The sequence below is a fragment of the Colias croceus genome, chromosome 18, assembly GCF_905220415.1.
Source record: "Colias croceus chromosome 18, ilColCroc2.1".
Lineage (NCBI taxonomy): Eukaryota > Metazoa > Arthropoda > Insecta > Lepidoptera > Pieridae > Colias > Colias croceus.
The window spans coordinates 34,465-106,553 of NC_059554.1; the positions used below are offsets into that span (position 1 = coordinate 34,465).

Consider the following 72,089-nt stretch of genomic DNA (forward strand, 5'->3'; position numbering starts at 1 on the left):
TATGTTTTAGTATTAATTTGGAAAATTGTAAATTATTAACTTGTATTTTTTACTTAAAATTGTATTATTTAGGCCTAATTGTTAATAAAAAATTCTTGGTATTTATTTGATTGAAAGCAAAATAAACATCTCTGGACAATATTCCAGAGGAAAGCATACAACACCCTGAGATGGCGGGTGCTTTTTAAAAAAAAAAAAAAAAAAAAAAAAAAAAAAACCTAACCTAACCTAACCTAACCTAACGCCGACGACATTGTGTTGGTGTTCGAGGGTGATACAGCACTTGAAATAGAAGTTAAAGCGAACCGTGTCCTAAACGCAATAGATCAATGGGGAAAGGAAAACAAACTAAAATTTGCACCGCATAAAACTTGTGCCCTCCTTTCCACGAGGAGGTTGAAAATATATGACGTGCCACGGCTCGCTATGGGAAGTGTGGAAATTAAATATTTTTCTCAGATTAAGATATTAGGCCTTACAATTGACAGCGGCCTCACCTTTAACGCCCACGTCGGGACGGTATGCCAAAAGGCAATCGCCCGGTACAAACTCTTAGCTAGGGCAGCCAGAGTTGGTTGGGGACTTAGCCCAGATATCATCCGAACTATATATGTAGCAGTAATCGAACCGACTATTATGTATGCATCGGCAGCGTGGGCACCCACCGTGGAAAAGATGGGGGTCCAAAAAAGGCTGAACACCGTACAACGGGGGTTCGCCCAAAAGATCTGCCGAGCATATCGGACCGTCTCCCTGAACTCAGCTATGCTGTTGGCTGGGATACTCCCCCTTGACCTCAGAATACTCGAAGTTTCGAGATTATATGGGATCAAGAAGGGGGTGTCGCACCCAGCGTTGGGAGACAGGGAGGTGGAAAGAATGGCTCCGGCGATTGAGGACCCACATCCGGCAGAGCAGGAAGGGCTGGGGTTCGGGCTGGTGGACGAGGACTCGTATTCCGACGTGGCTAATTGCCACGTACATAGGATCTACACGGACGGCAGCAAGATTGAGGGTCGAGTCGGAGCCGCCCTTTCCGTATGGGAGGGGGAGGCCGAGACGAGGGCCGTCAAGCTTGCTTTGCCGCCGTATTGCACCGTCTACCAGGCCGAACTTCTAGCGCTCCAAAGAGCAGTAGATAGAGCCTGCAAGAGTGGAGTGCCGAAGGTCGGCATCTTCAGCGACTCCAGATCGGCCCTCCAGGCCGTCACACTCGGTTCCCCCCACCCCCTTGCTGTGCAAACAAGGGCGGCCCTCCGAAAAGCTGCTTCGCAGAGGCGGGAGGTCGCTCTGTTTTGGATTAAGGCGCACGCAGGGCTAAGGGGGAACGAAAGAGTGGACCAATTAGCCAAGGAGGCCGCTCTGGGGTCGAAGAGGAAACCCGACTACGATCTGTGTCCTGTTTCATTCGTCAAGCGTATCTTGAGACAGGATACGATCGGGGAATGGGACAGGAGATACGATGTGGGGGAGACGGCTGGAGGCACGAAGCTCTTTTTCCCAAGCGCTGCTGCTGCATACAAAATAGTTCGGAAAATAAACATCACTCACCACACCACACAAGCACTGACTGGACACGGTGGATTCGCCTTCTACTTGAACAGATTCAAGCTGAAGGAGAATCCATCGTGTCTGTGTCAGCCCGGAGTCGACGAGACGGTTTCTCACCTGTTGCTCGAGTGTCCGATTTTTGCAAGAGATAGATATGTTATTGAGCAAAAATTGGGCATCGCGATGACGGGTGAGAATCTGCCTGCGGCCCTGGGGGACGAGACGAGAAACGAGTTCTTAGAATTTTGTCAACAAATTGTGAGGGTGGTGAACAAACGAAATTGTGATAAGCTACTGTGATATTAGGGTTAAGTTTTATAAGTGTTGTGCCGTATTGTTTTATTTCTTCTCATTGTAATGTTTTAATTAATGTAAGTTTTTAAAGTGTAATATTTAATTGTAGTATTTTATTATTATTTGGAAATTTTACTGTAAATTGTAATATAAGTATATATTGTATTTTAAATTTTTATTGGATATTGTTAATTTGTACTTCATAATATTTGTAATTGTAATTTTAATTTAGGCCTAATGTATTAATAAATAAAAGTGTTGTGTATTTATTTGATTAAAGAAAAACAAACATCTCTGGACAACATTCCAGAGGAAAGCAAACAACACCCTGAGATGGCGGGTGCTTTTATTACAAAAAAAAAAAAAAAAAAAAAACCCTAACCTAACCTAACCTAACCTAACCTAACCTAACCTAACCTAACCTAACCTAACCTAACCTAACCTAACCTAACCTAACCTAACCTAACCTAACCTAACCTAACCTAACCTAACCTAACCGAGTCGACGAGACGGTTTCTCACCTGTTGCTCGAGTGTCCGATTTTTGCAAGAGATAGATATGTTATTGAGCAAAAATTGGGCATCGCGATGACGGGTGAGAATCTGCCTGCGGCCCTGGGGGACGAGACGAGAAATGAGTTTTTAGAGTTTTGTCAACAAATTGTGAGGGTGGTGAACAAACGAAATTGTGATAAGCTACTGTGATATTAGGTTGTGATTATTATTGTGATTAAGTAATTGTTGTGCCGTTTTAATTTATATTGTTTTATTTGATTGTAATGTTTAATTGTAATATTTTGTTTTAAATGTCATCTTTTATTATTGTATTTTAATATTAATTTTAAATAATTTTACCGGACATTGTTAATATTTTGTATTTCATATTTGTATTTATAATCATTGTATTTTTAATTTAGGCCTAATTGTTAATAAAAAATTTGTGGTATTTGATTAAATGAATAAAAAACACCTCTGGACTATATTCCAGAGCAAAGCACACAACACCCTGAGATGGCGGGTGCTTTTAAAAAAAAAAAAAAAAAAAAACCTAACCTAACCTAACCTAACCTAACCTAACCTACCTCAAAATCGGTCCAGCCGTTCCTGAGATTAGCTGGAACAAACAGATAGACCGACAGACTATAATAATTGTAAAAAAAATAATATTTTGGTATATTACCTATGTAGCTACAGTGTATTTACGCATTTAGTAAAAATATGTTTTTGCAATATTAACGATAGTCCGATTTTATTTTTGGTATATACATATAGATATATGCGGAATGAATTTTCAAAAATAAAGATAACAATAAACAACATTTTTTTGCTAGTATATTGTTTAGGAAAGTAATCTTACATTTTAATTAAATCATAGACTATGAGTAATACTTGCATCTGCATTAAGAATTTTAAGTTTTAACCAATTAAATGATTCTGGAAACAATATTTTTAAAAGCTGTTGCTCTTTCTGTTGCTTACATAGGTACATATTTTGTATTTATACTTTTTACTTTGGAGTGTTATATTAAATAAGTAAACAAAAATATTCATTAGGCTTTTATTTTAACATATTATCACGTTCCATTCTCAATTTTACAACCTTTTGTACAAACAATATAGCTTTGAAACTCTCGAATATTTCTCAAAAAATAAAATACACATTCATAACCTCTCGTCAAAATAATTCATTACTATTTAACATTATTTACAAAAATACATATTTACACGAACGATCACACTAATGTAATAAATAGCTAACTAGCGGGGCGCGGGGCGCGGGGCGCAGGGCGCGGGGCGCGGGGCGCGGGGCGCGGGGCGCACGTCGCGGGGCGCGGGGCGCGGGGCGCGGGGCGCGGGGCGCGGGGCGCACGTCGCGGGGCGCGGGGCGCGGGGCGCTACACCAGCACGGTGAGGCGCTCGGGCGGCGGGTGGCGCGCGGGCGGCGGCTCGGGCGGCGGCAGCGCGCGCTTCGTCAGCTCCTTGTCGCGCGGCGGCGTGTTGTTGCGCGCGTCGGCGTTCTGCGCCTTGTACAGCGAGTGCGCGCGCGGCAGCTCGTCGGCGTCGCGCGCGCGCTCCTCGCGCAGCGGGTTCGCGTAGCGCCGCAGGTTCTCCTCGTTCTGCAGGTTGTTCGACTTCTCCTCGTCGCGGCGGCGCGTGCGCTCGGCGGCGGCGGCGGCGCGGCGGCGGCGCAGCAGCAGGGCCGCCGCCGCGCCGCCGCCGAGCAGCAGCAGCGGCAGCGTGGCGGCCAGCGCCAGCACGGCGCCCGAGCCGGCGGGCGCGGCGGGCGGCGCGGCGGGCGCGGCGGCGGGCGGCTCGGCGCCGGGCGACACGCGCAGGCGCAGCGCGGCGCCCAGCAGCGCGTGCTGCGCGAGGCGCCGCCGCGCCACGAGCTCGCTCAGCGCCCGCACGGCGCTCGCGAGCGCGCTGGCCTCCTCGCCCGTCGGCCCGGTGCTTTCTTCCTCACCTGCCCACTGCGAAATGTAATAATCCGTTACTTATAATTTTTGTATAATTTTTTACAATTACCCACTTACGTTTCAATCTTTGAATCAAGGTTATTAATAAAGACTAGGTATATTATTAGTACATAATATTTTATTTATTTATGTAACTCGTATTTAATGTGTATAGGTACTTTACGATATTGTGTTGTCTTTATCTTTACGATATAAATGCGTTATTGGGATTCGATTGTTCGTTTTACTCCCTCAAAACATAAAAATAAACTCAAAAAGTATCCGGACCGGTTGTATATATAATAATAAATGTTTAATTTTAATGACGCTACGTTAAATACGCCATTATTCTTTTACTCCAGAAGCAACCGACTAATGTCTAATCGGCCAGGGCAAGCACAGGCGGCGGTACTCACGAGGGCGAGGTCGAGGGCGTCGTCGTCGTCGGGAGCGAGATCACAGAGCAGAGTGAGCGGCGGCGCGGGCGGGTCGCGGTCGGCGAGCGCGGCGGCCAGCGCGCGCCGCAGCGCCGCGCACGCGCGCTCCACGTGCGCGCCGCGCGCGAGCCGCTCGCGGGCCAGGCGCAGCTCGGCGCGCGCGCAGCCGGGCGGCGGGGCGGCGCGCGCGCCGGGCCAGCACGCGGCCGGCGCGGGCAGCGCGGGCGGCTCCACGCGCCGCCCCGCCACGCGCCGGCACTCGCCCAGCGGCGCGCACGGCCCGCGCAGGCACAGCGACGGCGCTGCCGGCACGCACACCTGCAAATATTCACATTCAAATTCATTTAATATGTGAAAATAAAAAAGGTTTGTATTTAAAAATTCACTTTTATCTCGGTTTGAGGATACTTTATCATAGGTAGGTACATCTCTTACATCTCAACTTAAAATACAAAAAAAAGACGTGTGGCACTCGGGGACTACCGCGGTAAAGCTATTGCATGCTATGCCTTCAAGCCACACCTCCGTACCCGTCGGAGCGTGAGGTTTTTCGTTACGGAATTTCTGGATTCGGTCCCCGCGCTCAAGGCCCGCGATAGAAGCTATGCAATAGCTTAATAAACATTACCCCTTTTTAAGGGTACCTCAAGGTGATGGTGAATTTTATCGAAAATTCTTGGCCCTATAAACTTCAATTAATTAATCACATTATCGTGTTCATTGGAAGATAGCGTTAGGTCGCTCTTTCGCTATATATACATGTCGTGGCCATATCGTAGATTTGCTCATTTCATGAAATGATCGATCATTTCATATGAAATGGTTAAATGTCTATTGGCCACATCATGATGTGGTTTGAGCAGATCAATGATAAGAAATCGTTTCTCGATATGGCCAACTAAACGCGCGGTTTTTTCATGAAATGATCAAAATTATTTAATCATATCGTAAAATATTACATTAATTATTGGTAGAGGCTCTGCAAGCGCTCTGTTTATGTGATAAGATGGCGACGCTGGCGAAAATTTAGGTAATTATTCGCAGCTAAAAACTTCATAATTATTAGTTTAATTACAATATGAAGAAAGTCATAGCATCTAAAATCCTATGTACATAAATATATTTATATTATATCCTACTATGTTATTATAATTGTTTCTTTTTTAAAAAGCGATTCGCTTTTGTTTATTAAAGTCTAACCTAATCTAACTTTACTGTTTTCTATTGCAAAAACCATTCGTTTCTGGCATTCGCCGGTCGCTACCGCGGCACTAACCTAAATGACAATAAACAAGTTCTGAAAATATGTTTAATGTTTTATGGGCTCTTTATACCTATTTTATACGATCTGGCCAAATGTGGATAACCAAATCGTGAAACGTTGACGATTTAACGATCTGATCAAACTATGTTGGCCATTTCATGAAGTGCGACCATTTCGTGATTATTAGAACTGGCAAGCCTGTTTACCTGTATGAGAAACTGTCGTGGGCTAAAGATTCGCATGGACTAAATACACGAAGTAAAACAGATAATAAACTGACCATTCCAAAACACCAATCTACAGGTTTCAGAGGAGGATTTAAGTTTTCTGCCACTAAAATCTGGAATGATCTCCCTCCCCCACTAAGATTAGATATGGCATATATAACTTTAAAAAAAAACTGAAGATCTTTTTAATAAAAAAACAGATTAGTGGTGATAATTAAAAACTCAACCTCTTAGCGTTGAATATGTATTATGTATATGTGAACGTAACATAGTAGTGAACTGTCGATTCCTTTTTGTTGTATTGTTTTTTCCGTTGTTTCAATTTTGGTTGTTATTTTTTAAGAGTTACTTAGTCTAGCCCTAGAAAGATAATCTACGTCCGCGAGACGTATCGCGAAATTAAATTTCGTTATATTTTTTTTATTATTAATCGTAGCACGCTAGCTGCGCTAGTCAACTCAGTTGGTGGCCGGAGCTAGCGATGAGTGGTGGTGGCAACGCGGTAAGTACGTTCAGTAAAAAGATATACCTACGTCGTACGTCCGCGAGACGTATGATTATCTTTAATGCAACTTTTGCAAATTATTTGATCTGATTGCTTATTGTTTTTTACACTTATTTGTTATTATTTTCAGGTATTAATTAATATTATATTATAATGGCAAACCGAAGGGTGTTGAATAGTTCTCAAATTGAGAACTTTTTAAATCAAAGTGGAGAAGAAACGTCATCAGAATGTGAAAGCGAATGCGAAGATAACCTCTTGGGAAACGATGTGCAGAGTGACACTGAAGACGAATTCGTCGATGAAGCTGTGGATATACCCGACGTCTCTGCTGAAGACTATTCAGACTCTACTGCCAACCAAGTTTGGAGGTGAGGTGTCGACAAATTTGACCAAATGTGTTCATCAATGTCATGCTCCAGAAAGACGAACAGATGGCCAATGGCTGTACTTTATGACATTTTCAACATAGCCTTTGTAAATTCGTACGTGATAAATGATAATCTTATATTCTATTAAAGAATGAAAAGCCTCTAAACCGTAAGAACTTTTTGAAAAAACTTAGTACAGATCTCAGTTTACCTTGGATGGAAAAAAGGTTAGAGATGCCAACTCTGAAAAGGACTGTGCGGCAAAATTTTGAGTTTTTGCTGCCTAATGCTAATGCAAACAGTTGCCAGGTACAACATGAAGGTAAAAAAAGAGATATTGTTCATACTGTCCATCTAAACTCCGCAGGATGTCGAAATTATCATGCGTGAAGTGCAAAAAACCCGTGTGTGGAGAACATAACAACGTTGTGCCATGTGTTCATGACAGATCATAGATTGTAAATTGTATGAAGTTAAATTAGTTCGTTACGTTGATCAATAGGTGGCGGTAATTAGTTTTAAGCTTTCTTAAATCTCGCTATCGTTGTTTTTTTGTGAGACCATATATAATTTTGTTCAACATTGTTTTAGGAGTGGTAATAAAGGTCAATCAGAGTACAAGGCTGGTTTCATTTAGACGAACCCCTACAGTACCATTTTAAGACCGCGAATCGGGAGTGCAGTGAAGGTGTCCCAAAGGGGTGCCTTCTCGTTCATTGGTCCAATTCGAACCGGATCATACGGTCATCGTACTAGTAAGGGGCAGTGGATCGCTGTCGAAAGTACGCGCGAGTGCAAAAGAAGACAGCAAGAACACCAGTCGAGAAAAACCGTGACGTCAGCGGCAGTGGAGCGAGCGAGAGGGAGAACATCCGTGACGTCAGCGGCCAGTGGAGCGAGCGAGAGGGAGAACATCCGTGACGTCAGCGGCCAGTGGAGCGAGCGAGAGGGAGAACAACCGTGACGTCAGCGGCAGTGGAGCGAGCGAGAGGGAGAACATCCGTGACGTCAGCGGCAGTGGAGCGAGCGAGAGGGAGAACAACCGTGACGTCAGCGGCCAGTGGAGCGAGCGAGAGGGAGAACAACCGTGACGTCAGCGGCAGTGGAGCGAGCGAGAGGGAGAACATCCGTGACGTCAGCGGCAGTGGAGCGAGTGAGAGGGAGAACAACCGTGACGGCAGCGGAGCGAGCGAGAGGGAGACAACCGAATCCGGAGCACAGGTGTGAGGGAGAAGAACTAACAAGTAGTGAGTGAAGTGAAACAGTGAGTACTTTGAAGTTTAATTAATCAAAATTGGACCTTAAGTCCAAGAAAATAAGGTGAAGTGACGGGGAATCCATGCCCAAATTGAATTTAAAACACTAAGAAAAATTTGCATTGTTTACATGGACTTAAAATATTACGGTCATGGAAGGCTCTTTCAATTCTTTAAAAAATTTGCAAAATGTTATCGGGAAAAGTTTAGTCAATTTTAAAAAAAGTCCTAAAGAAAGAATAACGCGAGAATACGTCGAAGCGAGATTGGAACTTTTGGAAAAGGATTGGGGGAAGTTTTCCGACATTAACACTAAATTGTTTGAAAATTTTGATTTTGACACCATCGAAAAAAAAATAAGAGATATTTACGATAACACCGAAGACGTTTATATTACATATAAAACTTTATTGAGGGCAGCATTGGGTGGCTTTAGGGAAAACTATCAGGATAATCATAGACCGAACTCCTCCGATCCACTAGTCAAGTTGCCCAAAATTAGTATACCAGTCTTCTCGGGTAAGTATTCGGAGTGGACAACCTTTTCAGACTTATTCCAATCTTTAGTTCACAAAAATAAATCATTAGATAATGTCCAAAAACTCCACTACTTAAAGGGTCACTTGACTGGTGAAGCGGAGCAGTTGATTAGGCAAACACCCATCACCGATGCAAATTATGAGCCATGTTGGCAACTGTTGCTGCAAAGATACAGTAATAGGAAGTATCTCTGTAATTGCATCCTGCAAAGATTGTTTGGTCAAAAACGTATGAATGTGGAATCGGCTGCATTATTAAAAGAATTACTAGACACAACTTGTGATTGTTTAAATGCTCTCAAAAATTTAGACATAGATGTAAGCACCTGGGATGTTATTATTATACATATTGTTACATTTAAATTAGATACAGAAACGCGAAAGCAATGGGAATTAAATATATCTAGTAATAATTCTAAAAATGAATTGCCATCTTTTGAACAATTTAAGTCGTTTATTGAGAACCGTTTTCGTGCGTTAGAGTGTGTAGAACCAAAAAGGTCACCTGGGTATCAGTCGAATAGTACAGCGGCGCACAAACCACGAGCGCTGATCGCGTCGACTCCTAATTTAAGTTGTGAGTTTTGCAAAGAACCGCATAAGCTCTGTTTTTGTAAAAAGTTTGCTAAACAAACTTTGGAAAACAGACGCGACTTTGTAGCTAAAAATAAAATCTGTTTTAATTGTCTGGGTAGTAATCACATAGTCTATGAATGTAGGAAGCCTACTTCATGTAGACTCTGTCAAAAGCGGCATCATTCTTTGCTTCATCCTTCAGGAGAGGCTGAGCATAAAGGTCAACCCACCTCGAAGAAGCATGATCATGGAAGTACTAATGCGCCTATTAGTACTGATCCAATAGTTTCATGTTTTTCTTCAGGCGAGGTTTCTAAACCAAGACAGGTTTTATTAGCCACAGCGCTAATAAAAGCCGAGTCCAAAATGGGTCACTACCTAACGGTACGTGCGTTACTTGACCAGGGGTCACAGGCTTGTTTCATTACAGAGGCCACAGTTCAACTTTTGAGACTGAAGAAGATCCCAATTAAGGGCTCTGTTTCAGGTCTAGGTCACAGTTCAACCATGATAAAATACATGGTACATTTAACGATTCAATCCCGGTTAAATTCTGAATTTAGCCTAAGATTGAATGCATATGTATTAAAAAATATTACTGCCTACTTACCAGAGAAGGATCTTAGTACAAGTTCCTTCGACTGGTTAAGTGTAAGCGATAGTAAACTGGCAGATCCTGAGTTCAACACTCCCAATAAAATAGATGTTCTATTGGGTGCTGACGTATACGGTAGTATCATCCTGGAAGGTATACGGAAAAATCCTTCGGGGGGTCTAGTGGCCCAGAACACTACCTTCGGCTGGGTACTATCGGGAGCTATCGAATCTGAAAATAATAGATCAAACAATATTAGAGCAATGCATTTACATATTCAAAATGAAGATGATGAAATTTTGAAAAAGTTTTGGGAAATAGAAGAACAAAATAGTACAAAAAAGTTATACTCACCGGAAGAAACGAAGTGTGAAGAGTTCTATACAAAAACCACTACAAGAGATGCTAGTGGTAGATATATAGTTAAGTTACCGTTTCGTGACGAGGATCCTCCTTGTACAGCTGGTAACTCACGTGCAATAGCTGAAAAAAGATTTAAAGCATTAGAAAGAAGATTAGAAAAGGACAAAGATTTGAAAGAAAAATACACAGAAGTTATTAATGAATACTTACAGTTAGGACACATGAGGCAGGTTAAGGACAACGATAATAAAAAGAATGAAGCAGTATACTTACCTCACCACGCGGTCGTAAGAAACGACAAAAGTACAACCAAGGTACGTGTGGTTTTCAACGCATCTGAAAAAAATAGCAATGGAATATCTTTGAATGATACGTTAATGATTGGACCCACGTTACAAGCAGACCTCAGACACACAATTTTAAGATGGAGATTACATCCTATTGGATTAGTCGCGGACATTATTAAGATGTACCGTCAAGTCCTTATATCAGAAGATGATGCGATGTTTCAGCGGATCCTTTGGCGCGAGAGTCCTGATAAGAATATTGAAGATTATGAACTTATAACGGTTACCTTTGGAACAGCATCTGCGCCATATCAAGCAGTTAGAACACTACATCAAGTTGCTTATGACGAGGGAGTGAACTACCCCCTCGCCTCAGATAAAATTCTAAATTGTTTTTATATGGACGATTTAATGACAGGGTCAGAAAGTGTTGAAGAAGGAATTAGAATTTATGAGGAAATGATAGAATTATTAGGAAAGGGTGGATTCGTGTTACAAAAATGGAATAGTAATAATAAGGAAATATTGGAAAGGATCAGGTCAATTGAAGGGAATGAAAATATAGAACAAACACTACATACGGGAATCATAAGTAATGAAGAAAAAGAAAATTTTAATATTAAGCTCGATAGTACAATAAAAATCTTAGGACTTACCTGGAACCGCAGCGAAGATAACTTCCAGTACTCGGTGAATATCTCGATGTCGACGACTGCACCTGAAACTAAAAGGTCAATTATTTCGGAAATAGCTCGTTTGTTCGATCCACTAGGCTGGTTAGCTCCTAGTGTGGTCATTGCCAAGGTTTTTATACAAAAGTTGTGGGTAGCAGGAGTAGGATGGGACGATAAGGTGAATACAGAAATGATGGAAGAATGGAATGCTTACCGTAGTCAGTTATCCCAACTTACCAGAATTCGGATTCCTCGATGGCTGGGAACAAGGTTGAACGATCGACTGGAGCTTCACGGTTTCAGCGATGCATCTAAAAGTGCTTATGCGGCGGTAATCTACCTTCGCATAATCGATGGCGAAGGTGGAGTAACGGTTTCGTTGCTGGTTGCCAGAACACGAGTAGCGCCCGTCAAACAGATTAGCATTCCTCGTTTGGAATTGTGCGGTGCGCTTCTGGTATCTAGGTTGCTTGCAGAAGCAGCGGATGTACTTAACATTTCTAAGAACAATATAACGGCTTGGACTGATTCCACAGTTGTATTGGCATGGTTGAATAGCCATCCAAGCAGATGGAAACCGTTCATAGCAAATAGAACATCAGAGATTTTAACCATCATGAAATCCACTCAATGGTATCATGTTTTATCTAAGGACAATCCAGCAGATTGTGCCTCAAGAGGCGTATTGCCAAATTTGCTTATGGATAATCAGATATGGGTTTCAGGACCGTCGTTTCTCAAGCAGAAATGTATTGAGTACAATAGGCCAAAGGAAATGAGCACAGATTTAGAACAAAGTGTCAAGACATTTACTGTTGCCATAAAGGAAGAGAGAGAGATTACAATTTTAGAACGATTTTCATCTTTACAACGATTAATACGGGTTATTGCCTATTGTCGAAGATTCTTAAGGGGATATCGCAGAAGAACAAATAAAGAGAAATATTTACAAGGTTTTGAATTGGAGGAGGCATTAGAATGTTGCATAAAGATTACTCAAAGGGATATATTTAAAGAAGAATATTTACAGTTAAGGAACAAGGGTGATATACTAAATAAGAATACATTAAAGGCACTATGTCCTTACCTTGACGATAAGGGTATAATCAGAATACGTGGCAGAATTGAAATGTCACAACTAAGTAATGAAACCAAACATCCAATTATTTTGCCTAAAAGTAGTCATTTAACTCACCTAATTATAGCAAACGCTCACATAAAGACGTTGCACGGAGGGCCTCAATTGATGATTAATTATTTGAGAACAGCCTATTGGATTATAGGGGTTAGAACTTTAGTTAAACAACACGTTAGGAGTTGCGTTAAGTGTATTCGATTAAGAGCTAGCACTCAGTCTCCATTAATGGGTTCACTTCCAACAGTTCGTTGTACACCAGCTAGACCATTTTTGCATAGCGGTGTGGATTATGCTGGTCCGATAAACATAAGGACAACCAAAGGCCGAGGACACCACTCATACAAGGGCTACATATGTTTATTCGTGTGTATGGCAACTCGTGCCATTCACTTAGAGGTCGTAAGTGACATGAGCACACCAGCATTTCTGGCTGCTTTTCGACGTTTCGTTTCCAGACGAGGTCACTGTGCCAAGCTTTGGAGCGACAACGGGACTACTTTTGTAGGAGCATCCCGTGAGCTCCAGTCAGCTCTTTCATCGGTGGGTGAACAGTTGGAAGCGAATGGTACTGAGTGGCATTTCATTCCTCCGCACAGCCCTAACTTCGGCGGACTTTGGGAAGCGGGAGTGAAATCCACGAAGTTTCACCTCAAGCGAGTGATAGGAGAAACCACTCTCACTTACGAAGAGATGAGTACTCTTCTTGCTCAGGTAGAAGCTTGCTTAAATTCTAGGCCAATCACAGTCGATACATCAGACCCTAATGAGCCTGCACCTCTAACGCCGGGTCATTTTTTAGTCGGTGGTCCTTTGTTAGGTATACCCGATGTATATAATTACTTAGATTCTAACGTGAGTTCATTGAGTAGATGGCAACTTATTCAAAGAATGTTTCAGTCCTTTTGGGATCGCTGGTCAAAGGAATATCTGTCGAATGTAATGATAAGGTATAAATGGAAGTCCAAAACCAGCGAGCCTAATATAGGAGATATTGTCATCATAAAGGAAGATGATCTTCCGCCGATGCGGTGGATCATGGGAAAGGTCATAGATAAACATCCAGGTCACGACAAAGTTACTAGAGTTGTCAGTATCTTAGTTAAAAAAAGTATTATTAAAAGACCTGTCAACAAATTGTGTATTTTATTAAGGAAGGAATAATTAATTGTTATATTGTATTTTTGAAGATGTTTAAGCTGTATTTGTATAAGTCAAGTTATGTTATAGAAAGTTGTTGTTACTTAGCTAAAATGTTTGCGAGTAAAATGTAAGAAGATTAATTTAAGTTCATATATTTATAAGTAATAGTTTCAGTTTCTATAAGTATATTTAAAGATGTCCCCTCAAGGTGGGCGGATTTTGTTTGTAAGGACATTTCCTTAATAAATGTCCTTGGTGGGCGGTATGTTCATGACAGATCATAGATTGTAAATTGTATGAAGTTAAATTAGTTCGTTACGTTGATCAATAGGTGGCGGTAATTAGTTTTAAGCTTTCTTAAATCTCGCTATCGTTGTTTTTTTGTGAGACCATATATAATTTTGTTCAACATTGTTTTAGGAGTGGTAATAAAGGTCAATCAGAGTACAAGGCTGGTTTCATTTAGACGAACCCCTACAGTACCATTTTAAGACCGCGAATCGGGAGTGCAGTGAAGGTGTCCCAAAGGGGTGCCTTCTCGTTCACCATGAGTGTATATAATAACCGAAAATTAAAATGCTGATTATTGAAATAGGTATTGTATACGTCAATTTAAGTGAATATATACCAAATATGCAAATATACAGACTGAAAGTGATTTTATATGTTCCTAAAGAAGATAAGTTAAGTTTTTATTAATTTGTCAAGATGTTTACGATTTTTGTTTGTAATTTGTCAAATAAACTTTATCTTTGATAATTTATCGTTTTATTTTCTTAAATAGAATATAAACATTTACTTAAGCCTATAAGGTTTGACAAAAATTCTATAGTCTTACTAAAAATCTTAATTAACTAACATACGTCTGACAGACGTATGATTATCTTTTAAGGTAGGTGCTATATGATTATCTTTCTAGGGCTAGTATAGATATAATATATATAAGTATATAGTAGATAATAACGTAGGCAGATTGTTGACGGCGAACCTCAACTCAAGGCCAGACTGAAAATCAGCGCTGTAGTACTCTAGAGTCAACAGCATAGCTGAGTCTGGGCCTTTTGCCACAAAAATATATTCTTTTTTTAGGTTAAGTAGATTTAAGTTTCTTTGTATGCAAATTATTGTGGCAATAAATACATTCATTTCATTTCATATATTATTGGATAGCGTAGGGGCGGGCTCACCTCGTCCGCGTGGCACGGCAGCGCGCCGGGCGCGAGGCAGTCGGCCAGGCCGCACCACAGGCGCGTGCAGGCGGGCGCGCCGGCCGCGCACCGGCACGCGTTGCAGCCCCACCACCACGTGCCGTTGTCGCCGCACGCGCCCGCCGCGCCCCCCGCGCCCCCTGCGCCCCCCGCGCCCCCCGCGCCCGCCGCCGCCGTATCCTCGAAGCCTTCGAGACCACTGTCCGATGCGGCGGCGATGTCGCCACTCTCTTCACCCAGGCCGGCTATCACTGCAACATTAGTAGTCGAAGGCTATCTACATTAAGCGCTCAAATCAATGTTCAGAAATCAAAGAACGGAAGAAATGTATTTTTTTATCGTCGCGTCGGTAACATATAACTATATGTGCGACAATAATCATTTTTATACTTAAACTTATAATAAAAGTCTTCCTTTAGGTGTGGCCTTTATCGACACCAGTTTTTTTTTTATATTTTTGAAGTGAAACTTCTTTATCGGGGTTGGAAAAAAATTTAGTGTAACATTTTTTCGTTACGCGTGACATTTTTCCGTTACGCGCCATCTTTTTCTTATCCCTACCACGCGTGGTTCGACGTATTTCTGTAAAGTTGCATAAAGTATATTATTTTTTGAAAAATAAGGTCATAAAGAAGTTTCACTTCTTACGTGTGTACACTAGTACACGCACACATTTTTTTATTTTAGAGATATATATCTATATAGTTATGCAATATTATGTTTTCGGTGACTCACGTTCGAGACAGCGCCGCGCGAGGCGAGCGGGCGGCGGCGGGCAGACGCAGCGGCCGGCGGGCGCTGCGGCGGAGCACACGGCCGGCGCGGGGCAGGGCGGGTCGCAGGCCGGCGCGGCGCAGTCGGGCCCCGCCCAGCCCGGCGCGCACTCGCACGCCCACCAGCCCGCGCCGCCCACGCAGCGCCCGTGGCGGCACGGGCTGGACGCGCAGCCGTCCGCCGCGCGTTCGCAGTGCGCGCCGCCCCAGCCCGCGCGGCACGCGCACGCCCACGCGCCGCCCACCGACACGCACGTGCCGCCGTGGAGGCAGGAGCAGCTGCCCGGCGCCACAGTCGCCACCGCCACGGAGACCGCCTGCCGGTGGGTATGTTAATATGTATTATAGCGAGTTCAACAGACTTTATTGTACCTACAGGCTACAACACCAGAAGCGATTGGCGTAGGTGGAAACCAAATCTATATAGAGGTATATCAAACTCAAAGGTGACTGATATGGTGATCTATCAATGCACAGCCCAAACCACTGGACGTATCGGGCTGAAATTTGGCATGCACGTAGATGATAGGACGTAGACATCCGCTAAGAAAGGATTTCCCGAAATTCTTGCGGGAGCGGGGAAAAACGGGGATGCACGTACAAAGTCGTGGGCGGAAGCTAGTTAAAAAATAGGCTTAGTCTTCTTATATAAAATTCTACATGGATTACAGTCCTGATCAGTGATTTGGTTAGTCTCCTCAATTTCAACACACAAAGAATCGGTACCCATATTCATAATCGTAAGACCTTTAACTTAATTTTATGGCGCACTAAATATTATGGTCGAAATTCTCCAATCAACCGTAGGTATGTGTTCTATTAATTATTATTGTTCGGTTTTTTTCATTAACTACGTTGACGTCTAAGTCACTAGTGTATCAGTCAGTAATAAAACAGATTCAATAGAGGAAAGACGTTTCATTTCAACACAAAAACACGGGTTATGCAAAAACAAGCCTTATTGCCGCAACATATGGTCGCATTCGTACCGGATTAACCTGAGCTACAAATCGAAGAACAAAAGAAGTACACGGGCAATTGATCGCGATAAGACGCTCATTATACGAAGTTATTTGTAACGAAGTTATTATTGAAAGACAATATTTATGATGGCGAATAATAATACGGAACAAATCATACGTGTTTTGGAAAGTACGGCGGAACTTATTAAAAAAACGCAAATTAACATATCTAAGTGTCCTAAACAAAGACTATCCAAGGGATATATACAATCGCGAATTAAACATTTGGAGGACTATTGGCAAACATTTCAAAGCGCACACTTAGATTTAGTAAAAATAACGCCGCGAGAACAAAAGGCGCTTTTACCATACTTCGTCAACGAAGAATTTTACATTCACGAGGACCTTTATTTATGCATATTAGCGGATTTGAAGGATAAATTATTGAACATGGAATCCACTGCATCAGCCCTGGAGTCCAGCCATGACAGCACCGTGGTACACATCAACGAACGAGTGAGGTTGCCGCGGATTGAGTTACCTACGTTCGCCGGGAGCTATGAGGGATGGCCGACATTCAATGATTTATACCTAAGTTTAGTGCACAACAACAGCACGCTTTCCGAGGTACAGAAACTACACTACCTTAAGTCCAGTGTATCAGGCGAGGCAGAAAGTTTATTACGTAATATTAGAATTACCGAAGCAAATTATACACAGGCTTGGGAAACATTAAAATTAAGGTACGGAAACAAACGTTTAATTGTTAACTCTTTATTAAAACGACTTTTTTCTCAGAAAAAATGTATTTCGCAAACTGCTTCTCAGTTAAAATCATTATTAGATACCACTAATGAAGTATTAAATAGTCTTGTAAATTTAAATGTATCCATCGACTCTTGGGATCCGATTATAATATTTCTTGTAGTGCAGAAGTTAGACCCAGAGTCTCATAAAGCGTGGGAGGAATTTGCGTACACAAAAAGTGAAGAGTTACCGAAGTGGTTAGATTTAAAACAGTGTTTAGAGTCTAAATTTCGTACATTGGAATTAATTACACCGCCTGTAAGGTCTACTAAAGAACGCGTTTTTCATGTAAGTACGTCTATGAATTCTGTGAAATGTTGTATAATGTGTAATGAGAATCATAATCTGTGTAAATGTAAATCTTTTGCAAAAATGAATTGTAATGAACGTGTTGAATATGTAAAAAGTAAGAAATTGTGTTATAACTGTTTGGCCCCAGGTCATTCGGCATTTAAATGTCGTATACCTTTGTCGTGTCACATATGTAAAAAACGTCATCATTCTCTTCTACACCGATCAAATATAGGTATAGGTACAGATTCGTCGGTATCCGAGGTAACTACACAACCGTCGACATCAATGCGGACCGATGTAGATGAGAAGAAGGTGCATACTACAATGACGTCTTTACATAGTCTGGGAGATGGTGAACATAAGGTAAGTCTCTTGGCAACTGCGGTAGTAGTGATTAAAGGTGAAAATGGACACACTACTACTCTTAAGGCATTAATAGATTCAGGGTCACAGGCATGTTTTATTACCAAACGAGCTGCACAAGTCTTAAAGTTACAGCTCAAGCCGGTTAATATGATAGTAACTGGCATGGAGTCTTTGAAGGTACATGTAAGGAATGAGGTTAAAGTAAATATTTTGTCTCGGTGGGAACCTAAGTTTGAGTTACCAGTACACGCCTACGTGATGTCAAAGTATTTAAAAATAAACTTACCTTCGAGAAATAGTATTAAACATGAGCTTGTACACTTTAACAATTTAAATTTAGCAGATCCAAACTTTTATGAGTCGGGTTGTATGGATCTTTTATTGGGTGTAAATGAATACACAAAAATTCTACAAGAAGGTTTAATCAAGGGTCCCTCAGGTACTATATGTGCTCAAAATACCAACCTGGGATGGATCATTATGGGTGGAATTAATATGAAAGTTAACACTATACATAAGTCTTTAATGGTTACAAATTTAACTAGTGATTTAAATATTAATGACTTACTTAAAACTATATGGGAGATAGATATTGATACAAATAGAAAGTTAACTAAAGAAGAGCAACTATGTGAAGATATATATGAAAGAACACATGAGAGAGATAGTAATGGAAAATATATAGTTACATTACCTTTTAAAACTGAAAAGCTGCTTTCACCTGAAGGAAACACGAGAGAAGTAGCTGTAAGAAGATTGTTGCAATTAGAGAGAAGATTTAAAAGAGATCCAGATCTGAAAAAGGAATACCTGAAAGTTATAGAAGAATACAAAGAATTACAACATATTGAAGAAGTACCTGAAAAAGAAATAAATAAAAAAGCTGTTTACTTACCCCACCACGCCGTTGTACGCCAAGATAAGGAGACCACGAAGACTCGAGTTGTGTTCGACGCTTCCTGTAAAGGTTCTAACAACATATCATTAAATGATGAACTCTTACCTGGTCCAGTATTGCAAGAAGATCTCAGAAACATTATTATGAGGTGGAGAACTCATAAAATCTGTTTCGTATTAGACATTCAGAAAATGTTCAGAATGATATGGATGAATAGGAATGATGTCGACTACCAAAGAATAGTCTGGCGAAATGATGCAACTGAAAATATACAAGATATGAGATTACTTACCGTCACTTTTGGCACAGCATCCGCTCCATACCTAGCTGTAAGAACACTTAAACAACTTGCTACTGATGAAGGTCATCATTTTCCTGAAGCTGCTAGAATATTAAACGAAGATTTTTACGTAGACGATTGCATGTCTGGTGGTGATGATTTAGAACAATGTATTCAGCTAAGAAAAGATTTGACAGAACTATTGCGAAGAGGAGGTTTTGATCTTAAAAAGTGGTCGTCTAATAGTACAGAATTTTTACAATCTTTAGAACCAAATGATAGATCTACAAAGGCGCATTTAGATATTAAATTAGATGGTATTGTCAAGGCATTAGGTGTTCAATGGAATTTGGGAACGGATCGATTCGAATATAATTTTAGTTTAGAATCAATAGATGATGATAATGTTATAATAACTAAACGCAATATTCTTTCTGATATACAAAAATTATTTGATCCATTAGGATGGATTGCACCTTGCATTGTTTTAGCTAAAATTTTAATGCAGAAGTTATGGCTTGAAAAAGCAAACTGGGATGAGGATCTTAATATTTTTATAAAAGAAGAGTGGAAGAATATTCGCAATGATCTCCAGAATATAAAGGATATTACTATAGATAGATGGCTTGGAACAGTAAATACAAATTTTGATACAATTGAAATTCATGGGTTTTCAGACGCTTCGACATTAGCTTATGCTGCAGTTGTTTACTGTCGTGTTAGAAATGATGATGGAACTTATAGTACAAGTCTAATTGCTGCAAGAACAAGGGTTGCACCACTTAAGACGATATCATTACCTAGACTTGAACTCTGTGGAGCTTTATTGCTTTCTAAACTTTTGAAACAAGTATCACAATCACTGCGTATAACAACATCCAAGGTTTTTGCTTGGACAGATTCATCAATTGTTATTGCTTGGCTATTTGGTGAACCTTCAAGATGGAAAGCTTTCGTCGCAAATAGAGTAGTTGAGATAGTTTCTACAGTTAATAAGGAACAATGGCATCATGTTCAATCTCACGATAACCCAGCAGATATAGCATCGCGAGGAATGCTTGCTATAAATCTTAAAAACTGTGACATTTGGTGGAAAGGTCCCACGTGGTTAAGAAACAATGAACTACAATTAGAAAGACCAGAATTTATACAAACTGATTTAGAAGAATAGATAGATATATTTGGGGGGCAACGTTACTCGCGTCCGTAGGCTTTGACTCTAGATACCCTACACGTGCTCCCCGGGTAGTGCTAAATGAGTAACCGAATTATACTGGTGGAAGACAATTTGTCCCGGCTAGTCACCACCCATCTGTCAAAGCCATGCCGCCAAACGCTCGTCGTGTTCCGGGATGATGGCAGATGAAGCCCATGTAAAGAAGGGTAAAATAGGTATGAACAGTTGCTCTGCATTGGAGAACCGAATCTGTTGTCCATGTGTTGTTGTCCTGAACATCCTAGTCTTGGAGGGTAGCGGGATCCGAAGAAACGGTTTACCGCTGGCCGACCGCAGGTTGTAGGGGGCCCAAGTAACGAATTAGCCACTCGAGAAAGGCTGCCCCGCCGCCTGTGCATAATCCTGGATTGGCTCCAACGTGCCGATTGGCGATCGGATGAGAGGACCCGTTGGCGATATTCAGGGGGTTTCGGGCGTCCCCGCAGTCTCCAGGCTAGGTTTATTTATGGGCGATAGCATGTAGACATTAGGTGGTTCCATATGCATTGCCTCGTTCAACTTCTATTTTACTCCCCGCCTAATCACTCTCAAAATAAATATGAAAAAGTTACATAAAGGAATACAGAATTCACAGCGGCTGCACTTCCTCTCTCTTCAGGTGCACCTCTCAAATATTCGAGGCTTGCACTCTAATCTCACACCGGTCCACCACCATCTTGAGACTGAAAAGCCGCACCTTCTATTCCTGACAGAGACGCAAATCCGATGTCCAGATGACGCGACATATCTCGGGTACCCCGGTTACATACTTGAACATAACTTTCATTCAAAAGCTGGTACCTGTGTATATGTTCGTGAAGACATTTGCACTCTGCGTCTCCGTGACCTCGAGGAACCCAGTTTTTCTGTGCTTTGGATTATGGCAGATACGGGTATGGACAAGATAGTTTATGCTTGTGTATACCGTTCGCACAAAGGAGATCAGGAGACCACACGGCTATTTAATTATCTGAGTGAAGTAGCAGATGTAGTTCAACTTAGATATCCGAGTGCTGAACTTGTCTTTCTGGGGGATTTTAATGCCTGCCATGCAGACTGGCTGTTCCCGTTCCAGAAGACGGACCATGCTGGGAAAGAGGCCTTTAATTTCGCAACATCCTTTAACCTTTCTCAGCTGGTAGTTGACGCAACTCGTGTACCAGACATCGATAGCCATACTGCCAACTGCCTCGACCTTTTCCTGACGACAGAACCAGACCGTCATGTGGTCGCTGTCTCCGCTCCACTGGGGACATCTGATCACTGTCTGGTAAAGTCCGTGTCTTCATACTCTCCTGCAGATCCATCTTTAAAGGGAACAAGGAGAGTATGGCGTTATAACTCAGCGGACTGGGATGAGATGCGGCATTTTTTTGCATCCTATCCTTGGCGGCAAGTGTGCTTTTCTACCACTGACCCATCCAGCTGTGCGGATAATGTTGTTGGTGTGATTCATCAGGCGATGGAATATTTTATACCATTTTCTGATATTCGCATCAACAACAATGCTAGACCGTGGTTCAATGCCCAATGTAAAGCTGCATTGGCTAAAAAGCAAGCAGCTTTCCAAGCCTGGGTCGATGCTCGAATCCGTAAAGCTCACGATATTCGGGAAAAAAAGAAAGCCTTTAACAAAGCTTCGAAAACCTGCAAAAAAATGCAAAAGAAGGCTCGTTTTGCTCATGTGCGGCATATTGGAAGTAAGCTTGTTTCTTACCCCGCAGGAAGTAAAGCCTTCTGGTCCTTGGCCAAAGCTGTCGAGACAAACTTCTGTCGTCCCACTCTACCTCCGTTGATGAGACCCGATGGTTCTATGGCTCATAATGCAAGGGATAAGGCAGATGTTTTTGCCTCATTATTTGCCAACAACTCTCGTCTAAACCCACCTAGTATTGTTCCACCCACAATTCAACATTGTGGCGTTCATATGCCTGACATCCGCATCACGAACAAGGAAGTTTTAAGAACATTGCGTCATCTCGATGAGAATAAAGCCAGTGGACCTGACGGAATACCAGCTATCGTTTTAAAAACTTGTGCTCCCGAATTATCTCCTGTTCTTACACGTCTGTTTCGCCTCTCGTTAACGACTGGAGTTGTTCCTAAAAACTGGAAGCTTGCCAATGTGCAGCCTGTTCCAAAGAAAGGCAGTCGGTCAGACCCCACCAACTACCGACCGATTTCAATAACCTCCATAATCTGTAAGACTATGGAGCGTATATTGAATAATCGGCTCCTCACGCACCTCGAAACCAACGATCTGCTGAATGATCATCAGTATGGTTTCCGCCATAATAGATCTGCTGGCGATCTTTTAGTGCACGTGACGCATCTTTTAGGAGAAGCTGTTGAGAGGTACGGGGAGGCACTTGCGGTCTCCTTGGACATTTCTAAAGCGTTCGATAGAGTCTGGCACGATAGCCTTCTAGGCAAGCTACCCTCTTACGGCATCCCAAGCAACCTTACTACATGGATTGCTGACTTTCTGCGGGACCGGTCGATTCGTGTTGTTGTAGATGGTTGCTCGTCAGAGCCAATGTCCATCAATGCCGGCGTTCCGCAGGGGTCCGTTCTCTCGGCAACACTGTTTCTTCTTCACATAAATGACATGATTAATCCGAATATATTCAGTTATGCAGATGACAGTACTATTGTCGAGAGTTACAAATCCAGTGCCCGCACATCAAAGGCCGAAACTGAATTACTACGGGAGGATATGTTGGAGCGTTTGAACCGAACTCTTCGGGCTGTCTCCGATTGGGGCGATGCCAATCTAGTCGGTTTTAATGCTTCAAAAACCCAGGCGTGCTTATTTTCTGCCAAACGGAGCACCTTCACAAATACTCCGACTTTCCGCGGTGTATCTCTACCAATAACCGACTGCCTAGAGTTGCTTGGTGTTACATTAACGTCCTCACTCAACTTCGGGCAGTTTATCGAATCCAAGGCCCATCTAGCTGCTAAAAAGCTCGGAATCCTTAACAAGGTTAGACAATATTTCACACCAAGGCAGCTTCTTAATCTCTACCAAGCTCAAGTCCGATCCTGTGTTGAATATTGTAGTCACTTGTGGGCAGGCGCAGCTAGATGCCACCTTGGAGCTTTGGATTCGATCGAAAGACGTGCCAAACGTATAATAAACAACCCTTCACTAGTCGAGTCTCGTCTCTTGAGCCTTGAGCATCGTCGTGAGGTGGCATGTCTTTCGGTGTTTTATAGATTACATTTCGGTGAGTGTGCGTACGGGTTGCACGACCTTATCCCTTCATCTCCATTCCTCAACCGCACTTCGAGACGTGGCGAGGGATTCCATCCCTTTGTTGTAGATATCCCTCCTATTAGAACACGTCGCTTCGAGTCATCTTTCTTAATGAAAACGGCTAAGGAATGGAACTCTCTCCCTAGCTCCATATTTCCCGCACAATACAATCTGGACCTTTTCAAAGCGAGGGTGAACAGGCTTCTTCTAGGCAGACGTGCATCCAAGTAGACCACATCGCCGCTTTCCATCAGGTGGGATCGTGGTCAAACGTCTGCCTATTCATTATAAAAAAAAAAAAAAAAAAAAAGATATCTATTAATACAGTCCCACTAACAAACACTAAACAAGATAAAATTTCATTGAAATTTGAAGAATTTGATACATTAAAAGAATTATTGAGAACAATAGCTTATTGTAAGAAATTTTTGAGATTTAAAAAGAACAAAAGGTGCTTCCCACCTATTACGGTACCACAACCAAATTTAGAAACTCTTAAATTAACACATTTATCTCGTTGGCAATATTGTCAAAAAATGTTAAATGACTTTTGGTGCCGTTGGCAAACTGAATATTTGACCAGTTTGCAACAACGAACAAAATGGTTGAAGAAGAATGATGAATTTAAAGTAGGTGATGTTATTTTGATTAAACAACCTAATTTGCCACCTGGCAAATGGGCATTAGGGCGTATCACTGCCAAACACCCGGGGCCAGACGGTTTCACTAGGGTTTATAGTGTTAAGAGCGGTGATAGTGTAATAAAAAGAAGTGTATCTAAATTGTGTTATCTTCCTATCAATACAGATATCAATTAATCATTTAAAACAAGCGAGTCAATTCATTTCGCATGTAATTGTTCTTTTGCTATGGTATATGTATGTGTATTTGATTAATTGTATAAGTGTAAAATGTAAACCTATCTGTACTGATTATGTGTAAACAAATATTTAATATAAAACTGTCATAAAAATGTATAAAATTGTGTGTAAAGTAAAACATAAATAACAAAGCCTGCAAAGATTGTGTAGGTATTTGATAAATTTATTAAAAATTAAAGTCAAAATTATAGTATCGTAAACAAATGTTCAATGTAATATGTATGTAATGTATGTAACATTCAAATTTAAGGTATATATTGATTTTTTACGGTGTTATTTGTTAATTCATACAGCATGCCGCTTGTTTGTAAGTAAAGGAGACTAATTTCATTGTTATTTGAAAGGACTAGTGTAGTCCTTTGGTGGGCGGTATGTTCGGTTTTTTTCATTAACTACGTTGACGTCTAAGTCACTAGTGTATCAGTCAGTAATAAAACAGATTCAATAGAGGAAAGACGTTTCATTTCAACACAAAAACACGGGTTATGCAAAAACAAGCCTTATTGCCGCAACAATTATAATACGCTTTTTCGCTCTTAGAAGGCCTTCCAACTAAACGTTACACAGATTATGATTGTATTTTCACTATTTTCTAATTAATGTTGGTACCTACGTCCAGTTAGCGGACCAAAAAAAAGTCGTATTAGTAATTAAAAAATGAGTAGGGTCATACCGGTGGGGCGATGGGCACGTCGCAGGCGGCGCCGGCCCAGCCGGGCGCGCACACGCAGCGCGCGGGCGCGGGCGGGGCGGGGGGAGCGGGCGGGGCGGGGGGCGGGGAGGCGCGCGCGCACGTGCCGCCGTTGGCGCACGGCACCTCGCAGTGCGGCTCGTCCACCGCAGAGCACGTCTCGCCTGGATGCGCAGAAGTTATGAGAAATGTGTCACGATATTTACTTTTATATAATAATTCGCCGTTATAACAGTGCGAGCACTCACCGGCCCAACCGTCGCGGCACGCGCAGGTGAAACCGGCGGGGCCGCTCGTGCAGGTCCCGTTGTTATGGCAAGGGTTCGGGACGCATTCGTCTATTTCTGTGAATTGAAAATTCCATGTTATGGGCCGTTTTTAACCGACTTCAAAAAAAAGGAGGAGGTTATCAATTCGACTGTATTTCTTTAACCGACTTCAAAAAAAAGGAGGAGGTTATCAATTCGACTGTATTTTTTTTTGTATATTTGTTACGCGATTACTCCGGCAATTATAAACCGATTTGAATAATTCTTTTTTTATTTGGTGGGTCATACGTCAGAGGTGGTCCCATTGTCACCAGGTCAGGATCTGATGATGGGATCCTGGGGAAATCGAGGCAAACCCTCAAATTTTGTAGGCATATACACTGTTTATCAGAAATTATCTTAATCCATGTAGATTTTTGCATCTAATGGTCACCATCTGATGTTGCTGAGCTGATGATGAATGGTTTAGGAGAATGGGAACTCTGTAACAAAATTATGTAATACCATCGAATTTGAATTGATTCTACTTTTCAGTTTAGATTGTACATATAGGTATAGTCTTGAAGTCGGTTTTTGTTTTTTTTTTTCTAAAAATTATATTATCTACATAAAGCGTTCAAATAAAATATAATTGTATATTTTTATCGATAGGACGCATACGTTCTCTTGCCGCTCGCTGCGTGCAGTTCTTGCCGGCCCAGCCCGGCGCGCAGTGGCAGTAGTAGTCGCTCTGCGCGGTGTAGCACGGCGCGCCGTTCGCGCACGGTGACCCCGCGCAGTGGTCGCGGTCGTCCTGTGCCACGCGTAACTGTTAGCGGCTTCGACATTGAGGCAATTATGTGAGCTGAGTAATATTCAACTGACGTCAAATCGATATTAAGGTGTACCAACTCACCGAGCAGTATCGTCCGTAACAGGAGGTAAGCTAGAAGCAGAGATCGTTTAGTAGGTTAGTGGCGCCTGAGAAAGGTTAATAATATGTTATACGGGTCATCGGAAGAATTAGAAAGATACGAGATCGAGTCGAGCGAATCGAATCGGCGCTAGGGGAACGAACCTCGCAGTCCGTGCCCGAGAAGCCGACGGGGCAGATGCAGCGGTAGGCGTCCAGCAGGTCGACGCACTCGCCGCCGTGGCGGCACGGGCGCGAGGCGCAGTCGTCCACGTCGCGCGCGCACGTGCGGCCCGCGTAGCCCGCCGCGCACGCGCAGTGGAAGTCGTCCACGAGGTCGATGCACGTGGCGCCGTTGAGGCACTGGCCCGTGCAGTCGTCCACGTTCTGGTCGCAGTCGCGGCCCGTCCAGCCCGCCAGGCAAGCGCACGCGTAGCCGCCGCCCGTGTTGTTGCACGCCGCCGCGTTCACGCACGGGCCCAGCGAGCCCTCCGGCCCGCCCGTCATCTCGGTGCATTCGTCCACGTCTGACATGTAAATGAAGTCAAACTCAAACATTTATTTATTCAATTAGACTTCTTTTAGAAGCACTTTCGAATCGTCATTACATATTTTTAACATTTACCACCGATTCGGAAAGCAGTATTATATCTATGGAGAAGAACCGACAAGAAACTCCATAGTTGCTCTTTTAAAATCATGTCAATATTACAATTCAATTTTTCATAATAATATGTAACTTATATCTAACTACATAAACATAATAATGTAGGTATATCATAATATGCCAAAGAACTGTCCTGTCGTTCTTACGCGACAACCGTCCATGGATTTTCATCTTCCATAATATTATATTCCTTAATGCTTTAATAGGCTCCTCTGAACTAATACATTTGGAATTCTGTTGTAAAAGCGTATACCTTGACCCGTAGGTAAATGAATTTTTAACTTTAGCTAACCGGTTAAATGGCATTTCAATTTTATTTCTGTTCTTTGTGCCATAACAGTGTCTATCTCCTACTCTTGTATGTAATTCAGCGTTTTTGTGTACATGCAAGATATTATTAAATATAATATACTGTGATGGTACAATGAGGATACCAGTATTCTTAAAGAGATCTCTTAGTGAGTCCCGAGCACGTAAATTATATATAGAGCGAATGGCTCTTTTCTTCAAGATAAATATAGTACCTATAGATAAATATAATATAAGTCCTCTTATATACAACGGCCTAATATAATATAATTTTTATAGACATATACTAAATACAAAAGCAACCCTATACAGTCGCCTTTATAGAATTCCAGTTTCTTTCACTAGGTAGTTTGACTACTCGCCTAGTCCAGTCTATCGGTTTCGTTTTAATGCAAAAAAGTACAATAGAAAGGTAGAGTGTAGAGCAGTTTAAGTTTTAAAGACAGATTGAAAAATAAATGTATATGACGAACAACTTATTTTTGTCACCGCGTTTATTATGCCTTCAGTTTATAAAATGTTAAATCAAACGGCTGAATATTTGCCGGTCAATGAAACCGTTCGTGCGGCACACACCTTCGGCGCAGGTCGGCCCCTTCCAGCCGGGCGCACACTCGCAGTGGAACGCGTCGAGGCGGTCGCGGCACAGCGCGCCGTTGCGGCAGGGCGCCGAGGCGCAGTCGTCCACGTCGACGTCGCACAGCGCGCCGCCCCAGCCGCGCTCGCACGCGCAGCTGAAGCCGGCGGGCGCGCCGGGCGCGGCGGGCGCGGCGGCCAGCGCGCAGGCGCCGTGCGCGCACGGCGCAGGCGCGCACGGGTTGTCCACGCGCTCGCAGTCCGCGCCCGAGAAGCCCTCCGCGCACGTGCACAGGTACTGGTCCGGCGCCGTGTTCTCGCACGTGCCGCCGTTCTGGCACGGCTCGTGGGTCCCGCAGTAGTTCAAGTCTGAAATATACAATATTGTCTGTAACTTACTTCGAAAAAAATTAACACACAAATTATAATATGAGCGATATGTACGTATATATTATAATATAGATGAACACTTAAATTGGAAGGCTCACATTGACCAAATTTGCTCGAAGCTTAGCAAACTATCTTATGCCCTTTATATGTTAAGGAAAGTAGCAAATGAGAGTCAACTCTAACAACTGCGTATCATACCTATGTAAACTCCATATTACGCTATGGTATAATATTCTGGGGTAATAGTACTGATACAGAAACTGCATTTAAGTCTCAAAAACGATGTATAAGAGCTATATCTGAACCGACAGCTGTGCTCCATATTTAAAAAAAATTTGTACTATTGACTCTACCATGTTTATATATATATGAAGTTATAATGTTTGTAAAATCTAATCCAAGTATGTATGACCACTACCAAAGTAAGCGTAATAATCATAAAATACATATGTATAACTAGTAAAACAAGGCACTTTTCTAAAAGTATTTTTGGAAGGGGTCCAATATTGTATAATAGATTACCTAAGGCAATGACAGAAATAGGAAATACAGCTATATTTAAATCTAAATTAAAAGAACTTTTAGTACAGAAATGTTATTATTGTGAAAGGGACTATATTAATGATAAATCACTTGACATTTAATATGTATAATAACTATTGGCTTATTGATGTGTATTTGTTTTATTATTAATGAATTTGATAATTTAATAATAATATTGAAATTTAGGATAAAATTATTAATTGTAATTCCATATGCCTTGACGGGTAGAATATGGCTGGACCTCATATTTGTATAACACCTTGCATTGTACCCATGTTCATGGAATAAAATATTTGAATTTGAATTTGAATATATATCGGTAAACTGCTTAGATCATTAAGTAATGGATAACACTCGCAGGCGTTTCCCCTTTTGCCGAGGTATAAGATTATTCGAATCGAAAAATCTTATGCTTTCATAAAAACTACTTGCATAATCGATTACAAACACTTTGCGTATTCGTAAAACATCGAAAGGACGTCTGCAAGTGCTCCGCTAAAAATTTCGTTTTGCACTGTCAAGTCTTGCAGAAGCAATTCAAACATGTCGAATATTAAAAAAGATGGAATAATCTATATAATAAATAATCATTTGTGTAAGTATATATTTTTTATTTTTTTAATGTACATTTAAAATTAAATGCAATTTCTAATAATCGTCGTTGTATCTATCGTTTAGCGATATGATCAAGACAAATAATCGAGTCATGTTTACTCAATCATTGATGCGGCCCCACGAGACTATCATGGAAAGAAAATATACAAAGGAGAATGCCCATAAAAGTATGGACCACAGTATAGTGTTGCGTCAATGCCAGAGTGGTTTTGGAGGGTTCTTCGATATTCAAAAGATTTTTACCAATTAATTTTTTTGGGATAAAAACAGGGGTTTTCAAGATATTGAGAAAAATGTGAAATAACCTCAAAACTTAAATAACCCCGATTTAGTTAGGTTTTTGAGTGATTTAGGATAGGATTTAGGTAGTATTTTATCATCTGAAGGTTATTTTTCGTTTAACATATTATTTAATTTAGCTTATGCTTTCAGACAAAGTCTGTTTTGCCACATTTGTTACTCATGATTGTAGTTTAATCAGCTGTAGCTTCGTGCAGAGTAACAATAGATGGCAGTGTTTTAAGTGGTGCAGCGAGACAATGAATTTGCAATTTTTTGCTGAATAATATAATTATTTGTTATTGTTTTTATTTATAAAATAAACTTATCGTTGGAAAGTTATCAAGAATACTTGCGTAGGAGAGAATAATAATCCTTTTGTGTTTACTAATATTCAAGTTGAACACTTTTATACACTTATTATAGTTTTTTAGTCACTTATCCACTATTGTCAACTGATAACTGTATATAAGTCCACTGGAAATACTTATTTTAAGTGCGTTTTTGAGCTTTAATTATATTTTTAATTATTTAAAATGCAGAGAAACGAACTGTCACTCCAAACGTCAACAAGACGACCACGACAATTACATGTCTAATTAGATTTAAAAAAATATTCCCTGTTCAAAATATATTTTCCGATGGTAAGAAAGCCTCTAAATTGCAGAGATTTTTATTAATAGTATTTTTATCTTGATGCATGAGAAAAACCAGTTCCAAAAATGGGCATTCTCCTTTAATCTTTATGACCTAAGTGATAAAGTTGAATTTAGAACGCGATATTGAACCGCACTCCACACGAGACTATCTTGGAATGAAATACAAAATTTAATCTTTATGTACTTAGTGATAGAGTTGAATTTAAAAACTTGTCGCTTAAAAGGTCGTAAATTTTTACGACTTTCGTGACACAAATTATTTTTGTGAATGTGTGATTGTGTTTCATTGTGTGTTTCATAGTGTGAGTTACCCTCCCCGCACCAAAATCAGCAGAAAGTTTAGTTAGAACGTTTGCTAGCGTACTCCTGATCTAAGGTCAACTGTGATAGGATTATGGTAGAGCATAATATTATACTAGCTGTGCCGCGGGTCAAAAATAAAACATTTTTTCACGTAGGTATGGAATACGTGCTCTTCGGGTAAAATCCATCTACTGCTTATGTATAAAATGCGTAGCCAAGCAAACTGTAGTGTGTAATCTATTGTATGTGTGCGACGATTACGGTTGAAAATATAGCTATACTTCTCGCGCAGGCAAACTGACTAAAAAACTTTTTTTATACAGGGCAAAGAGCAGTCGAGTACCTTGATCGCAGAGGATGCCGCCCCAGTTGGTGTCGCAGGTGCAGTCCCACGAGGAGCCGTTGCAGTAGCCGTGCTTGCAGCCCGGGTAGGGCTGGCACTGCGCACACAGCTCGCCTCGCCAGCCCGGCCGGCACCTGCGCACAGACCCGCAATGAGCTTCCGTTACACACACGCGGTTGATTCGTACGATCGATTTTACAGGCATTAATTACTTACAGGCATTCGCCGGGTTTGTCGCAGCGCCCATGTTGCGGATGGCAACCGTCCTTGCACACCGCTGAAAGTAATCGAAAAAAATCATTATCTTCATCGTTTTATAAAAAGTCAAAATTCAGATCGTCTGTGGATAGGTTCGCTGGATACTCACGTTTCTCACAGTTGTCGCCCTGCCAGCCGGGCAGACAGCGCTTGTCGCCGGCGGGCGAGCACGCGTAGTGGCCGAACTTGTCGTCGCGAGCGCGGCAGAAGGTGGTGCAGGTGGTGTTGTAGTAGTTGGGCTGGCACAGCACGCGCACGCGATAGGCGAGCGCGGCGGCGGCGCCCGCGTGCCGCAGCGCGTGCCACTCCGCGCCCGGCTCCACGATGCCCGACCACCACGCCTCCTCGATCAGCCCCGTCTCGTCTGCAACCGATCGCGACCGTCCGTTAGGGGTTTGATAGTAACCATACAGTGGAAACTTCGATAGGTTGCGGATTGAGCATTGTTATTAAGCCATATTATAACAGTTTAGATGGACACAGATGAAGCGGAAGAAAGAGGACTACGATAAAATGTATCCAAATGGATCGAAACAAAACTAGTGAGAGTACCATTCTATTATAAGAGCGCGTCACATACCGGGATCAGTGTAGTTGTAGTCGTCGTAGGCTTGCAGGATCAGTGTGAAAGAGCGCTGAAAAAAAGAAATCGTTTATTACTTAATCGTTATATTCGACCTGATATCGAACTGATGAATGTCGAAGGATTACAGCTGTATAGTTTTAACCTTTTTTAAAATAAGTTATGTTCTAGACTTTGTAAGATCTCTTTCCGGTACGGTACCCTATCACCCTCATAGCCGATTTTTATATATACACACGAGTGATCAATAATAATCGGAATAACGTAAGACGGAGGTGACTCACCGTCCAGCGGAAGGAGAAGGGAAGCGCGAGCGTGTAGAGCGGGTCGGCCAGCGTGAAGGAGTCGGTGCCCAGCACGGGTGAAGCGGCGCGGCCGAACGAGCACGCGCCCGGAGCCGCCGCCGACTGGTACTCCTTGAGGCACAGCGCGAAGCGCGTGCGGCAGGCGCGCGCGCACACGCCGCCGGCGCCCCCCGCGCCGCCCGCCCCCGCGCCGCTCGCGCCCGCGCCGCCCGCCGCCGCGCCGCCGCCGCAGCAGGCGCCTGACGCCAGCTGTAGCCGGTAGTTGGAGAACTCGAGGATCTGCAGCTCGAACACGCCCGCCCCCGCCGCGCGCTGAAACCGAAATTGCTCTCGTTATTATCTGAAACGAGTAGTTGCCTGAAGGCACATAAATAGACGACGATCTAAAATTATTACTTGTAATAATTGTTATACATATATTATAGGTGAGTGATGTCAATAACTAAAAACAGTTTAATAGTTTCTAATTTTGCTAAATACGGAGTAGGAGGGCCCTTTTTTATAGTGGGGAAATCTTCCAAAGATGCCCACGGCCCCCGGGGAAGGAGCCGTGGGTTATGTCGGATTCTTACCGACTAAAACCCCACTATGTGTTCCGTCGAGCCGCTTTAATGATGGGGCCGCGGCCCGCGGGTATTGGTTGGAATTCTTCCGCGACGAGTAGCAGTGGCGGTACGTTCATACAAGCCGAAAAGCCCGCCTAAGGAATTCGCTACGAGACAGGAAAATACCCAAATTCACTTTTGAATATTCGCGCGCAACGAGCAATTCAAAATTTGCTCCGAAATTCAATGAAAACTCACCAAGAAACAATGTCGAATTCCAGTCAAACTTTTTAATTTCATCCTTCTTGCTATCTAAATAAAGTCGTACTTTGTATAAACAGTGCGGTGTCCTTCTTGAGTGACATATAGTTCTCTCGCTTGCACTCGTGGGCTTTTACCGGGCTTTGCGCTTATCTCTTCTAACGTATGAAATTTCGTTGAAGTAGCTACATACCTATCTATAGAATTCTATAGCAATTTATATGGCCAACAAAGCCGGGCTTTAACAGTGTGAAGATAGTTACGATTGCGCGTCGTGCGAACGAACGAACGTCGTGAATATTATTGTTAGTATGGTTTAGCGCGTGATTATACCGGTGTAATTTAGGTTAAGTTTTTCGAATTTTGTGATAAAATAAGTGTCGCGACACAGATTGTATTGTAAATTGTGATGGTTTGCTTTGTGCTCAGCGGGGAAAGGTAAAATCATTAAACTTTACTGTAAAACAACGATTAATTTCTTCATCAAAACCAACTCCCGATTTGTGCAGTAAGTAACATAAACCAAATTTTAATTGTAATGTTTACGAATTAATCGATTTCATGAATGAGAATTGGTTAGAAGAAGTCTTCTGATGAAACTTGCACATATTTTGGTATTTACGATTCTTGCTAGTTGTTCTTCCACGGAGCGTGCTTTCTCAGCGTTAAATCGAATTCATAGGTAGGTAGGTACGTATTTAAGAAATACACAAGGCCAAGAACGCCTTTCTGAATTAACAATGACTGTCACTGAAAAGAGCTGTTAATTGAATTAAAACAATCACCTAAGTAGGTACCTACTTCTATTCTGATGTTATAAAATATTTCCTTCAGAAAGATCGGCGTTTTCAATTAGAATATACCTAAATGATCTGTACAATTTTATAATATAATGTCATACAGTTTTATATAATTTATAGATATAGATTTTAATATGATTGTAATGGTAAACGTTTGACTCAACTGTTTGCGGGCGCGCGTGAAGATTTAGAAGATTTGATTCGGTATGTTCACATTTTTTATAAGTTTTATAACGAACATAGGTACCTACTTAGTAACACAGTGTATACCTAATTCAAGAAAAGGGTACCCAGCAAACACTTCGAAAAATTTGGGCTTGCCCAGTCCTTACACCCTAGGCACGCCACTGACGAGTAGTACCTAGGGCCCTAGCCTAGTAAGTTTAAGGATCAGGAGGAACAGCTCTCCATTTACTTATAGTAGCTAATCTACATGAAAATTCCTATTTATAGGATTTATTCCTATTTATAATAACTAAATAGTTATTAATAGTTCAGTATGTACGAGTATGTTTGGGTGTGTGTGTTATTAATCAAATAGAAATAATAATTCACTGTGCAACAAGTTGCAAGAAGTTTTTCCATGCCTTTATAATATGTACTTTAATTTTTTCATTGTTGTATTTTATATATCACAAAGTTTATATAATATAATTTTACGGTTGGCCAAACACCTGGCGTGGTTTTTGGTACATTCAGAAGGACTTTCAGAAGACACCTAATGCATAATAATTACCTATACGCTCCACTTGTATGAATTAAGACTTGTTACCTCCGACCTTAGATTACAAAATAAAAGGTATTTTGTAATCTAAGCCTCCGACCATATAGGGATACAGTAGGTACGCTAGGTTAAATCGTTTAATGCCTATTAAGCTTATTTTTGTATCCCGATGAGTTTCCTTTTCTTTCGTTCATAATATTATGGACAAAATGTGTCATAAAGTGGTATTAATGGTTGCCATGATAAGCGGTGATCAAGTAAAATATCAGGTCGCGCCATGGCAATACCGTCATGTCATGGAGTAAGGGGACGATTTTGGTATTTTTGGAATTTGGATATTTGAATCTTGCCGAAGAAGTTTCACTTCTGACACGTGTACTCGGCGCGCACGCTGTTTACTTTTAAAGGAACGAAAGAAGTGCTGTGAAAGCTATTCTCACTATCACAATCGCCGGATGAGAGCTCTCTCTCGTGTGGGGTCGCTAGACAAGCTGTCGTTAGACATTTTGAATTACTTATCAATTATTAACACATGAATTATGTTAATAAATAAGTAGATTGGTAATAAAACAACGATAAAAAATAACAAGAATAGATGCTACTATATTGTATAGTTAAATTACAAGTATACAGTTAATTATAAAGAAAAGTAAATCTATACATATAATAAATCTGTAGAAGAGTCAATTCTGTACATTGAAAATATTGAAAAAATAAATAGCAGGGGGTGTTACTGGATCGATACCAAACCCAAATATGTGATTAAAAAAATTTTTGTCTGTCTGTCTGTCTGCCTGTATGTGAAGGCATCACGTGAAAACTAGCGGTTCGATTTCGATGAAACTTGGTATAATTATACCTTATTATCCTGGGCGTAAAATAGGATACTTTTTATCCTGGAAAAATACGTAGAAAAAAAATAATCTTAATTTTTCAGTTTTATCCATAGACGTTGTTCCGTAGAACCGCGAACACACGTTGCGTATTATTATAGGCCTAGCCGTATTTGGGAATTGGATCCAATAGATATTTATAAGATTTTATTGTCAGAGGTACCTACTCAAAATGGAGAAATAAACCATCCACGCGAAGACCGACATCCGCGCGGACGGAGTCGCGGGCGGAAGCTAGTATCAAATAAAAATACCTAATAAGAATAAAATATATAATGATGTGTTATAAATATTTATGTTATTTATAATGCTAATTTTTACTGCACCCCCAGCCTTCCCCCAGCAAATACAAAATAATACAAGATAACGCAAAATTAAAATTATATGAAACGAAACAAGACTTGATTGACAGCTGACATATTATTCAAACTCAAACTCAAACATTCATTTATTCAATTAGACTACTATTTAGTAGCACTTTCCTCTTATGCTCTATTATGCTCTCAGATTATGTTATTTTGCTATTGACAAATTATTAATGACATGTAGTAGGTATGTACCACGCATGTTAGACCATATTTTGTAAAATTATAATATAAAAATAATTTTTTTAAAACCAACACAAGAAATTATAACAATCTTATTATATGCACAAAAGAGGGTAATAATAGGTAATTGAACATTCAGAACGAGATGAGAAAAGAGAACATACGTTTGTTATAATGTATCCTAGAATAAGTCTCAATGTGTAATTTTTTCAGAGCAATAAAGTGTAAATAAATAAATAAATAAATAAAATAAATAAACATAAGACGCAACATTACGAGCGAAATTTGTTTGAAAGGTCAATTCAAAAAAAAATTCGCAAAATATAAGCTTAAGTAAACTTAATAACATTTTGTTTGTATACCGTACGTACGTCACGTACGGTATACAAACAAAATGTTATTAAGTTTACTTAAGCTTATATTTTGCGAATCTTTTAGGTCTAGTTACGCCTTTAAAGTGATTATTTGATACGAACGATGTAGGATCACTGGGAATTAAATGCACATCATCCACTCGCGCGCACGGAAGAGTGTCTAAATCGCAAGTAAGCAAGTAGCTTGGTACTTATGGCCGTCAGGACCGATAATGAAGACGTTGCCATCTTTGGTCCAACATTTGGCGAGACCAAATTTCTTCCGAGCGACTGTGAAGGTTTCGTGTCGCGATTTTGTCAGATATTCAGAGAGAGTGACACCGGTCGCGGTGCCTTGAAACTTGATTTTAGAGAACCACGCAGCATTCTTCCCTGCCATATCTCTGAATTTAACCGACAAAGGTCGAGGTTTGCCAGAATAAGTGGCCGCATGGCCCATCCGATGACGGAGGACGGACGGATGACAGCGAGTGAAGGAATCAATATTGAGATTCAGCGACTGGAGCTTTGGCTTTGAAGTTGCTAACACTAACTAGAGCTTTAGTGTCTTCTTTGTTCTCTTCCTTGACTTCATGTAATAGGAGGATCTTACGACGGATGCGCAGTTCCTGAATATCATGGAGCTTGAACAATATCTCAACTTCACTCTGCAGGATTTTAAGCAATGACATTATAAAGTTTTGTAAGAGAGCAAACTCAGTAGTGATATTTTCGGAGGCGGGAGTGTTGTTGGACTGCAGTTGCGTTTGAAACTTAGTCAAGTTCTCTGTCATCTATTAGATATTGTCTCTTAAGTTCACCATCTTAAATAATAATCAGTGTTGGTGGTTTTGCAAATAAAAAGGAAAACTAAGTAAGGATTATATGCTGGATTATGGCTGCATTAGCTTGGAAACTCATACATTTATATAAGGAAAGTATTTTAAATTATTTTTAAAACTTTTTTAAAACTTAGTTCTAGGTCTAAGTTTTAAAAAAGACAAACACGTCTAAGTCTAAGTTTTAAAAAAGATTTTTTAAAACTTAGACGTGTTTCCTGCCCTCGGAAAAAATCAAACAACATTTTTCAAGTTTGATCTGTTGTTTACTGGAATAGAATAATGACAAAAAAATGTGTATTACATACACATCAACAAAGAGATATTTTGTTTTGTAGGTACAAATAACTAAGAATTTATGAAGAATTATGTGGTATTGTAATGGAAGAATTTGTAGTTTCATTATCAAAGAAAAACCTAGTTCCCGTTCCATTCAATTCATCGTAATCGGTTCAGTAGTATTTGCGTGAAACAGTAACACATACACATTACACATCCATCCATCCTCACAAACTCGCATTTATAATATTAGTAGGAGCAGGATAGGAAAGGATTTTAAGATCTTTAATACAAAAGAAAAACATTTCATGCCTTTTCAATTTTCATAATAATATTAATTTTTACTCACCAAGCTAGAATCTTGCATTATAAGGATCTCCTTTTCTTGTGAGGAAACTAGTTATAGGTACCTTAATTTTGACTGAAATGGCCCAAGTGTTTTTTTTCTTTTCAAAAATCTAAATAAATATTTAAAAAATCAGTTGTCAGCATTTACTTTACCAACAATATTGGTTGTTCTTACTAAAAATTGAATACCAAATTGTTATTGTGTGTTCTTTGGAAATTCGTAAAGATCTGTAGTTAAATTTGCAGTTGAAATAATTTGCATGCTGTTTAGTAACAGCTAAACATGCTGTAGGTAATATAGTATTGTAAGTTGTAACACCTTCATATACAGTGGCGGTACGTTCATACAAGCCGAAAAGCCCGGCTTGCCTAAGGAATTCGCTACGAGACAGGAAAATACCCAAATTCACTTTTGAATATTCGCGCGCAACGAGCAATTCAAAATTTGCTCCGAAATTCAATGAAAACTCACCTACAAACAATGTCGAATTCGAGTCAAACTTTTTAATTTCATCCTTCTTGCTATCTAAATAAGGTCGTACTTTGTATAAACAGTGCGGTGTCCTTCTTGAGTGACATATAGTTTTCTCGCTTGCACTCGTGGGCTTTTACCGGGCTTTGCGCTTATCTCTTCTAACGTATGAAATTTCGTTGAAGTAGCTACATACCTATCTATAGAATTCTATAGCAAAATCTATGGCCAACAAAGCCGGGCTTTAACAGTGTGAAGATAGTTACAATTGCGCGTCGCGCGAACGAACGTCGTGAATATTATTGTTAGTATAGTTTAGCGCGTGATTATACCGGTGTAATTTAGGTTAAGTTTTTCGAATTTTGTGATAAAATAAGTGTCGCGACACAGATTGTATTGTAAATTGTGATGGTTTGCTTTGTGCTCAGCGGGGAAAGGTAAAATCATTAAACTTTACTGTAAAAGAACAATAAATTTCTTCATCAAAACAAACTCCCGATTTGTGCAGTAAGTCACATAAACCAAATTTTAATTGTAATGTTTACGAATTAATCGATTTAATGAATGAGAATTGGTTAGAAGAAGCCTTCTGATGAAACTTGCACATATTTTGGTATTTACGATTCTTGCTAGTAGGTAGTTCTTCCACGGAGCGTGCTTTCTCAGCGTTAAATCGAATTCATAGGTAGGCTAGGTACGTATTTAAGAAATACACAAGGCCAAGAACGCCTTTCTGAATTAACAATGACTGTCATTGAGAAAGAGCTGTTAATTGAATTAAAACAATCACCTAAGTACTTACCTACTTCTATTCCGATGTTATAAAATATTTCCTTCAGAAAGATCGGCGTTTTGAATTAGAATATAAATGATCTGTACAATATTTTATAATAATATAATGTCATTCAGTTTTATATAATTTATAGATATAGATTTTAATATGATTGTATTGGTAAACGTTTGACTCAACTGTTTGCGGGCGCGCGTGAAGATTTAGAAGATTTGATTCGGTATGTTCACATTTTTTATAAGTTTTATAACGAACATAGGTACCTACTTAGTAACACAGTGTATACCTAATTCAAGAAAAGGGTACCCAGCAAACACTTCGAAAAATTTGGGCTTGCCCAGTCCTTACACCCTAGGCACGCCACTGTTCATATACACCATGTTTGAATGCAAATAAAGTACTTATTTATACGATTTGCGTATAACTTCAATGGCCTGTATTAGGTCAACATGATATAAAACAACCGGGATAATGAAAGAACACTATGATAGCTGAATGAATGAATGAATGAATGAAAGAATGAATGAAAAATACTTTATTGTACACCAGACATGATACATTTTATAAACTTAACAACAAATTAACCAATGTACAGTAGGCGGCCTTATCGCTGGCAGCGATCTCTACCAGGCAACCCAAAAAAGACGAGGAAAATAGTTAAATTAATCGAGGTGGTGCATAATAAATAAAAGTGCATGAATCAGAATAATATATTTATATACTATAACTACATAGTAAATACATACATGTATACTAGCATTATAAATATTATATACTTACACAGATAATATAATGTATATATAAATATATATAAGGTCACATACCTACATATAAATACATACATACATATACATACATACATACATATAAGCATTTACAATAAACAAGAGGGTTAACATTTAGCCTGCGACAGTTTACTATAATAGTTTTTAACTTTATTTTTGAAAGCAAAAATCGATTCAGCACGTCTTATTTCTTCGGGTAACGAATTCCAGAGGTTAATGACGGAGACAGTGAAGGAGGAGTGAAAGAAATTAGAACGGTGGGAAGGAATACTTAAGGTTAAAAGGTTAGAGGAACGGAGAGTTAAGGAATGTTCGTTGAGAAACTTGAAATTTTCTTTAAGATAGGAGGGGGTCTTAGGATCGAATAAGATACCGTATAATAAATGCAGCATATGAGTATACCGGCGAAATCGTATAGGAAGCCATTCAAGTTTTTTGCGGAAATTGGAAACGTGATCGTATTTGCGGAGACCAAATACGAATCGGATGCACAGATTTTGAAGGCGCTCTAGAGAATCGAGTTGTTTCTCGGTTAAATCGGGATAACAGGAGTCGGCGTAATCAAGGATGGGGAAGAGTAAGGACTCTGCAAGGGAAATCCTAGTTGGTATGGGCAGGAAATTGCGCAGCCTGCGTATTGAGCCTGCAGCGCCAAACAACTTTTTGCGAACGACTTCGAGGTGAACTTTCCATGTCATGTTTGCGTCAAAGTGAATGCCAAGGTTCTTAACAGATTCACTGAAAGGTATTGACGTTCCATCCAAAGTTAAATTCGGAATAGTGTTCCAGTCAATCTTAGCAGTCAATTTAGAGCTCCCTATGATAATACATTGCGTTTTTGCCGGGTTTACTAAGAGACCGAAGTTTTTAGACCACTGGTTGATATGTTCTAAATCATTATTAACCTGCTCAATAGCTTCAGGAAGTTGAGAAAGTGAAACGTGCGTATAAATCTGCAAATCGTCTGCGTACATATGGTAGGGAGAAGATAAATTGTCTGAGATAGAATTGATGAAGATGGAAAAAAGGATTGGAGACAACACGCTACCTTGAGGAACGCCAACAGTGATATTACACCATGATGACAGTTGATCATCTATTTTGATCCTCTGTCGACGTCCTTGGAGATAGCTCCGAAACCATTCAATTACTTCTGGAGATATGTTAAGAGAACAAAGCAAACTCAATAATATGTCGTGGTCGACGGTATTAAATGCGTTACTGAAATCTAACAGTGTGAGTAGAGTGAGTTGCTTGTTATCCATTGCGTAACGAATGTCATCAGTAATTTTAATAAGAGCAGAGGTCGTGCCATGACCGGGACGGAATCCGGATTGGAAAGGATTAAACAGGTTATGTTTATTTAAAAATAAACATAACTGTTGTTGGACAAGTCGTTCAAGGGTTTTAGAAAGAAAGGGTAGGACACAGATGGGACGAAAATCGGAGAATATGGATGGATTGACTTTTTTTGGTAGAGGAATGACAAAAGCTTCTTTCCAGGCCATGGGAAACTTATGAGAGGATAAGGATTCATTGAGAATATGAGTTAACACAGGAGCAATAATATCTAGGATTGGAATAATCATGTCACGGCCAATGCTGTCATTACCGACGGCTTTCGACGCTGTAGACATAATGTTCTTCTTAACATCACAGACAGTAAATTGTTTAAAGGAAAACGGGGGAAAATTTGGAGTTGGTTTAGTAGAAAGATAGTTTAAAGTACGATCCTTAATATTTGCATCAAGAGCAAAGGAAGTTTTTGAAAAATGACAATTTAATAAGTCGACATTAAGGTTAGCGGGCAGAGAACTTTGAGATGTTTTACCAACTCCAAGAGTTTTAAGAAACTTCCATACCTTTGTTGGATCGCCGTTCTCGATCGTATTATGAATGTAGCGCTGTTGTGCATCCCTACACATAGTATTGCAGCGATTACGAATTGATTTAAACCTCTCCTTGTTAGTATCTGAATTGTCCACTTTCAGTTTCGCCTTTGCTCGATTTTTTCTGTTCAAAGCCGTTTTTAATTCCTGCGTCAGCCATGGTGCAGGTAAATGTTTCAATTTCACTGGCCGTAGTGGAGCATGTTTGTCGTAAAGCTGGATCAAAAAGGAGTTGAATAGGTCAACTTTCTCGTCAACAGAGTGTAGCTGCTAATTATTATTTATGATGCATGCTGATTCGAGCGGATTAAGAACTTTAAGCTGCTGATACCTACTGCTTGACCTAAATTACGTTTATTGTAAATAAATTTCATACAAAAACACTAATTGTAAAATGAAACAGATCTTTCAGTTACAGAAAACAATACCTTAACTTTTACGTTCAATTCTTTCACTTAAGCGATTTAAAAAAAGACCGTCAATAATGAGGATGCTTTGTATTAAGTGTGCGAAACTCGACCAAAGATATAAAGAACGACAGATAAAACAAAAATAACATGGTTTTCAGTACAGTAAATAGATTGAAACTGAAGCGAATGGCGGCGAGGCGTGTCGGCGCAGGCCCCGCTCGGGCCGCTTCGCACGGGCCCTGGCGCGCGGCTCTACGCACGGCTTTCTGCGTGACACTCACTCCAATAGTTAGGTATACGCGCAACACTTATTGATCACAAAACATAAGTCAAGTTAGGCTTGTTGATGTCTTTCTCTTTACTAAAGAATAACACGAGCATAGTTTATAAATTTATTTGAATCTCCTGTCAACGATAGGCATTGGGCATTGACGATACTAACAAGAAGTGTCTTGCTGCAACAAAATATATGTATGAAATTGTAAAATGAAGTGCAGCGCTTCATCATCAGAAACAGCAAACTGTCTCTAAGTCATTTATGTATATTTGTACCCTTTTGCTCTTCCCCTTCTACGCGGCGCGGCGCCCGCGCCTTTTGTATGTTTTTAGAATAAAGACTAAATTCAGATTTCGGATGATTTCAGGTAATTTTTATTTTTATGTAAAAATATTAATCTGATTTTAAATACAAGGAAAACTTTGTCAAGTGTAATTACTGTTATGATTTAACTTGTGGTTAAACGTGGTGTTTATTTCCATTGTTTTAAATTAGAATTAAATTAAGTTATTTGTAGTTTCCCTTGACTCATATTTTGAAATCGCGAAAATATAAGTAGCTAGTTTTCTTACACAATAATTTTATGATTTGTGATAATAAAATAAATAAATAAATTTCTTTATTTGCATAATGTGTGTAAGTACAAAGATAATAAAATTACATTATAGGTCGAATCAACACATAAGCCATAGGTAAATGGCGTGCAAATAGGTATATCAGCTCCGCAACATTAATTTATATAAAAAGTACATTATTTCATTGTCACATTGTAAAAGGTACACATTATAATATATATATTCATTAGTCAAAATTAAACATAATATCATTCAATGTCACAAATTTAAATAATCCGATACATTATAGAAATTTTTATTATTTAGCCACTCATATAGTTTTGTCTTAAAAGGACCGATATTTAACATTTTTATAGTTTCGGGAAGTTTATTGAATATACGAATACACATAGCATGACAATTTTTGGTATGTAACAAAGTGGTCCTGGGTGTTTTATTGTAAACAAGTCTATTTGGATGACGGTGGTCGTGGCTGTATATTTCTTGGGCCGTGTTAAAAAGATATTTATGTCTTTTTACAAAAATACAAATTTCGTAAATATATAAGCACGGCAAAGTTAACAACTTGAGTTTAATAAATAGCGGTTTACACGATTCGTACGGACCTACAGCTACGCCACAAATCGCGCGTATACATTTTTTTTGTGAGATGAACTCTTTTCTGATGTTTACGCCATTACCCCAGATTATAAGACCGTATCTCAAGATAGATATTACATGTGCGTGATAGGTAGGTATATAATTTTTTTTAAACACAATATTTCACGACATAGGTAGGTACTTGAGCAGTATTACTGTATAATTAATAAACAAGCTCTGACAGTATCGAGTGTGACCTCGGTCAGTTATTTATGAATGTATGTCCGCGCATACCGCACGGCCGCATGTCCCCGGTCGATATTTAATGCAATCGAATATTTCATACCTGCGTGTATAAAATACCAGCACATAAGTCAAATGCGCTGGCTTTTTTTTGTAAATTAGAAATCTGCTTCAGAATTAGCAATTTAATGTCTAAGGACATGTTTTTGCGATCAATTGCGCTCGAATATGATATTTAGGTATAAAAAAACGTTACATAATTTTTACCGTTTAATTTTTATAGAAATACTAGCGGTCCGCCCCTGCTTCGTCGCCCGTGACACATATTCACGTTTTCTCTACATAAGAACCATCCTCGAACTTCAAGGAATATTATAAAAAAAGAATTAACGAAATCGGTTAAGCCGTTCTCAAGTTATGCGCTTACCAACACATTTTGGGATTCATTTTTATATAATTCGCACCTTCGGTAGAACAAGGGCATAATTGTCAAAAATTGCCAAAATGACTTAAATATGCAGAAATGCTTTAAAAAGGCCCTTTCAACTGGAGGGACAAAGACATTCGTTTAATTCCTACAAAAAACAGCCAGATTGAAATAATGGCGTTGTCATTTTGGCGCTATTTTGTTTCTCTCTTGGCGAGACAAAGTCTCATTGGTTAGTTGTGCCATCGGCGGGGACTGAGCTAGCTGTCACTTGGAGCGCTAACGTCGTTTATGTAAATATGCCCTATAATGTTTTTGATTTCTGGAACGACAAGGCCATATCTGTCACACTTATGCCTAGTTTACGATTTAAAAATTGGGAGGACAAAGTCGTTCAGACAATTGTGCCCTTGTCTGTCCAAGATTTGTTATACTCCATGGTCTTAAAAGTAACATTTTATTCCGATAATTGCTGTAGAGAGCAAAAAAACAAGTTAGTTTTTTAGAAATTTAAACGATAGGACTGCCAATCAAAATACTTACAACAAACACCCACAAATCTATCCTCAAAAACTTTCGAGTTTACATAATAAATAATAATATTAGTAAGATATTTATTCGTAAATAATTATTTTTCTTTTTCAAATTTGTTTTTGGAATGTATTATTTTGCTGTGAACACATTGCCTATAAAATCGATCATACATAAATTAGGGGACCCAGCATAAAGCCGATGCCGTCCATTCTGGAATGTAAAACGTGCAAAAAAAGCTGGCCCAATATCAATATGCACTCCGGCAGAATACATAAGCCTTATAAAAAATGCCTCGAAAAAGGAGGAATTATTTAATGTCAAGGAATTGAATTATGATTCTTTCTTGTTCTGTTATCTTAATATAATATTATTCCAATTTTTAAAGCGATTCCAAAGAATTTTGCTAGGAAACATAATAGTTTCAGATTGTTGAAGATGTGTAATGGCTGATTAGTAAGTTTTGATCTCTATTTTTGTGATAAAGTACTGCGGCTTTCTAAAGTGTTTAAGAAAATAAAACATTTATACAAAAAAACACGTTATTATCATTCCAAAATTATTAACTTAAAGCTTTAGATATGGCCATATTTACAAATTAATTTTCTTGTTGGTGGAACAAGGGCACAAATGTACACCTGCTTAAGAAAAAAATATTATTAAAAAAAAACTAGCAGTTTTTAATATTTGTAAACGATACACCTAAAAGAATATAGTATATAGTTTATGTCATACAAAGCAGAACAACCATAAAAAAATTATTATCATAGCTAGACCACATTAAGTACTACAAATATCTTAAAATGGCTCTCCTGTAAAATTGCAAAAACTGTAATTGTGCCCTTGTTCTACCGAAGGTGCGATATAAGAGATAACGAAAACTTTATCCCTAAGAAAAACTATTCGTTCAAAATCTCCAGACTCCACTTATAATTTCAATTAGAAAATTCCATAGTATAAATTTATAAATTATATTTATACTTATATTTATAAAGCATTTGAATGCCATAAAACAAAAAATAAAAATTCAAATTCCATAGTGAAAAATAAAAGAACACTCATAGAGCAACAATGGTTGGATATTGGTTTGATAGGACAGCGGACAGGCACGTCAATCGGTCGGTGCGGACAGCGGAGGGTCGGTCAAGTTGTCAGCTGTCAAATTCAAAGTGCGTCGCGGGCCACGCATACGCTAGTGTCGCGACTCGCGAACTTCCCCGCGCCCCCGCGCGCCTCTCGCGCCCCGCACCCCGCACCCACGCCGCTTGCGCTCGAGCGCAGATTTTCCCACGCACATTATCGCGAGCCAGAGCTTTAGGCTTGCTGCACACTTCTGAGGTACGCATATCATTTAAAGAGTCGCAGGTGAAACTTAAATATTTTAATACCTAGTGAAAAATTAAGTCTAAATTATAATACAGGGTGTCTCAAAAGAAAGTTTATAATATTTTGTGGACGAATAAAAAAAAAGTAAGCGGTGTATTGAAAAAATGTTTATTAATTACTAGCGGTCCGCCCCGGCTTCGCCCGTGGTACATATTAACGTTTTCTCTACATAAGAACCATCCTCGTACTTCAAGGAATATAATAAAAAAAGAATTATCGAAATCAGTTCAGCCGTTCTCGAGTTATGGAATTACAACGAAAAGTGGCATTGATTTTTATATATTAGACTAGCGGTCCGCCCCGGCTTCGCCCGTGGTACATATTCACGTTTTCTCTACATAAGAACCATCCTCGTACTTCAAGGAATATAATAAAAAAAGAATTATCGAAATCGGTTCAGCCGTTCTCGAGTTATGGAATTACAACGAAAAGTGGCATTGATTTTTATATATTAGATTAAAGTGCATAATTTGGGAATTTATTTCTTAAAAATAATATCGTCCAAATGCAGTCCATTGCGTTCACGGCACTCATTTAATCGAACAGTAAAATTACAGTATTTATGACAGCTCGGCAGGTAGACACAGTGATGGCTGCCATTTCGTGCTGGATATTTTCTTTTAAATGCTCTAGAGAAGTTGGTTTGTTGGCATACACTTTAGATTTAAGATACCCCCACAAGAAATTATCTTTTTCGACTTGACTTGACTGACTTTTTCGAAGACGAAAGGGGGCGTGCAGTTACAGTAAATTCAGAGCGATGGTAGACGAGTTTTTAGTGCCAGCACTGCAAAACTTTCCTGGCTACCAGAGAACATGGTTGCAGCAAGACGGAGCTACATCACACACATCCAATATGTCTTTACCTCGAATTCATGAAATTTTTCCGGGAAAATTGATCTCTAGGAGAGGTGATATAAATTGGCCTCCACGCAGCCCTGATTTAACTCCCATGGACTTTTTCTTGTTATATTAAATTAATTAAAATAGATGATAAATAGGATTGATTTTATCCACATGTTCAAAATTTATCCGCACAATTCCACTTTAACTTATTCTGAGCAAAAGTAGAATGTCATCTTTACTTTCATAATTTTTGTTGTAGATATTTGCATGTTAGAAAATCATATTCTGTAAAGTACCTAACTACTATCTTTTACAACAATATGTGTTGTTGCAAATTAAGAAATCAATCTAAATATGAATACAATAATGTTATAGGTACATAATGGGAAAGTGTTTCTTTCTTTCACGTTGCAACGGAGCGATATTCAGAGTTACTTTTGTGCCTGGAGTGGAGCATAGTGTCCCTAGAGGTAAAGGGTACTAACGACCGGAGTTAATTCTCATTCCAATGGGTATTTCGTTGAGCACGCTGGCGAAAGCTAGTATAATATAAAAGAGAAGTTTGTATATTTCGCTTTAATCTATTATGCTCTATCTATCTATACTCTATCTATACAATGTTGTATCTCCGGTCAAGCCGGATCAATTAGTGGCTTGTTATTCATATTTGACCCATTTAAAAAAAAAAAAACATACACAAAAATTTTGCTCTCCTTTTTAGTGAGGCTTAAACTAAAAAAACGTACATGTACATAGTTATCTGTGTAATACTAGTTATACAATACATAGAGATAATAAAAATATTGTGAAATTTCACAAATTAATAATTATTAAAATGTAGTAGTGTTAGACATTAAAAATAATGTGACGATTGAAATGTCGGCTCGCCTTACGGAGCGAGCGGCCGCAGCGCCTTGTCGCCTTATCGCCTTGTACGGCTCCAGAATACATAACTTTATTGATCGCGTTACATCACATCGATTAAGTAATGAACCTTTAATGAACACTATCATATTTTAAGGTAAACGACACTTTATGACTTTTTGGTACGGAGTTTTTTCTGATTAGCAGCGAATGAGTGAAATATGTCAATCATTATAAAATAACAACCGATTGGCCCAGACTTCGCCCTCGGTACATACACGTACATATAATTAAGTCTAAAGCGCACAGGGATGACGTTGTATCCAATATTAACAGAATTTTTGAAATCGGTTTAGACTCAATGGTTTAGACCTACAATAAGCTACCTACGTTTTACGAGTAGCTGTTCCTGTGATTAGCGTCGCGTCCGCGTTAAAATGTAGAAGCCCTTCTGGCTAACATTGAGAAACACCACACAAAAAAAAAAAAATGTGATTAGCGAGTTCATACAAACAAACAAACTCTTTCACTTTGTATTGTTAGTATAGTTTTATCTGGGATGTAAACAGCATTTTAATTTTTAATTATATGTATATACCAAATATATATTTTCTTTTATTTGTAGACGGGTACATCAGTCACGTCACGCGTGTGAAGGCGGTACCAGTGTCGCCTGGCCGGGCAGCACATGGCCACTCCGGAGCAATTAGTCGAGACTACAGATAAAAACAACAACAGAACAACGTGCTGACATGTTCATCTTGAAACGTTCAAGTGTTTGGTAGCTAAAAGAAATATAATCAGTTGCGTTAAAAGAAAAGGTTAGTAAACCGATAAATTGTCTTATGGTATAACATTTCGTAAAAGTTGAATAGGGATTTTGTATCTGAATCGTCGTCAACACAACTCAATACAAATATAAAAGATAACACGGTTAGAATATTATTATCACAGGAAGATCAATGGACTGTTGCGAATTTTTGTGTCGTTATTGTGATCTCGATAATGATTCTCAAGCATTGAGAGAAAACAATTTTTGTTTAATGAAATCTTATATAATACAAAATCTTCGAGACCTACTTTTAACACCAAATTCGCTAAGCATCCGTGTACGCAAACTCGAGGATCGTCAGTTAAATGTGCGGTGGAAAGTTCGATTCGAGCCTTCACCTCCATTTCCTGAGCCAGAGAGAGCAAAGTCAATAACAATATGTAAATGGAAATAGCCGTGCTACAAGCATCCCAACGATGTAAGAGCACATTCCCCGATGGCCAGCCGCCCTGGGAGCGGATGCGAGCGCCATGTCCGCGCGCAGCAATGCCGCCGCGCCGCCATCCAGCGCCTGGCCGCGGCGGAAGGCCGCGTTGCGTTTGCCTTTAAATGCGCATTATCGCGCCGCTCTGTGACCATACTCGGATCACTCTCTCCATTATCTATTTATATTGAGCTAAATTACTCTGGGAATTTATTTTAAGTTAATTACGCACCTACGTTTAGATCATTTAATATTCTCCTTTTGAGTAGTATAGCTAGCTTTCGAACTATATTCAGGTTCTGTTGTGGTGTTGCTGTGTACATTTTATTTATTGAACTTACTTTTGTTGTATCGTCCCGATTGCTTTTAACTATGTAAGTGAATAGGTTACTTGTTATGTGGTGGACTTTATTGTAATCAATGATAATTTTACAAAAATTAATCCCTATAGATAATTTTGTTCGGGAACCCAGATTTATATATAACTAACGCAAACAGTCAAACGCTAAGTTAATATAGCCGTAAAGTTACTAAATTTTATTAATTTTTGGCAAACATTTCTTAAGTTTTTCTTTCATAAGATTCTTCTCCTGACAAAAACAAAAAACAAAAACGAATTATAAAAATTGGTCCAGCTGTTCACGCGTGAATCGTGATGACATGACCAAGGCAAACAATATACGAAGTGTCTAGTCGTCCGCTAAACGGATGAATAAAATAAATTATTAGTCGTCCGATTACCGGATTACTAGATAACCTTTTAACACTAAAGCTAGCTGTCCGTAAATTTTAAAATAATATGCTGTCACAGCTGTCATAAATTACAAATTAATTACTTTTACTTATTTAGAAATATTTTTAGTAAAATAATTTTAATGAAATTGCTATGGGTAAGTATAAATTATTATTATTTATTAATCTTAATTATTAAATAATAATATATTGTTCAAATAATTAATTGAATCTTAGATCCTGATGTGATTGAAGACATCGAAGAAATTGGAGCAGCGAAAGAAAATAATGATGAAGAAAGGTTAAATATTCAAGAAGGAAGAACGGAACATAATTTAAAAGTCGATGAAAAATTTAACACCTACAACGAGTTAGTAAAAAGAGTTGAGGATTTTCAAAATTCGTCTTACAGCTATTTCTATAAAAGAGATTGTGTGACCATTGAAAAATGTAGAAAACAAGGCGTAAAAAGGTACATTAACCCAGAATTGAAATATTATAAAATCAAGTATTGCTGTATTAATGGAGGGAAAAAGTTTATATCAAAAGGAACAGGAGTAAGAGAGTCAAGTACTTTTCAAAAAAAATGTTCGGCTTCATTTAGCGTTAATGTATCGAAAGACGGAAACAGTTTATTTATTTTATCAACAAATTTACAGCATAATCACCTGGTTACAAAATAATTATTTGACCATCTTCCTCAAGCTAGGAGAATGTCTTTTGAAACAAAATCTAAAGTAAAAGAGTTATTAAATTTAAAAGCCGATAAATATAGAATTAAAAGTTTAATTGAAAAAGAAACAAATAAAATTGTAATTATGAAAGACCTACACAATTTAAACTGTAATAGTAAAGAAAAAAATAAGTTAGATGAAGTACAGAAGATTTTATCGAATGATTACAAAGCTGAGAGTTATTTCTTACTAGAAGAAAATATTTTTAAAGGCATGTTTTTTGCAAAATTTGAAATTTGAAAAAACTATGGATGTCTGCTGAATTCAGTGTCATTACTTCTGATAATTATACTTATTTAATAAATCACGAAATATCGACTATGTAATTTATCATTAATTTATCTATATATATAAAACTCAAAGGTGACTGATATAGTGATCTATCAACACACAGCCCAAACCACTGGACGTATCGGGCTGAAATTTGGCATGCAAGTAGATTTCATAACGTAGGCGTCCCCTAAGAAAGGATTTTATAAAATTCATCCCCTAAAGGGGTAAAATAGGGGATGAAAACTTATACCATGAAAATTTATCTTTTAAACGCAAGCGAAGCTGCGGGAAACAGCTAGTCTCATATAAAACTTTCAAATGGGTATCAATTACAAAAAAGTTGATGATTAAATTAATTGCGTAGTACAGTAAGCGAATAATTTTAGGTTGTGTTTTGGGCTGACGCTGACGCCACTTTCTTATAGGGAAAGTTTACATTAATTTACCGTAGTTCTATGCTTTTTATGAGTAGGTACTGGACCTATGACAGAAGGGTCACGTTAAAAAAAAATTATTGAACAGATTTTTTAATTAAGGTAGCCCCAATCACGCCCCAATAGATATATCACTCCATGTATTTGTATATCTATATTCGTGAATATAGATAAATAGATGTTATCGGAAGATTAAATTATTTTATTCATCCGATAATCGGACGATTAAATTATTTTATTCATCCGATAATCGGACGATTAAATTATTTTATTCATCCGGTAATCGGACGATTAAATTATTTTATTCATCCGGTAATCGGACGACTAATTTTATTTTATTCATCCGTTTAGCGGACGACTAGCACTGTCCAACAATATATTATATCATTTTTTTTATACTATAGATACTTGCGTTACTAAAAAATATGGAACATTGTTCCTAAAAATAAGCTAAGATCGAAATATAGGGCTTTTCAATGTAAGGGCAGATTTTGATGGCCTATTATCCTGGTTATTTCGTTAAAAACATTCGTTTTATTTTTAGGTAAATTACTTACTTGTTATAAACTGAAATGCCATGTGACAATGAGTAATATGCACAAATAGTAAAACTTTGTGATCAAAATAAGCGTTTATTACATAAATAGCATTCAAAGCCGTTTCTTCAAAGTTTGGTGGCCAAAATTTGAGACGATGGATTAGGGCAATAAATAATCGCTCTATATCTGAATGTTCAAGTACCAAATGGAGGTGAACATTGCCGTAGTCCATGTAAGTAAACACTGGTAAACACAAACTACATAACCTGAACCTGTCGATTCCCGACTTGAACTTTTAAAGACTTTAACATACAAAATCGATTGAAAAGAATTAGAGCACAAATATTGTCTTATGATATACCAAGAGTTCCTTTGACCCTGCTAGACTTTTTACTGAGGGCTTTTTAGAATTTGCGGACCTATGGAGGAATCAATTTAACCGGATCTGTGCAGAAATAAATGACATATTATGTAATTCTCACTAAAACTACAAAAAGATGCACTGAAGGTTCGTACCTCAGGGCGATTCAATCTGTTATTGGAAATTCATACTAATTGCGGAACTTCGTTCGCACGTAAGCAGCAACCTGACATCGATGTAAATTATACATTACATTAGGTTACTATTATACATATAATAAAAAGGTAGAGGTACAATCTTGAATTCAATCTTTCTCTGGATTAGATATGAATTTTCCAACATCCTAAATAGTTCAGGAGTTCTTTCCAATGTGTATCGATACGAGGTCATCATAAATGATTACCAGCTGATTTTTTTGTTTTCACTTAGTAAATATTTATATAATTCAACAGACATATTGTCCTACAAATTGCGTAATAAATATTTGAGAACCATCAAATCAAAAAATTTTATCCTCGTTACCTCTGTTAGCTACCGCAATCGAGAGTTTCGTATAGGAAATTATTGGTCGTCTCATCAAAATAAAGCTACTCACGGAAAGTTAGCTTGATAGTAGGTAATCACTTGCAAAAATGGGCGATGGATCCTGAACTAAAATATTAGAATGTCAATCTCAATATTTATGAAGTTACAAGTTTTTTTTGTGAATGATCACTTGCGTCGTCGCGGCCGGGGAACATTTGGAAACAAACGTCGAAGGTTATCGGAAGATTGATGACGGCGAGGTTTGTGAAAGTGTCGGGAGCAGGTGGCCCACCGCTGCGCCCGCGTGCCGGGCCGCCGGGCCGGGCCAGCGCGCGCTCATCTCGCCTTCGGAGCGTTCACAGGTGGAATGTGCAGTTATTGTGAAAGTGCGAGTAGGTACCGCGAGAAAGGAAGCTCTTGTCTATTTCATTGTGTCAATTAGCGAAATCATCAGTTAAGCCCACTTGGGCAATTATATTGAGTCGCATCGGATCCGGTGGATGGTAGTACACGAGATAATGTGTCGCTAGGACACGAGGCTGGTCGTCAGTTCCACGTTAATTAAGAACATTAAACGGTCAATGAATGCGCCCGCGCCGCTCACACGCGACTCCCGGCCGCTATCTCCCTATTATGCGTAATTCTATAGCCGCTGTCGCCTCTTCAAATGTAATTTGCATTTTTGTTTTAATCGTCACTTTTTTGCTCAATTTTGATGTTCATAATTTAAGCACGTTAATTTTAATACATTATATTAACTTTTTACCACTATCCCAGCCTTTTCCTGATTATGAAAAATATTTTTTGAGAAATCTATTGAGAATTTTTTTTTTTGTTTACTTTCCTATCTGACCTATTTAAGTAATATGGTAATTCTTAATGACTCTAGGTACATCCATTATTATATGGTGGAATAGTCTTTGTTTACATTTATAATTTGTCATGATTCGGAGTCTATTGACTCTACAAGACTAATTCTGGATAACAATTCGTTCAGTGAGCTTAAAATGATATTATTGAATCCGGTGGATCGCAGCGCGAAGGGAACAGCTGGAGCACCTACTTGCAGCAGGCAGGCGAGGGCGAGGGCGAGCAGCAGCGGCGCGTGCCGCTCGGCGCGCGGGCGCATGGGGTCAGCGAGGCGCAGGGCGCCGGCGCCGGGAGCGCGCCCGCATGCCGCGCCTGGTCGCCAGCAACCACACTGCACTGCACTGTCTGCACCAGCACTGGCTCGGAGCCCACTCGCGCGCCGCGCCAACTGTCGCGTGGGGTGACGTATCGTGTGGAGGGCGCGAGACGTGTGCTCGCCGCGGGGCCCAGAGAGGCACTGCCGGCCCGCGCCGCTGCTCCCCGCGCCCCGCCCCACACCCGGCCCACCAGAAGGCGGTCGACCGCCGATCCTCATCTCGACTACGTCGTACGCTCACGATTCACTTTACCATCCCGGGCCGAGATCGTTTAGCGCATTCGAAAGATTATACAGTTATTACTTGTCCTGCGCCGCATACTAAACGCGCCGTTTTGTTGCAAACGATACGAGTCCACGTATTCATCTTTAAATATTAAAACGCTAAAGTTTAGATGTTTCAAACACAGAGACTGCAAGCTAAAGTTTTTGCGTGTTTACAGAATTCTTATATCAATGTAGGCTAGCAATAATGAAAACCGACTAGAACAGATTTAATAATACTTTAAATTTAGTCAACATGAGTTTATTTCACTCGACAATATAGGTACCTACCTAGTGGACGTAGGTATATTAATCAGTAGGCAGGTCGTCCGCGGCACGACGACGCGGACGGCGCGCAGATCAACTAACGTGAATCCGAATTAGTTCCATCCATTAAGCCAACTTTAACATTCAACCTACGTCGCGATACATTCGATTAGACAAACAAAAAATCAAATTAATTCCACTCCATTACAGATTAGTGGCTCTGTGGAGCCTCATGTCGAGAATGCGTTCCTACTTTATTTCAATTCGTACAAATATTTTCATAAGCACTAAACTGGTTTGGATATTAATAAATAATCACTTTTTGAATACCTAAGTCAATCATATTTTTCTTTTAATAATTTGCGAGTTCAAGTAGGTAGGTATCATTTATAAAGAATTGAACGTTTTTTATGTGGTTTTGGTGACTATGAAGATTCGTAGCACTTCGTAGAAGTTTGGCAACATGTCGGGACTGTGTTGTCATAATATTATTAGTATAACCTTTATATCTAACTACCTATAAATATAATTATATTTTTTATTTATATAATTATAAACTACAATAATAGGTATATTATATTGCCCTTCATCATATTATAGACAGTCGGTAGGTAATCATTTAATTTAAAGTAATTTTTTATAGTTATCGCTATTTTACAATAGAAAAGCTTTTTAGAAATATTTAAGCCCTTGCATACACTTTTGAAAACCGAAGTTACTGACAATAAGATAGATAATAGTCAATGATCAAATCACGATCTTTAGATAATTCCTCGATGATTATAATACATATTACTTATATGATGCGAGTTAATAGTGCGTGTTGGTTTGGCCACTGTCCGCCGGGGGCGCGGGGGCGCCGGGCCGGGGCCGGAACACAATAGAGATGATTGCGGCCCGCGGCGTCGCGCATATACCACGCGATTGATTACCAAGTAGTTTTCCTTGTGCATCTAATTACTTAATTGGCTGCGATTAAAGAAGCATTTGTAATAAGTAAGAATTATAATTGATAGAGGCGAACGGAATTTGGACGAGTTTAAAACTTTACCTTCATTTAGATATCCACTATGATTGTGTTTTATTGAGCAACCTATACAAGCGCACTAGTTAGCTTTTTATACTTGCCGAGAAAAACGTTTTTTGTATGTAAGGGTATTGAGCTCCAACGAGATTATAGTACTTAGGTAATGAATGATTATATGATTTTCAAAAGAAAGTTCCTAAATGTATAACCAAAAGCTTCAATGACCTCCGGGTTAAGGGGGGTTAGGCGGTCAGCGAAAATTCAGCTATTCGGGCCTGAGGTAAGCGGTGAGGGGGTCCGCGTTTAGTATGGAATCAACGTGCTCGAAACTAAAAATCGTAAGCGCCATTCACATTTTTATCAAAAAGTGAATGAAAATATTTAGTATTTTCAAAATCTAAAACAGTCACGAAATCGACAAGGTAAATACCTATGTATTTGTGATTTTATACGAATTATTATCGTAAAATACGGTTGTAATGAGCATTTATATGATATTTTAGAGATAACTTCAGGATTTTTTTTTATCGAGCAAAATTTTTCCAATCGTGTTTTGGAAACAGTCATCCCATCACACATACGTTCTGTAATACATATTAGAAATTCCAGTGCGAAAAAACTTCAATATTTTCAATTATAGCTCACAGAAAACAGTCCATTTTGCCGTGTTCACCTACTAAGGGCCCTTAAAAAGAGTGTGTATGTTTTTGATCGAACCATATAACGCGTTACATGATTGATTGAAGCTGCTCAATTCCCCTGACACGACGGCAGGGAACCGTCCCCCGTTCAGCCGGCAGCCGCACCGACCGAGTGTCGGTAACGAGAGCCATTGTGCCGCAATCAGCCGACCCGCGGCCCGCCGCTGCCGTTCACCACGCACCGCCAAATTGATTTATTGTTCTAACGATTAGCAGATACGTTAATAATGTTCAACCGATCACTTTGGGCTGGTTTTGATATTTTTGAGATTTTGATTGATGAGATATTTGACTGGTAGGTGAGTAATGACTTAATCCATTGACATTGTTCGTCGGTCGGCAATCAACGTATCAACTGCTACAAATAGTTCACAACGAAATAATATTTAAGGAATATTAAATTCCAAGACGTGTTCGGTACCTTATTGTCGCATTACCTTCAGTAATGTCGCCTCTACACATAGGCCAGCGCATTCGCCAGCGCGCTGGCGGTGCGCTTGCAAACGCGCTTGTGAGTAATCCACACATTGGAAGGTCGTTCAGTATGGTTTGGTTCGAGCCAATGTGCGGACGGATTCAAAATGGATGTAACAAACAAAGAAATAAACACACTTTCACATTTATAATATTAAAATAATATTAAAGTAGGATGCTCTTTGTGAAGTAAAACATTGTGAGGAAAACGGCATGTCCAAGAACCTTATTTATTTGGCACTTTTAATACATACAACATTTTTATTTTTATGGTACTTATTTTTTGGGTTCCACAGGCAGTTTTAACTCTGATAGAGCTCAATAAATTTAAATGTTTCCTCATTACTCATATTGTTCGCCATTTTGTCAAGTTAGGTGTTAATTCGCCGCAAGAAAAAAACGTGCACTCCTGATCGCTGCTACAGTCAAACTGATCGCGCGGCCAATGTGTGGATAGTGCGCCAAGCTTGCGACAAGTGTCCTTTGATGTTTCCGACACCGCGCGGCAAGCTCGCAAGCGCGCTGGCCAACGTTCAAATACCTACCACCAGCGCGCGAACGCCCGTTCTACACATTGGACAAGTGCATGTGCCAACGCGCTTGCCAACGCGTTGGCCTATGTGTAGTGCCGGCATAACATATCCACTGATCACTTGGAGTGAGATTCGTCATTAGGTAGATCCATCACATCTCCTGATCTCTGTCGTGTTGCCAGTTATATGCCCGCTGCCTGCTGCAGCTGCCAGGTGCCGCAGGAGGACAGCGCGATGCTTATCGCGCGTCATACGCGGCCTGTCGCTGCTGGGGACTGTGGTGACAGGTAAATGGACGGAAATCGGCCGGCAGCCGTCGGCGGGCCTCATGTGGACGAGCCCGCTAATTGCGACCGTCTCTCGCAATATGTAAATAGCTCTTAATTACTGTTTTTGAATTATGAAACCTGTGCAATGGAGGAATGATTATAATCCAAAGAAATAAAAATAAACACAATCTGGGTAGGTACTTATTCGGAGCCGATAGAGACGTCAAGCGAGTTGTCATCTGCCGAGTCGGCTCGATACCTGCAATAATTTTTACACAATATAACGAAAGGCGAGGCCGGCTCGCCACGATAAACCCGGCCTAATGAGACACCTCACAAATTGTCACCCGGTGACCCGCGATCACTGCAACGCTTTAATGGGCGTTTTAGTGAATTCAATGTTGATCAAAAAACAGATACCGTTGTTTTTACTTACTCACTGTCACATTTGCACTTGTGCTTGTAAACCTACAAAGATACTTCACAAAATAAACGTTCATTCAATTATTGAACGTTTTTATGAGCTCGTAAAACATAAGATATATGTCATTCGACTTCTTAAATACTATCTACTCACTTCAAGACTGCTAAATACTGATCACACACATTATGAGAAAGTGTATCATTGTATCTCAAATTTTGTTATTACTCATGGCTCTTACAGCATCATGGCTCGGCATCGTTCAGGTTACAAGTTAAATAATATTTTATAATATGCATGAATTACGTATCAACCGGTATTGCAACTGATTTTATCTTTATGTTAAAACATAATGAATTCATTCTCACGGTTCCAAAATAAATATTTATTACTAACGTATTTTTCATCAGGCCGGCCGCCGGGTCGCGCGACGGCGCGGGCGCCTCCATCTAGCAGCGGCGCGAGATAACAAAACATGTTGCAAAATTGCAAATTGACGAGTTTCAAGTATTTGTAATATAGAGGTACCCTAACCCAAGAGCTATTCAATAAAAAATATATGAGGATATGTAAAATTGTAAACGCAAAATCAATTTGCATACACTTTTCAATAATTATATAAAATATTATAAAAGCGCGATTATAAATATCTATATACCTACCATTAAACTATTTAATTATTACTCATTCAACTTTTAAAGAAATTTTTCAATCGATCTAATTAGAATACCCAAAGAAAAGGCAAAAACGACATGAACAAGGTAGTAATAAATCTATCCTTCTCAAAATCTAATTAACTTTTTACAACGAATGTCGATAGTCACACACGCACGAACACGTGTACGTCTAGCCACGTGTCGGTGTGGGGGTGTGCGTGCAGCTCCTCGTCCAGCGCTGCGCGAGTGTGCGTGTGCGCGCGTGTGTGCGCGGGAGCGGTAGGGTTATGTTGTCGGGGCACGCCGCGGCCGCCCGTTTAATTAAAATACCGAAGGCGCGGGCGACCGCGGGGCGAGGCGCCGCGCGGGGGACGAACCTGCCCTCGACGCGGAAAAGGATTTTAATTAAATCAGATGACCACCTTCGAGTGATATCTCTGAAGATATGTCTACGCGCGGAGCCCGACGCGAGGCTGCTACATCAGATCTGAAGGTTCGATACGAGATACTCTTAGATTCATTAATCCACCGTGCGTAGCGGTACCGTTGGCTCACTTTACCTTATCGAACGTTCCCATACTGAAAAAGTTTGGAGGAAATGCAAAAGAACTCGATGGTCATTGTTGTTCGTATGCTGTCAGCTGTTTTTCGAGATGAGCTCGAAGGGTAAGACACAATCGTGAGTGCCCCGGGGTCTACAACGGGTACCGTAGCGCGGCCCGCGGCGGGCAGTGCGGCCGCTCGCCTGCCTTGCCGCTGGCGACGCGCTCCATTCATACCGCACACCTACCCGCTGCCATCAATGGTAGCCTTACACCCCGTCTACCTTTCAAACGATTCGTACTCTAGGACTACATTGTTAACAATCATGATCGATACTCACCTAACGTGGCTTATGTTCATGAGCCAAAGTTATTTTATTGAACGCACGAAATAATTATATTTTATCGTCTCTCATAATAATATATATATATATTATGTTCATCATCGAACTGGTTAATGGTTCATGAAATTAAGATTAGTAGCGCTCCGCCCCGGTATCGCCCGTGTTAATCTATACAAATATTATAAAGCCTAAGAGTTTGTTTGTTTGTTTGAATGCGCTTATCTTAGATAGCCCATTTATCGAGGAAGGTTATAGGCTATATATCAATACGCTAAGACCAACAGGAGCGGAGCCACGCGGGTGAAACCGCGAAGCGCAGCTAGTAATTATATTATGTAGAGCCTTTAGCAGTAAAGGATCACGTAGGTCGTAGACATGTAACAACCAAGTCGTAGACATGTAACAACCAAGTCGTAGACATGTAACAACCAAGTCGTAGACATGTAACAACCAATAGCTGTTTTGAAATCGGTCCAATACACACTGAAATTAGCGCGTTCAAAAAATAAACAACCTCTTAAACTTCATAGTACACGTATAGATAGTGTATATATTTATAAATAAAAATAAATCGTTGTTGAAAGCAATAGACAATCTTGTGTATCTCCATTCGCTTGTAACCAAATCAAAACAAAAAAAAAATGTGATTCGATAGAGCCATATTATTGTTATTAATTTGGGAGGAGCTGAGGACAGCGTCGTGATGGATGATAAACAGTGCATTGTGTAGCGCTGGACAAATTGAGTGAGTGCGTGTGGTCGGGCTCGCGACCGGTCCGACCGTCCGAGTGCACACAAGCCTCTTGAGCCTCGCTGGAGAACGCCTCACATTGGGAAAACTGCTTGTAACCACTATACCTATCAAGCATAATCACAGTGACACGCGAAGCGCTGGACGCTAGGATTAATTCCTAAAGTCTTCGCAGTTCAGCTTTCAGCTCAACTAAAACACCTCACTTCAATTTAGGTGCCATGGGAACTGAAATATGATCATTCATCGATAATTTTAGAATTGTAAAATTTACAAATGAATTGTTAGCAGCGGGCGGGCGCTGGGACCGGTCGCGCGCCCTCCCTCCCTCCCCCGCCGCTCCCCCGCACAGTTCCAGGGCGCAATCTCGGCATCCCGTTTATTTTTAGCCGACTGGTCGCGTCACTCCTACCTGTCGGCCACAGACCTTCTCGGTTGCATCACTCGCCAATTTGCGCAACCAGCTCCAACTTCACTTTTTTATCGGGAACTACGGATCGATAGAGATTTCGTTGATAGTCGAAGAACATTTCGTACAAGGAATATTATGAAGAAATTGTATTATAATATTATGTTATAATCTTTTGAAGTATCTATCACAATTAAAATCACAATAAGCAATTGTTAGGTTTGTCAATGAAATGCGAGCTGTCCTAACTCCTAGCAGAGTGAGCATCACCGCGGCCGAGGCGCGTTCCCTCACGGGCCGGCGCGTGAGCGGCCTGTCAACTGCGCCGCCACTTCTCGGAAACGACACCTACCCGCCCGTGCGCGATGCACAGATCTCAAATTGTTGCTAACATTTGCCTTATTCTACAGAATATCGTCCTATTCAATACAAATTGATAAAACGAACGCTTTGAAAGCATAACTCTCGGGTATCATCGATATATTCGTATTTAACCGCATCAAAAACTATTTCCGAAGTACAAAACCATTAAATGAAATGAGATCTTGCAAATGTAAAATTGGATTAAAGCAAGACGTGCTAAACGTAAAATTATCGATGAGCGTATAAAGGCGAGGTTATAAAGCGAACATCACTCGTCGATAAGCTGGCTGTGAAATGAAATAGAAATTGTTTATGGTTGCTTGTCAAGCGTCGATGCGCGGCAGAGGTCGCGGCCGGCATGATCGATCGCCTGCGCACACGCGGAAAATTCGCTATTCTACCTTTCATTTGTGAAATACATGACGTGTGTGCAATACATGTGCACAGAGAAATGTAGTTCAACTTAACTTTTGTCCGTAACTGTGCAACAATAGATATTACAAAAGTCTATATTGTTATTCAGAGGTCTTAAAGTTTTTATTGTTCATTAGCTAATGAGAATGAAGTTATCTGTTCTGTTGAATCGTAATTAGTAGAAATGATAAGGGTTAGCAACGCAATGTGACAATGGAGCGACTTACTCTGCTTTTGCCAAACGTGTCCCATCGCCCATGTTCTACCACTAATCAGTCCTTCTATAATTTAATATTATAATTTATTAACAGTGAGAGAGGTTAATTCCTTAATCGAATAAAAGGTGCTTATCTTCTAAATATATAAAACTCAAAGGTGACTGACTGACTGACATATTGATCTACCAACGCACAGTCCAAACCACTGAAATTTGGCATGCAGGTAGATGTTAGGACGTAGGCATCCCCTTAGAAAGGATTTTGATAAATTCTACCCCTAAAGGGATAAAATTGGGCATGAAAGTTTGTATGAAGTATGTTATGATGTATAGGCATTCGTTACGAACCATATTGATCCTAACACAGCCAGGCCATACAGTCACGTTAGGGCATGCCACACAACGCAATGCCACACCACGAAACACCACGCCACGCCACGTTACGCCACATCATGCCACGCTTCATTGAATTTTTTTTTAAAGAAGAGCGTGATCTAAAATCGATATCCCAGCCAGTCGCAAGTCGGATTAATCGCCGCGAGTTTACATAATATTTGACAGATCTTGTTGTTTTATTATTTTGCATGCTAGCTGTTTAGTTGCTGCTATGCTGCTGATATTTTAAGTTTCCAGTAAAGACATTCCAATGTATCTTCTTGATCTTGCGCGTTATGTTGTTGCTTTAAGTTAATTGCATATTACAATCGAGCGATGCTGCAGGAATCTATGCGGGTCCATTGTCCTTGAAATGTGGAGCTGAGCTCGGCGAGGTGGCGGATGCTCGGTCGCGCCGCGAATATTGATGTCGCGCGCGGCTCGAGATAGCCGCACGTCGCGCGCCGGCCGCAGCGAGCCGTGTGCGGTGTGACTCACCCGACGGCTCATCTAGGGTCCGACTTTCGTTAAACGAGAACTCTTAGTGTCCTGGCCGTTTGTCTCGGTGGAAAATTAGTTGGCTCCGTTCGAACAAGCGAGGGTAATGAACTATAATTATTTATCGAACGAAATGGCATATTTTTGTAGTGCATTTTTTGTGGCCATAATTATAATGAAACAGATGCCAACCGATTTATCAAATATTAAAACCGCTTCGATCCAGCGCAAAAACTGCATCTGCGCAGTGACAGGTGAAATCAGTTTTGACAGGCGCTCTTAGGATTTAATTTCGCATTAAAACCTCGTGTCGTTCAACAATACATCAATGTCTTAATTTATTTGCATCGTAGAGGATTATCGGCATAGCGATCGTATCGCCCACGCCCGCTGGCTCGGGCTCAATAATCCTTTCGCAAACTCGGACGAATCTATTAGTTGCGCAATATGCAATACGAGGGTCATGCCAAAAGTTGTTAGATGCTCTTTACTTAATAATTTGATACTGGCAAGTTATACACCATCGTAAACACTAGTTATTTAGTGTCTAATTTAAATATGGAACATATTTGATTTCAAATATTTTTTGCTCATAAAGGCTTATTTTTGTGACAATCTGGCGGGAATTTGCTTGCAACAATGGAACTCAATCCACGAGATTTTCGCGCTATGATTTATTATGACTATAAAAAAGGTTTATAGCCGCAAGAATGTTTTAAACTTTTGGTTACTACTTTTGGTGAATCTGCTTGTTCACGAGCAACAGTTTTTAATTGGTTTGCTGAATTCAAAAGAGGACGGGGAAGCTTTGAAGATGAAGCGAGGACAGGTCGGCCGCCAACCGCAGTCACTAAAGAAAATATTCAAGCAACTGAAAAATTTATTCGCGAAAACCGACGAATTACATATGTAGAGCTTGAGCGAGAACTGGGGCCTTAGACAAACGTTAGTAACGCCATGGAATAGAAACTGCTAACGCTAATTATTGACATAAGCTCATGACATTTTGGTAATGGTTCGATCACACTACCAACGACGCAGACGACAACGACCAAAGTTCCAATCTTGCCGAAATTTGTTCAAAATCAATATTAAAATCTCCCGTCATTCTGGTACTCAGGAATAAAAAAATTCGAGGTCAATTAATAAAAAGAAATAGGGTTTTTTGCGATTTTCGCCGAGACGGTAAGTTTATCATACAATCACCTGAACCAAAATTGTATATAATCTAATTATCTATAAAAAAGGTTAAATACATTTTTTTCTAGGAGCCACCGTTTCTATGAAAAACCTGTTTGTTTATCCATTGATCTCAAATTTTTTTTTTCCAAACACCAATACGACAGGAAATTCTTAAATTTCATTTTTAATTGTGTTTTGCACAATTTTATTTAATTGCGACTGGATGAAAATTTTGTTCGTGGTCGTCGTTGTCGTTGGTAGGGTGACCGAATCCTTATGCAAAACATCATACGCTTATGTCAATTTCTATCGATAGCGTATTCTATTCCTTGGCGTTTTGCCGTTTGGCTAAGGCCCCTGGGTATTGGATCAGCAGCGTTGCAAACCATTATTCATGATCACCTTTCTCTCCGTAAGCGTTGTTCAAGATGGGTGCCGCACAAACTGACCGATGAGCAGAAAGACCGCCGGGTAGATTGGTGCCGATTTATGATAGATAAATTCGACGGAGGCGAGAAGAAAAACGTATACGATATACTTACAGGTGACGAAACATGGCTGTATAACTACGACCCCGAAACAAAACGACAATCGACTGTATGGTGCTTCGATAATGAACCAACACCAACGAAATGTCGTCGTGCACGCAGCACGCAAAAACAAATGATTGCCTCGTTTTTTTGTAAGACCGGCCATATCGCTACTGTAGTGCTAGAGGATCAAAAAACAGTTAATTCTGAGTGGTATGTGTCAATTTGTGCCCCCTCAGTATTGTCAGCTTGGTGTGACAAGCGACCGAAGTCAGGAACCCGGCACCTTCTTTGGCACCACGACAACGCCTCGGCGCACACGTCCGCCAGAACACTTGATTTTTTTAATACAAAAAATGTGTCTATCCTGCCTCACCCGCCATACTCTCCTGACTTGGCACCTTGTGATTTTTACTTGTTCCCCAAAATTAAAGAAAATTTGAAAGGAAATAGATTTGAGAGCAAGGAAGATGCACTGGCTACCTATAATTTCGAAATTTCCGAGGTATCTGGAAAAGAGTGGTCTGAGGTGTTTTCCAAGTGATTTAAACGTATGGAAAAGTGTATACGTGCTCGGGGTGAATACTTTGAAAAGATAGATATAAGTAACAAATAATAAATATTATGGTTTTCGAGTATCTAGTTTTTTTTGGCATGCCCCTCGTATGCGTGAGAACGCGACACCCGCGACACAGCGCCGCCGCTGCAGCAGGCGACTCCCCGTGGATGGAGTGCATTGCGCGCTGCACTGCGCCCCGCGCGTGCGGTTCGCGCGCCCACCGAGCAAAGAGAGCAAGGGAGAGCAACATGCTCCGACACAAATCGTTGCTCGTCGAAGTGAGTGATGAAGGATAAGTGGTCATATTGAACGAATATTTAAACACATTAGATGTTTATTTAGGACTCTCTGGTATGCACTCCCAGTACTCATATTTTTTCGTTTATTAATTGATCTGTTAAATCTCCCCGAATCTTAAATTAGTATGTTCAATCATATAATATTTCTATCAGCCAGTATAATATTATATTTAGTGAGCAATTTTAGTTTATTAATAATCGTTTCATGTTGAATTATATTCGGGTGCGCCCGCCTACTTTAACGTTGCAAAATTATCTGCTCATATAATTATCTGCCAATCAATTTATTATTAATCCATTATATAATTGGAGATGGAACAGCTGTCTGTTGCCGACTGCCCACGCCCGAGCTCGGCGACACGGGCAGATTGCGGGGCTGGAGCGTTGTTTGCACAAACAGCACTGAAGATACACACTACTTAGCGTCGAATCCAAAGTTTGTTAAACTAGCAAGAGCGTTTCACCGACCGCTGATCGCTGGAGCCGGCCAGGTGCGCGAGTCGCGGCGCCCATATACCCTTCCGCGTAGGGTTGACGATCCGTAATATAAATAGTATAATTTGACCAAAAGGTTTTCGGAATTAATTTCAAGGAAAATCATATCTAAACGAATTCAGGCCATAAAAATACAACATGAATTATCATACAACAGGCTGCTAAAAATGTTTGTCAGGGAAAAGCACAGCTTAAATTTGTTATTACACAGAGTACACGATTAAAATATAACGTCATAGATCTAATGGTTGTTTCAAAAACAAACACTTAAAGCACACGTAAGAGTTGGCAGCCCTAGAGGGGGCGAGCGGTCGTCCTGTTTGTGTCCTGTTGGTCCTGTTTGCTCGACGAACACCAAATATTGTTGGATGATGATACGCCATTTACGCGTGTCGCTCCGTTGATGAAATCGACACGTCCCCCCCTTCACCCCGCACCCCACGCTGCACCCCGCACCTCACCCCCCGGACACCTGCGCACTCGGTACAATGCATGAGCCTTGAGAAACCTGTGCTTTTTATTTTTTTTTCAGTATCGCGTCTGTTACAGTCACCGAGACTTGAAAAATGTTGCTTCAAGTTTTTGAAAGCTGCCTCTCTCCATAAAGTTTGTGGAGAACCAAAGTGATTCTTTGCAATGCATCGTTATTTTACAGAATATATCTAAGCTAAGTAAAGCAATTCATGTTAATCAATAAAGTTGTTTGATATTTATTTATTAACTAGGTATATTTTACACTATTTCAAATGGTAGAGCATTCGTTTGTTTTGTACCTTGGTCCAATAGGTACATCGAACAATAAAATATACGATTATTTTTAGTTTTTTGGCACAAATGACAGGATTTCAGTACACAGCTCAATTCCAAATAAGATTTGAATGTAGAATTTTAGTAGTAATCTCATATATTAGGTATACTCGTGGAACAAAAGGTACTAGAAATTTGTTCGAGTAAATTTTCAGTTACAACATTAGGGCAGTAGAGGGTATTTGAACATATAAATGAAGATAATATTATATCTTTATATTATATATTATATCTTAAGAGGAAAATAACATTATATCTAATCCATACTAATATTATACATGCGAAAGTAACTCTGTCTGTCTGTTACTCAATCACGCCTAAACTACTGAACCAATTTGCATGAAATTTGTTATGGAGATATTTTGATACCCGAGAAAGGACATAGGCTACCTTTTATTGCGAAATATGTACCACGGGCGAAGCCGGGGCGAACCTCTAGTAATTAATATTATAAATGCGAAAGTGTGTTTATTCGTTTTAATGTGACATGGCCATGGCCCATGGGTAACTTTTGACAGCGGTGAAACGAATCATACTAATGCGAATTTAACATCAGGGGAATCCGCGGGCAAAGAAAAATATATGAATATTGTTTTAAATAAAAATGATGATGATGATATTATTCATGAAATTAATAATAATTCCATAATTCCAGGGCCCTGGTGAAAGCGCCCAACGAACGGGTGAGTTTATACGTTCGCTAGCTATGCAGATACTGAGCCATTCTGCGCACGCGCGGCCTGTGGGTAGAGAGCATAGCGTACGGGATGTGGGTGGGTATAAGTGGGTGGTTTACTTTAATCAGTCGTAAAAATTTCCAATTTTAGGAAGATTAGAAAAAAGATTTAACAATAGTTAGGGAAATTTCGATTGACAGAAAAATTACGATAAGTCAGGAAAAATTTCTATAAGCTGGAAAATTTCCATACGAAAGGAAAATTTCTATAAACAAGGAAAATTTCTATACGTCAAAAAAATTTGTATACGTCAGGAAAATTTATATAGATAAGGAAAATTTGTATAAGTCAGGAAAATGTTTATAAGCCAGGAAAATTTCTAAACGCCAGGAAAATTTCCTTGTATTTGAGACAGGAAAATTTCCATAAGTCCGGAAAATTTCTATACGTCAGGAAAATTTCTATAAGACAGGAAAATTTCTATACGTGAGGAAAATTTCTATACGCCAGGAAAAACCCATAAGTCGGGAAAATTACGATAAGTCAGGAAAAATTGCCAAAGCCGGAAAATTTCTATACGTCAGGAAAAATTCTATAAGCCAGGAAAATTTATATATGTCGTTAAAATTTCTATAAGTCAGGAAAATTTCCAGTAGCTGGTAAATTTCTATACGCCAGGAAAATTTCTACAAACAAGGAAAATTTCTAAACGTGAGGAAAATTTCTCTTAGCCGCAAAATTATGTACTTAGATAAGGAAAATTTGTATAAGCCACGAAAATTTCTTTACGTCAGGAAAAATTCTATAAGCCAGGAAAATTTCTATACGTCGGGAAAATTTCTATAAGCCAGCAAAATTTCTATCAGTCCGGAAAATTTCTATACGTCAGGAAAAATCCATAAGTCGAGAAAATTTTCTATAAGTCAGGAAAATTTCCAAACGTCGGGAAAATTTCTATAAACTGGAAAATTTCTATAAGGAAATTTTCTATAAGCCAGAAAAATTTGCATGTCAGGAAAAATTATACATAATATACGCCAGGAAAATATTTTTACGTCAGGAAAAATTCTATAAGCCAAGAAAATTTCTATACGCGAGGAAAATTTCTCTTTGCCGCAAAAATTTCTATAAGTCAGGAAAAATCCATAAGTCGCGAAAATTTCGATAAGTCACAAAAAAATTATATTAAAGATAAATTATTATAATAAAATACGTATTTAAGGCGATAGAAACGATTCAACTATAAATTTATATTTAAACATGGTATGCTTAATAAATAACCTTATATTTCGTGTTTCTCAGAAATAATTCAGAAGAGAACTTAATACAACGGTTCCGTGAGATGGGAGAGGATACGGAAGATAGCTCTAAACCGTTGTTAGGCGATTGGGAAGGTAATACTATTATTTATTTAATTAAGTATTTAATTTGATAGATAAATAAAAAAAAAATATCAGAGATATTATGTAAAAAGCAGTTTTAATCATGTCGTGTCGTTAAGTAGTCATGTCGGTCTTATTACAACCAACTAATAGTCTGGCTAGTCGGCGAAAGTCATAATCGGCACATCACTACTATTTAAGTAATTTGCATGCCGTCGAATGCGGCTAAATAATAAACATGCTACAACAATGAATTTTAACATCTTTGTTACCATGTTTGCGTTTAAACGATTTATTTATTTGTTCAAAATGAGAATCGAATCTAGTCGATAACGGCTGCTCCCGATCATCGAGTGCGAGCGGATTGGCGCTCGCGACCGGACATGGATCAGTAAAAAAGCATACTTCAGTCATGTTATGTTGTAATAATCAGATACGTATGCGATGTGCATAACGGCGGCACTAAATGCCGATGTGCAGGCAGCGCCCGCGCCGGCCCCGCGCCGCTCCCGTTCCCACCGCACTGCACTTATCTGCATCTACATTCTTCACGATCACTCGATTCTACATTTGAAGCTTTAACTCCATCTATGTCTCATTATTCACGCGCTTCGAGTGAGTGTACAAGTCCAATTTAGTTAATAAGGAGCACGTTCACATAATGTTTCATGTATATGTGACTATTTTCCTGCAGCACCAGTTGAGCAACAGACTCGCAAAAAGCGGTACGAGCCGGCAGCGACATGCGCGTCGCGACACTCCACACAAGAAATAATTTCCTTTCCCATTGAGCAGCCCGGAGCGGGAGCCCGGATAGCTCACGTTATGGATCTGTATCGATTATTGTATCGAATTACGAGAATATAACGTAATGAATTGCTGCTATCGATGCGAGTCACGCCCCGTCCGCATTTGTTATCTATCTCGATTAGATCTTTTATTAGTCGAACATAATTAAATGGCCGTGATATAGATTGAAATGCTAATGAGACCTTTTCATATGCATTCAGATATTATACACGTGTTTTTTCACTCATAAATTCATTGTCATTAACGAGTTAATGAAATATCCACCAAAACCATTAACCACAAATATATACCAGATTGACGTATGTAACAAGAACATCTTTTAATTTAAATGTAGGTAATGCGATATAAATAGTTCTTGAACAACTATTGATATTTGATATATGTATAATGTAAGAAAAATTTATGTATCAATTATTAAGAAGTGCATGAAACGATTTCGTACCCAAAACATATTTTAATGCCGTAACATTTTTCATGTATATGGACCGTAATATTAAATAACATAAAAATCACAATAAGAATGGCACAGTGCAGGCTCGCAGTGCAGCAGCGGGAGCTGGTGCGCGGAATGCGCTCGCGGCGGCCGCAAGAACTCCATTGAGCTGGTACAGGGGCCGGCTCCACTTTTTCCGCCGCGATTTGATGGCGCATTGTATCCCCGGCCGGCCGGCCCGAACATGCCCCAGCCGCGGATATCGAGATGTTATGGATCCATCATCTATTGGCTTCCGTTCAAACACGCAAGTTTTTGCGAACTGTTAGCAGAACTCATACCTCCCGGTTATTGAATGTCCTGGCATGATAAAATGATATATATATTATGTAGGTACAAACACATTATAATATAATATGTAATATAATTATAATGTGAAAAATGAAAATGTGGCAAAAAAAAATTTCAGCAACGCAAAATGTAAGGAAATGTTTACATTGTGTGATTTCACAAAAAAATGTGTAAATTATGAAATAACGCAGAACATCACAGAGCGATGTAAAACCACCAATCGGACGCTCGAGGTATTGCATAAAGTCCACTCGAACATGTGATAAACCATCCTGAAACCTGTCTACACGTTTCTTGTAAACACTTAAATGCTCGACAATTATGTTACATCAATATAATTTCCAGTAAAGTTCGTTTTATTGTCGTCATATCAACAGGTTTGTGCACAAAGGCAGAGTTGAATGTGGCCATAGAAGTCAATCGCGGGGTTTTTGTGCCGTTCGCCGGTGGTCCCTTAATGAGCGGCAGTTCTGTTCGGCCGAGCACCTTAACGCGAGGGCGGTAAGGGCGCTATTCGCGCAGCACTCATCATCTATTCAAAGTACATGCAGTGCGCAGACGGCGTGGCGCGTGACGCTCTATGCAAACTTGCCCTTACTGCGGCGAGACAACTTCACAGTTTCATAAAAACAGATGCAATTCCTTTTTTGCTTGCGATTTAAATAAAACAGGTCCGAGCTCGCGACACTCGGACACTTGTTATAGGAAATTGTCAATGGAATCGATATCGTAGATTTGATCATTTTATGATATGAGTGGCCATTTCACGAAATGGTCGCATACTGTGGTCGCATATCATGAAATGGCCAATTTAGTTTGGCCACATCATGATGTGGTTTGGGCAGATCAATGATAAGAAATCGTTTCACGATATGGCCAATTAACGCACGGTTTTTTCATGAAATGATCAAAATTATTTGATCATATCGTAAAATAGTTACATTAATCGTTGGTAGAGGCGCTGCAAGCTCTGTGTTTATGTGATAAGATGGCGGCCGCTGGCGAAAATTAAATTATTCGCAGTTAAAAACTTCATAATTCGTTTAATAACAATATTATGAAGAAAGTCATAGCAAAGAATTTACGAAGAAGAGGTACGAGTACTATCGAAAATGTGGATATCTTATATGTATTTAAGAAAAAATGCGACTTAAATAAAATAATTTAAGAAAATACTACTATATTATTATAATTGTTTGTTTTTTAAAAAGCGATCCGCTTCTGGCACTCGCCGGCCGCTGCCGCGGCACGCTCGCTTTGCTCGCTCGGCTCGTGCGTTGTTTATCAAAGTCTAACCTAACCTAACCTAACTGTTTTCTATTGCAAAAACGATTCGCTTCTGGCACTCGCCGGCCGCTGCCGCGGCACGCTCGCTTTGCTCGCTCGGCTCGTGCGTTGTTTATCAAAGTCTAACCTAACCTAACCTAACTGTTTTCTATTGCAAAAACGATTCGCTTCTGGCATTCGCCGGCCGCTGCCGCGGCACTAACTTAAATGACATTAAACAAGTTTTTAGAATATAGTTATTCTGAAATTTTTTAATATTTTATGGACTCTTTATATTTTATACGATCTGGCCAAATGTGGATGACCAAATCGTGAAACGTTGACGATTTAACGATCTGATCAAAGTTGGCCATTTCACGATATGCGACCATTTCGTGAAATGGCCACTCATATCATGAAATGATCAAATCAACGATATGACCACGACATATACTTATTAGTAAAAAAACTGTCGTGACTTATATTGTTAACTCGGGACTGGATAAATTTGCGATCTCAGTGATTTGCTGATGTCGCAGAAAAACTTTAATATGGTACAGATTTGGTAAAAACTCACGTAAGTACATACCTCTTAAACTTACAGTTAAATCGGAAATAATAAGAACTTTACATCGACGATTGTGTCGTATCATGTAAATGTTAAAATAATTATGTAATGACGATTCGAAAGTGCTACTAAACAGTAGTCTAATTGAATAAATGAATGTTTGAGTTTGAGTTTGAGTTTGAAATAGTGTGTAGTATGTGTAG

The 72,089-nt window shown here is 39.7% G+C and overlaps 1 protein-coding gene and 2 long non-coding RNA genes across 3 annotated transcripts in view; 2 read left to right on the forward strand and 1 right to left on the reverse strand.

The window, feature by feature from the left end:
- Positions 1–3,739: 3,739 nt before the first annotated feature.
- Positions 3,740–54,130, reverse strand: LOC123699939 (protein serrate). Its single transcript, XM_045646986.1, has 15 exons — positions 53,880–54,130; positions 32,278–32,610; positions 31,991–32,045; positions 31,520–31,774; positions 31,369–31,429; positions 31,153–31,286; positions 28,021–28,389; positions 26,634–26,995; positions 26,237–26,369; positions 25,556–25,651; positions 25,290–25,471; positions 15,616–15,970; positions 14,860–15,131; positions 4,717–5,055; positions 3,740–4,315 (listed from the first exon to the last, which is right to left on the reverse strand). The coding sequence occupies exons 1-15, from the start codon at positions 53,943–53,945 to the stop codon at positions 3,740–3,742; spliced, it is 3,588 nt and encodes a 1,195-aa protein (XP_045502942.1). The 5' UTR covers positions 53,946–54,130.
- Positions 33,132–39,009, forward strand: LOC123699940. The gene is made up of 3 exons (XR_006752577.1): positions 33,132–33,737; positions 34,278–34,281; positions 38,997–39,009. It is a non-coding gene; the product is annotated as an uncharacterized LOC123699940 (long non-coding RNA).
- Positions 54,131–67,064: 12,934 nt separating the features above from the next.
- LOC123699686 overlaps positions 67,065–72,089 on the forward strand; it is an 18,235-nt gene continuing 13,210 nt past the window's right edge. Inside the window, exons 1-2 of the long non-coding RNA XR_006752549.1 lie at positions 67,065–67,172; positions 68,379–68,470. This is a non-coding gene — a long non-coding RNA (uncharacterized LOC123699686). The remainder of the gene's footprint in view (positions 67,173–68,378; positions 68,471–72,089) is intronic.

Excerpts from the sequence above, each read along its gene's own strand:
- LOC123699939 (XM_045646986.1), bottom strand. The coding sequence starts at position 53,945 with ATGCGCCCGCGCGCCGAGCGGCACGCGCCGCTGCTGCTCGCCCTCGCC. Across the intron at positions 32,611-53,879 it reads CCCTCGCCTGCCTGCTGCAA|CGCGCGGCGGGGGCGGGCGT; the intron begins GTAGGTGCTCCA and ends TTTCGGTTTCAG. Across the intron at positions 31,430-31,519 it reads GGGCGACAACTGTGAGAAAC|CGGTGTGCAAGGACGGTTGC; the intron begins GTGAGTATCCAG and ends GATTACTTTCAG.